The 69,466-nt window shown below is 34.3% G+C and overlaps 1 protein-coding gene across 1 annotated transcript; it reads right to left on the minus strand.

The window, feature by feature from the left end:
* Positions 1-18,693: 18,693 nt before the first annotated feature.
* LOC127737392 (uncharacterized) lies at positions 18,694-35,932 on the minus strand. The gene is made up of 2 exons (XM_052248038.1): positions 35,585-35,932; positions 18,694-20,510 (listed from the first exon to the last, which is right to left on the minus strand). Exon 2 carries the CDS (start codon positions 20,450-20,452, stop codon positions 18,998-19,000), a length of 1,455 nt encoding a protein of 484 aa, XP_052103998.1. The 5' UTR covers positions 20,453-20,510; positions 35,585-35,932; the 3' UTR covers positions 18,694-18,997.
* Positions 35,933-69,466: the final 33,534 nt, after the last annotated feature.

Below are 69,466 nucleotides of genomic sequence, written 5' to 3' on the forward strand. Positions count from 1 at the left end.
TGGTAGTATTGAATCATTGAGTTGTAATTCAATGCTAGAGTTGTTATGTTTAGCCTTGCGATCTTTCATTTCAATAACAACACTCTTTTGTGGTTGGAGTTTATAATTATAGTGTTCTTGGCAGCTGAATTCATATGATATGTTGAGGAGAATCTGAGCTTCTTCAGGATTTGTACAGTTGATAGCTATGTCATCCGCACAGGCAGTTGCGGAGCAATGTATGTGCCCAATTTTCATGCCTAATCCACTATGTTTAAGGTTGTGTAGGAGTGGGTATACATCTTCTTTAATGTTAAATACTTCAGAGACTAGTCCTCCAAATTCTACAGATGATGAAACATTTGTGTATAGGCTGTTAATTAAGGTTCAATGACGGTCTTGTATCTCCAGGTGATACAATCTACGCATCATAGTGAGGTTCACTACAACATCAATAGCAGATTTAGCATCTAGTAGTATAATGATAAAGAGTAGTCCTAGATCTAACGCTTCTCTCCTGGCCTCTTCCATAATAAAACCAGCATTTATTGGAGCACAGTTTTTTGTTAATCCTCGTTGTAGGTTACTTTGGTGTGCATTGGTATCTGGTGTAATTCTATTTTGAGGATCGATTCGATAATTTTTCCAAGTATTGGGAGAACAGTTATTCTTCTGTATTTCTTAATATCGAGGATAGAACCTTTGTTTTTGTACATAAGAGCCAGTAGGCCTTCTTTGAGTATATCTGGTACCATTCCTGATTTAAATATTGCTGGGATGATTTTGTGTGTACAATCAAGGACTTCATCTCCTCCGTAAAGGAAGTGTTCAATCGTCAGATCGAATTTATCTGCTGTTTTTCCTTTATTTTTGTTAATCATAGCTTCGTTAACTTCCTTTTTAGAAGGCAGTTGAATATCTACACATTTGACTAGTTCTGTTATGATATCTATTTTCCTGTTCGATATTTGGTTGGTAATTATATATATTGTCATGCGCTGGTATAGCCAGGTTTGCTTTGCCTCTGTTTGTTGATCAACATCTGAAAGTTTTTTCTGTCTTTGGTTCTTGTTGCCATAATCTTTAAAACTTAGTTCTCTTATGGCGATTTCTGTTCTATATACGCTCCTTAATTTCTGCTTACACTTCTTTCTTTCTGTGAGAGTATGATGATCAAAGTTAGGTTTTTCTTCCTTGTACCATTCAAATTTTGCTGATTTCATTTCACTATATGCTTCGGATATGGATGGGTTCCACACCTGTAGGTTTCCTTTTTTTCTTCTTTATTGTTTTTGCAGGTATACATTTTAGCGCAGCATTTCTCAAGGTATCTGATATATTTGTGACCACATTTATCACGTTGTAGTTTGTATTTAGATTATCCAAAAGATTTAAGATTTTGGTCGGATAAATTTCTTTTAATTGTTTCCTCATATGTGACTTTGTCAATTCGTTCCCAGTTAATTCTGATTTTACATTTTGGCTGGTGCTGCATTATTTCTCTTCTCATAGTCAATTGAAAATGATTTATTGATGGGATACTGATCAGATGTGTTTGGATCGATATCTTTCAATATCTTCTTACTTTAGACGTTTCTTTGTGAGTTTTCGGTAAATAGAAAATAGTCAATTTCACTACACTCTAGTTCTTTTGGATTAATATAGGTATTCCCTGCTTTACAAACAGATAAGTGGCATTCCTTTCTAAATTGATGTATGTAACATGCCCTTTTGTCCTTGTTGGTTTTGGTCAGATCTTCATAAATGTCACCACCAATTAAGATATCATGGGTGAGGCTATACATTAGATGTATTTCATACAGTTGGTCTATGCTTTCTTTGAATTCTTCTAAGTCATGACAACCTCTTGTTGGCAAATAGACAGAAATAAGTAGTGACTTCTGATTTTTGTCTAGTAGTTCCACACGTTCATTTCCGTCTTGTGTTGTGTTAATAAGATGGTTATTTTCCTTTTTCCAAAGTATTGCCGTACCTCCATATCTGCGAGGAATTCGTGCAGGTTGTATATTGTTGTATGTATCGACTGCTTTAACTTCTAAACATATGTCAGTAGCTATTTCTCCCAGCAAGTTTATTTAATAGTGAAATAACCAGTGTTCCTGAATAAGAATTATCTTGGTTTTTTTCAAAAAGCTTGTTATTAAGGGGTACAGCTGTTTTCATGTTCTTACAGTTGTAGGCAGCTACAGTTGTAGACAGCTATATTGTAATATCACTTGAATCATTGGATATAAATGACCCACCAACAACGCAAAGAAATAACATCCGAATTATGACAGTAAACTGTAGAAGCTTGAGAAGTAAAAAAAAAAGAAACGAATTTACCACACTTATAAATATACACGAACCCCCTATAATGCATGCAACCGAAACACACATAGATAAAACCATATCAAATGCAGAACTCATTTATACAAATATTTATGAAGTATACAGAAAAGATCGTGTATTTGATGTAGGACATGAAAGTGGAGGGGTTTTAAACTTGGTAAGAAAAGACCTGTTATCTACAGCTGAAATCACACTAGACACCGACTGTGAAATATGCTGGAATAAGATTGAGATAAAAGGCAGTAAACCACTTTATACAGGCTGCTATTCCAGACCACCAGACAACAATATAGCATCTATTGAAAGCTTAAATACATCGCTAACCAGGCTAACACATTCAAATAATCTACCAAACTTAGTACTCACCGGTGATTTCAACATGCCAGACATAAAATGGGAAATAGATGAAGACAACAACTTCCAAGTATAAAACCAAACAACTATAGTATGGAAACCAATAACAAGTTCACAGAAGCACTTGTAGAAAACTGTCTGACACAAATAGTAAAAGAACCAACACGTCAAGATAACATATTAGACCTTGTACTAACATCAAATCCGTCAAGCATTGAGAATATATCAGTCCAAGATGAAATGAGTGACCATAGCATAGTCATCACTGACATAAATTTAAAAGCAAAAACAAAAAAGCAAATACCAAGGAAAGTATATATTTATAAAAAGGGCAACATGAACGAAATAAATTAACAACTAGATAAAGAGTTGAATAATTTTATACAAAAAGCAAATACAAATACCATACAAGAATGCTGGAATGAATTTAAAGATATATTGTCACAGGCTATAACATCCTATATTACAACCAAAACGCTGTCAACCAGATGGAATGTACCTTGGATCAATAGAGAGACCAAAACAATGATCTGAAGAAAACAAAGGGTTTACAACAAGGCACTTACAATGAAACACACTGGGAAGAATTTAAGCTCCTGAGAAAAACAGTAAAATATAAATTAGAAGAAGCACACCAAAACTATATTTCACAAATATTGGAAGTAGATGAAGAGGGAGAGAGAAAAACACCTGTTGTTGGAAAAAAGTTTTGGCAATATGTTAAATCAAAGAAAAGAGACTCCTGTTGAATAGCACCACTTAGTTCAAATGGAAAACTAATGGAAGACAGCAAAGGTAAAGCAGAAGCACTTAACCATTAACTTGTATCTGTTTTACTGATGAAAACACATCAAGTCAACCAAAACTGAATGGCAGCCCATCGCCTGATATAGACCATCTAGAGATAACAGTAGAAGGAGTAAGAAAGCTATTAATGGACCAGATAACATACAAAACAGAGTCTTCAAGGAATGTGCTACAAGTATCTCGCCATACATAACAACAATATTTAAGAAAACATATGATGAAGGATCTGTCCCAAACGATTGGATTACAGTTATCATCACAGTACTTTTTAAAAAGGGAGACAAAAGCTTGCCAGTAAATTACAGACCTGTTTCATTGACGTCAGTTACATGCAAACTCATGGAACACATCATTTTCAAACACATTATGCATCATCTTGAGAAATATGAAATACTAGTCGATTACCAACATGGCTTCAGACAGAAAAGATCATGCGAATCTCAATTAGTAACAACAATTGAAGATATAGCAAAACATCTAGATAAAAAAGAGAAAGTTGATATGCTAATATAATACTTCAGTAAAGCATTTGATGTAGTGCCTCACATGCAGATTCTGCGGAAATTAGAGCACTACGGAATAAATGGCAAAATAATCGAGTGGGTAAAGGCCTGGCTCACACAACGTCAACAGTATGTAGCAGTTGAAGGTGAAACATCTACAAACGCCTTTGTAAAATCAGGAGTACCCCCAAGGTACAGTTTTAGGCCCATTGATGTTTCTTTTATATATATGATATTGGGGATGACATCAAATCAAAGTTGCGCCTCTTTGCAAGAGATAGCCTTTTATACCTGGCAATAGATTGCAATGATGACTGCAACCAATTACAAAAAGATCTGGATAAATTGGTCGACTGGGCATCAAAATGGCAGATGAAATTAATTTAATGCGTCACATGCATGGCCAAATTTTAGAAAATGTAGACCAAAACCCATATTTAGGAGTTCAGTTCACCAACAACCTGGGATATACACACCAATAACATCACGGCAAAAGCAAATAGATAATTAGGCTTTCTGAGGAGAAACATCAGCAAATTCCCAGAAGAAATTAAGAAAAGAGCATATCAAGCCATTATTAGACCAAACGTTGAATATGCAAGCAGTGCCTGGGATCCATATCAGGAAAACCACATCAAACAGATAGAAATGGTGCAAATAATCACGTTTCATTAAACATCAATACAGCAGAGAACCTGGGTCAGCTACTAGCATACTGAATGAGCTAAAATTACCATCATTAGAGACCAGACGGAAAATAAAAAGGCTTTGATTGTTCCACAAAGCTTAACATCATAAAATAGCCATAAATATTCCAGATTATGTAAAACAACAAAGCAGGACAACACGGCAATATCACCAAATAAATTTAGAAACCTTCAAACTTCAGCCAACACCTACAAATACAGCTTATTTCCACGTACCATCAAAGACTGGAATAGCTTACCAATAAGTCTGTTAAATAAAGAAGATGCAGAGGCATTCAAGAACAGCCTCACATCTTATTTAATAGAGTAGTCACGCAACAAATACTAAATTTTAATTTCACATGTAAATATGTTTTAATGAGCACCATATTGAATGACTTAATTAGTACTTGCGTGATGGGTCTTAGACCCTTTGCATTTCAACGATGTAGATGTAGATGTAGCTACAGCGATGGTTTGGTCAGTAGCTACTGTGGAGGTTTGATTATAGTGTCTATTTCAGGTCTAGTTGGAGCAGGCATTCCCCTAAAAAATGATATCTATTGCTGTTGTTCAAGATTTGCTGATTGATAACAGGAACGGTAGATGGAGGATAATAATTAACGGTTTTTCCTTGTGGTGTTTTAATAGACAATGGGCTATTCCGAGCAATCCGGGAGCTATATTTTTGTTCAATGTGCCTATTTTCTGATGAGTTTCTATATCTCTTGTTTGTATGATTGTAGTTTGCAATGGTGCTTTGGCTAAATTCTGTCCTGTGAGATGATATGGTAGTAATTGAGGTGGTACTTTGACATATGTTTGACTCGGGAGAGTTATTAGATGTTTGGAGGTTTCGCCTAATTTCGGATGGTGCTGTTGCGAGGTACTCGAAAAACTTGAACTGTGAACAGGGCTATCCTTATTCACACTTTGAGAATGATGACTGTTTCTGTGCATTTCTTTTTCGTGGGAATATTGCATATGAGATGTATACGTTGGTACTAAGTTATTTGCATTTTGTTGCCCTTGTGTGGTATTATAAACAGGTCGAGTGCGTGATGGGTTGATGGGTCTGTAGTATATTGGTGGTTCCGGATGATCATCTGGATTTTGGTGAACAGGGCTTCCCTTGTTCACTCCAGATACACTATCTGTGTGGGCATTCTGGGGATACGTTCTAGACACTTGTGTACACTCTATTTTCCATTCTTTGAATTTGCAAATCAACTTGTTTGAGAATGTAATTTGTTACTCTATCTTGTATGCTGTTAACAAGTTTGTCATTTTGTGATTTCTCATTTGTGCGTTCGCTGATGTTTATAGGTTCTTTAGAGATTTTATGTGAATCTTCTAGCTGCACCACTTTGCGTTTTAAGGTTCTAATAGTAATTTCATATTCATTCTTTTCGTTTTTTAATCTCTTTATATATGTGTCAACTCTCACATATCTCTCATTGTTGTCTTTAATGGCTTTCTCTTAAATTTTTAGTTCTTCTTCCCATTTTTTCAGTTTTATCTCTTTTTGTCGATGGTCAGTTGTTCTTGGATTATTTTCATCCCGGGATTGTTTTGAAATCTTTTTGTTGGGCTTTTGTGATATGTCGTTTACTGGACAAGTATTCACAGCTAAAGATATTGGTTGGTATTCTACTTTTGTATTAGAGGGATCGATAATTTTTAGTGATGTTTCTTCTACATTTCTGTTTGTTTCAGTAGTTTTGAGGGGTGTTTCCTCTAGATGTTGGTCTCTTGTACCAATACAACCGTAACATATAGGAGTACTATCCTCATATTGTAGGGCTGTACATTGTTTGGCAAGATTCACATGCATCCATATCATCTCCTCTATTATTCATGTCTAGTTCTCTTCAAGAAGGTCAATTGCAAGGTCAACAGCATCATACTGTATTGCCTTGATTACTGTGGGATTACTGTTGTTCTTACATATTTTACAGTGATGTACAGCTGTGGGATCACTTTCTAAAATCTGGATTATATCATTAGTAAGCTTTTCACAATTGTATTGAATCCAGTGAGTCCCAAAGTCACAAAGTGCTGCTTTGTTTCACATGGTCTTTTACATTTTATGTAGGTAATGTCATTAGGTATATCTTTATTATCCACAATTTTCTTCAATGCTTTCTCATTTGGATTGTGAACAGGGCTTCCCTTATTCACCACGGAATGAGAGAGCAGTTTCTCTAGTTGTGTGATTAATAAATCATTAAGTGATTTAATATCTACATCATAGTATTTTTTCAGAGCATCTTGTATCAGCTTACGAATGTTGATGAGGTCTTCATGGATAAATTTATTTATGTGTTTTCCATTGATGAGCATGGTAGAATTGGTATGATACATATTGATTGTGTATTAGCCATTTACCCTTATTGTGACCTGAACTGTATTTTTCACTGTACTGTCAGTGGAGTTATTTATCCGAACATACCCTTGTTCGGTTGGGTAGGTGTTATAAAATTGAATGGCTACTATTGTGAATAGTTCATATGTAGCTGCATCAGCTTCGATAACTAAACCACCTCCTGTGTATTTGTATACCCAATTTCTGATTCTCTTTGCAGCTAAGAGCTTTCGTTCTAACGATTTTCCTACATTTAGTTTGTAATTCCGCTTCGAAAGTCTGTTATTTTCGGATATATTCTGGTCAGTAGATATATTTGACATCAGGGTACCTGTTCCCTCGTTGTTAATGTTAGGATTATTGACTCTACTCAGTGCCATATTGATGTAATATATGTTTATTGTCAAAACGGGTAAAGTGTTATATGGAGATAGATAGCAAAATTATATTTGTGAACAGGGCTTCCCTAATTTACTGATGGGAAAAAAAACAAGAAGATTGTATTAGTCAACAGGGCTTCTCTAAAGTTCTTTTTTGATGAATACCGTCGTATAGTAGGTTGTAATTTACTTTATTTTTAATTTTGCTCGTACGTCGCTTTTTGCAGGAGATGATCTGGTCTTGGCTACTTTTTGGAGTGTGGACGGAGCTTTCTGTATTAAGTAATTTCAGTTGTTGGTTGTAATAATTAATAATATTTTCCAGTTCTGTATCTTGTTGCTTATCAAAATTTTCAGTTTCAGTTGATGAAGGTTTGCCTTGAAATTTATTCCATCTAGTTAAGGAGTAATAGGGGCATTCAATGAAAAATACGTTTGCTCTTCTATATGCTCTGATGAATTCCTGATTAATTTTTCTAATTGTAATAAGGATTCTTTCGACTCGTGGGTATGGATATGGATGTATTTTTGTAAATTGTCCTTCTTGTAAATTAGTTCACAGGTCCCAAACCAAAAAAAGTACTATAGGCCTGTGAGCGGATTTTATTTTCTGTAGCGCTTCTGGTGTTATAGAGCTGTTTTATACTGGCGCCAGATTTATATAATATGTTTATGTTACGACGGTATCTACCAGGAATAACAGGTTTTAGATATTTTCCTTTACTGCCAGTGATGATGAAAATTTCTTCCGGGTTAGTAGACTGTATGGTAGCTTCCTCATTCAAAGATTTTCTAGTTTTCTTTATTACTTTAGAATACGACATATGTCACCGGGTTTTTATAAGGTCGATAGGATCAGGGGTACAACAAGAAAAAGATGAAAATGATAAGAGAAATTTGTCAAGAAACAATAGGGAACCGGGAATATTATCTATATACTGATACAAAAATTTAAGGTGTTTCCAATAAAATTTGCTAACTGGAAATATTGTCAATATCAATAGTAAGAACAGTTAATAGAATAGTAATAAAAAAACAAAAGGAAAAAACAAAAAGAACCACCGAAAAAAAAAAACAATCAGAAAATACCGCCACCATTCACACATCAAGGCAAGGATGTTATCAGTATAACATGCCAAAGGTTTAATATCAGTTTAACATGCCGAATTTTTTTTTTATCAGTTTAACGTGCCAAAAGTTTTAATTATCCGTTTCAGTTTAACACCCCGAAGTTTTAATTATCAGTTAAACATGCCGATGTTTTTTTATCAGTTTAACATGCCGAAGTTTATGAAAAATCGTATGAAAACCCGGTTGACATGCCGCAATTCCTGTCACATGACTTAAGGTGTCCTGTTGTATCCTTGAATAAATCTGCAATTATGCATTTTTTAACGACAAACATTCTGAGTTCGGTTTTGGATGATCTTTTATGTATTTTTAAGTTTATACACAATAAGTTTTATAGAAACAACGGTGTATATGTGCCGCCTTCTACTCGGAGGAAACTTCATATATAAATTAATGTTTTCTGTATATGTAGAAAACGTATAATAAAGAAATATATATGACTGTATACTATTGTAAAAAATATAATCTGGTGCTTATACTATCCTTGCGATAACATCTGACCGTTCTTCCAGCGGTTACATTTTCACACAGTTACAATAGATGAAGAACTTTTACTTTACTTCTACTTTAATACCTATTAAATGCAGTCATATTGTGTAGTAGTGCTGCATTCGACTAAGCTTGTTTCAGTCAAAAAGATTTGCATATTGCCAAACAAATATTAGGTGTAATTTTATCGTAAATCACCCTTGTTCTAAAGAAATGACAGGATTTACCATTGTTGCAACATTCCAATTCCATTGATAACTGCGAACACATTTTATTTTGTAGAAAAACCATTTAGTTATGGTTAAATTTAGATTATAATTGAAATTCTCGAATACGTTTTATTGCCTCTTCTTTAAATTGAAATGAATGTAAAATAAACTGTACAACATTCAAAGGAATATTAGTACGTTAAGAACAGTTAACATCGTTTTCTGCTTTGCCCGCCTTACATAAATGTAATTATAACTAGTTGTACCACATGATTCAGTTAGTTCGTAATCATTTTTTCTTTTATTTAGCGTAGTTGTATATGGGATATAATTTAGGGATATTATTGTATTATAATTACTTGGAAATAAATGAACAGAAATGTAGGTCATCGGCAAGAAATACATGTTTAACTACGCCTTCTTTATTAAGTCTTTTCACTTTAAATTTAGCTTCGCTTCTATTTAAAAAAACATATTTCGTATTTGATCAATTTGACAACAACACCGATTTCTTTACGGAATAAACTTTCCATGACCAAAAAAATCGCTAATCCTTAAACTTTAAAGATATTATCGTAACATTTGATAGCACCGTAAGATGTTTTTAGTAGAGACTAAGTTACGCGTGAAAAGATTTTGTAAATATCTACAACTATTTATTACAACGTTAACAGAAATTTTAAAACTGGATTCCCTTTTTAGATCGGAAATGCTTTCCTGGCGCTCTACGCGTTTCAATATCTCGTGATTTTTCCAACAATTTTGAGTAATATGACAAATCTATTTTGTATGTAGAAGGAGCTCGTATCATAAGTTTTTGGTTGGAAATATGTGTCAGTCAATATTTACTGTAGTACTAAGTATATCTTAACGCTCTATAATTTTAAAAATAAGTATATATTGCCACACTTAATGTACCTATCGTCATGTTAACCAAACAAAAGCTACCACTGCTTGTATCTTTTTTTTTTACTATAAGAATAATGGTTTAAAATTGCTTTATTGATTTTAAGTTGAGGCTTTTTTACATAACAGAGAATTACTGTAAATGTAATACAGTTTTATCTATTCCGTCAGCATTACAATAGATCGTAAAGTTTATGGTGTCAGACAAGCTTAACACTTCACCAGACAATATCTGCCCACTATCATTGAAGTTCATTTCACCCTCGACTTACATAACCGTTTTTTTATAGGTAGCTCATCAACCCCTTTCCAAGTTATTTTTGTCTCGCCTGCGACGAAAGTCGCAGAATGCAAGACATATGGATGCTAATAGGTCAACTATATTTGGTGTATAGAATGATTGGAAAGCGTATATGTCCGTCTGACAGGGTTAATCTGACCTCAACCCAATTTTCATGATTCTCTGGCCAATGTTAAGTTTTTACTGTTAGATTTTTTTCTCAAATACAATTAGCAATAGTGCACATGTCTGTCTGGCATGGTTCATTTAACTTTGACCTCATTGTCATGAGTTATTGGTCAACGTCCATTTTGTGTGGATAGGTCTGATTGTCAGAGATTATAAGATATAAGCAAACGGATATCTGTAGTTTGTGTATGGAATGATTGATTTTATGGTTTACATATCCGCCTGGCATGATGTTTCTGACCTTGACCTCTTTGCATGGATTATTTATGGTGTTAATTTTAATTGATGCTTGTAGTTAAACCTTAATCTTTAAGACTTTTAACATGAACTCAATTCTGACAAGTAAAGCAGGCGAAACATTTAAGTCTGTGCACTCTTGTTATTGTTTTTTTTTCTTATGTTATGCTCTTGCACCACTGTTTCAGGTTAGGGGTATGTTGAGCGCTCAAACTACACGTTTAACCATCCCTCATTTTTTATGCGCCTGTCCCAAGTTAGAATCCTGTAATTCAGTGTTTAGTTTCGTTTATAGTTTCAATTTAATCGAGCTGCTGATTTTCTCTATGAATTGCTTCACATTTGTCACGCCAAAGCCTTTTATATATTACTATACGATATAATTTTTGGTGGAAGAAGACTTTCCAGTCTTCTGAAATCCAATTCTGCAGTATAGTCTATAAACACACAACGTTTCCAGGAGTATTTCCGTATCCCTGGTTTCTGTGCTTTACAATTTTATAACTTCCATGCCTCATCTCGACTCCGATTTGTAGACATGATCGGTAACAAGTTTGTAAATAGCGTCAGCATCAGTTTATGAAACAAAGACAGAGACACAAATGTACAGTTACCCGAATTTCGCGAAGTTTGTTTACATTCCGCTATTTTTGTTTTTGACATTGAAGAGGGCGCACAAACTTCGAAACAATGGTGACATAATGCTACGCTTCTTTTTGTAGAGAAAGGGAAGTATGACTCGAACGATAACGCTGTATGGAGTTTGGAGGGCGCCCTTGGTACCTTCAAAACCGTAATAATTTACCTGATCCATATTACTATGCAATTTAATTCATGATCAAAATCTGATAATGATATCAAAATTAAATGCTTCATTACAAATTTCTCGTTTCTTTTCTTATCATTACATAACATAAACTGGGACCCGCTTTTATTTTATAACGGAATGAAAAAAAAGTGTATAAGTCAACCAGGAACCAGATTTTGCATAACGATGCATAAATACAAAACGTAATCGGTTATTCGTTCTGTTTTGGTGTTCCACTCCTCAATGATCCTGATGCATGTTTTTTTATTTTAGCTAAGATCCTTCAAACATTAATGCGATGTATATTTTAACAGTATTTTACTAAAGGACGGAGAACATTCGCACCGTAATTTATTTTCGATTTACACGTGCTTTTCGTACTTCCGCTTAATGTCAAACACAACGTTACCAATTGTATTTTTGTGATTCTGACTTATTTTAACACTCGTGATGTGTTCAAGAACCATTTACAAGCATTTTCAATTTCTACTTGATGATGGAAAACGGAGTGCTCCTCGAAAATACCGCAAACGATCACACACGATTTGAAATTACCGGAGTTTCATTAGACGTTTTCAACAAGTTACAAACAGTTTTTTTCCTGAATTCTCGTGGCAAAAATGGGGGCTCAGTCCCTGAAATAAATCCCCTCTTGAAATAATCAGTTCCAGTGTCTGTCTTTTTGGCTCTCACGATATAGTGCGACCTGGGACAGATTCAGTCCAGATCATAAGACGATAAAAAATTGAAATGTCTGACATATGTTGTTACAATGTCAGTCCAATTGTCTGATACAAGGAAATTATTTTTTTAATTGAATTATTACAGGACATTTCAGCGGATGCGTTGTATACAAATGTATGGATCTCAGAGTAGTATTTAGGCGAAAACAACAAAAAATTTACGAAATAAACTTAATTGCACATGATGATTGAAGCATCAAGACCAGTCGTCTTATTTGTAAACTTGTCGATTGTGTCCTATTGTATTAATACAGACAAATCAAGAGATATTTATCCGTTGTAGCTCAGTTTGGAGTTCATGCGATTACTTCTTTTTTAAATCTTAATTTGTTATCGTATATTCTAGATGTATTTACGAGATTTTGGATAACAATAGTATCGAGATGCTCATTATGATGATCTGGAAAATGCTTCAGATGAAGAACGACATATAAACATTGAATCGAAAGTGATACCAGCTGCAAATGTTCACATTTCAGCCCATGTTTAAATCAGCTGTTGCCGTAAATGTCATTCTTATAACAATCAAAACATCAATTTGAACTTAGAAGATATCTTCGAACAGTTCAGCCAACACAGTTTCATTAATTTTGAAAACATCACTTCACATTTGAACAACCCAAAACTTATTACTGAGTCTCCGAACAATCCATTCCTAGTTAAGAAAGCACTTTCATGTCTGTTTTTAACTTTCATTTCTACCCATTAATACCTTGCAAAAAGTAGAAAACTATTTTGCTTCTGCATGTATGTCACTTAAGACTTTTGCATCTTTGTAACAGATATGCGTCGTTCATTGTTTCTTGTTTAATCGCCTACAATCGATACATGATCTGATCGTTCCGGCCGTCTTCCGCAAAAGGAATACTCCCGATGACCTCGGACAATATAACTAAAATTAGAGCAAGCATCGTATCTTCTTTGTCAATACAATATTGCAAAGGTCAACAATGGTATAGCATCCCCTTATTATTTGTATGTTTAGTTATAAATCTACATTTATGTAGCATGTTATCACCTGTCATGATTATATATCTATTTCCCTGACAGCGATACTTTCGAGATTCAAGCCTTGCAAGAATGAAGAAAGCAAAGTCATGCCGTTTGGTGTAAATTGTGTAAGGAACATTAACTATGACCAATGTATTTATGTAGAATATAATATAATCCCATCAAATCACAGTTTTGATACGAGTGCGCCGCTCAAAAAGTAATTGTTTGAAACTTTATCCCCAATTTACTGTTCCTATTAATTCTGCAGGTATGCTTTGTGCTCCTAATGTTTTTGTTGCACTTTTCTGAACTCAAGCATTCTCTCCCTCTTTCGCAAGCGCTGTGTGTTACCTATTTTTATTGTGTCACATAGTCTTTTCCAAACATTTAATTATATCTAGCGATGAAAACATTTACTCGAAATGTGCTAGTCTTCTGGTGCTTTTGTCCTATTCAGGAAGAGACTAAATTTCTTTTCTGTTTAAAGTTATTAGAAGCACTAAGGTCTATCCTATGACTAGATTTCCTAGATCAGATATGGCTTAACCTATTTAAATCAGGGTTTCCAATGCTCTTCAAATTTGTAAGTGATTCGGCTTTCCAATTGTTTTGGTTCGGATGCCACTGATGAATGAATCTTTTGTTGACAAACCATACGTCTGGCATACCAGATTAAAACTATCTTTTATGGGTTTGGGTCAAGTAGGGTATACGGGATTGTAGTTCCATCGGAAGAATAGAGGGATAAATCAGTTTATATATACATAGGTCGACAGGTTGACAGTTTTAGTTTTTATGTACATAGGTCGACAGATCGACAGTTTGAAAGGTCGACATAAACCAATGGGCATTATTGGTCAATTGTCGACGGTCCGGCCCGTTGACCTGTCGACCATCAACCACTATAGTAATAATTTTTGATATAACTTTGATTTAATCATTTTTCATAATTTTGTCACCTGTCGACCTGTCGACTATCTAGTTGTCAACTGCATGTAAACCTGTCGACTATGTACTTGTCAACTGCATGTAAACCTGCCGACTATCTACTTGTCAACTGCATGCAAACCTGTCGACTATCTACTAGTCAACTGCATGCAAACCTGTCGACTATCTACTTGTCAACTGCATGTAAACCTGTCGACCTGTCAACTGTCGACTTGTTTTAATTTTTACCACTTAAGCATTACTCTGGTGTAATATATTGGGTTTTACAGTGTAAATAACGGTTTAACATAAAAAGAGATGTGCATATGAACAAAACATTTTCTATAATGCATTATTGTGTTGATTTTCCTATATTTTCGTTTTGTTACAATTTCCTACTTGCAAAGATGCGATCGATTTGAAATTACCGGAGTTTCATTAGACGTTTTCAACAAGTTACAAACAGTTTTTTTCCTGAATTCTCGTGGCAAAAATGGGGGCTCAGTCCCTGAAATAAATCCCCTCTTGAAATAATCAGTTCCAGTGTCTGTCTTTTTGGCTCTCACGATATAGTGCGACCTGGGACATATTCAGTCCAGATCATAAGACGATAAAAAATTGAAATGTCTGACATATGTTGTTACAATGTCAGTCCAATTGTCTGATACAAGGAAATTATTTTTTAATTGAATTATTACAGGAGACATTTCAGCGGATGCGTTGTATACAAATGTATGGATCTCAGAGTAGTATTTAGGCGAAAACAACAAAAAATTTACGAAATAAACTTAATTGCACATGATGATTGAAGCATCAAGACCAGTCGTCTTATTTGTAAACTTGTCGATTGTGTCCTATTGTATTAATACAGACAAATCAAGAGATATTTATCCGTTGTAGCTCAGTTTGGAGTTCATGCCATTATTTCTTTTTTAAATCTTAATTTGTTATCGTATATTCTAGATGTATTTACGAGATTTTGGATAACAATAGTATCGAGATGCTCATTATGATGATCTGGAAAATGCTTCAGATGAAGAACGACATATAAACATTGAATCGAAAGTGATACCAGCTGCAAATGTTCACATTTCAGCCCATGTTTAAATCAGCTGTTGCCGTAAATGTCATTCTTATAACAATCAAAACATCAATTTGAACTTAGAAGATATCTTCGAACAGTTCAGCCAACACAGTTTCATTAATTTTGAAAACATCACTTCACATTTGAACAACCCAAAACTTATTACTGAGTCTCCGAACAATCCATTCCTAGTTAAGAAAGCACTTTAATGTCTGTTTTTAACTTTCATTTCTACCCATTAATACCTTGCAAAAAGTAGAAAACTATTTTGCTTCTGCATGTATGTCACTTAAGACTTTTGCATCTTTGTAACAGATATGCGTCGTTCATTGTTTCTTGTTTAATCGCCTACAATCGATACATGATCTGATCGTTCCGGCCGTCTTCCGCAAAAGGAATACTCCCGATGACCTCGGACAATATAACTAAAATTAGAGCAAGCATCGTATCTTCTTTGTCAATACAATATTGCAAAGGTCAACAATGGTATAGCATCCCCTTATTATTTGTATGTTTAGTTATAAATCTACATTTATGTAGCATGTTATCACCTGTCATGATTATATATCTATTTCCCTGACAGCGATACTTTCGAGATTCAAGCCTTGCAAGAATGAAGAAAGCAAAGTCATGCCGTTTGGTGTAAATTGTGTAAGGAACATTAACTATGACCAATGTATTTATGTAGAATATAATATAATCCCATCAAATCACAGTTTTGATACGAGTGCGCCGCTCAAAAAGTAATTGTTTGAAACTTTATCCCCAATTTACTGTTCCTATTAACTCTGCAGGTATGCTTTGTGCTCCTAATGTTTTTGTTGCACTTTTCTGAACTCAAGCATTCTCTCCCTCTTTCGCAAGCGCTGTGTGTTACCTATTTTTATTGTGTCACATAGTCTTTTCCAAACATTTAATTATATCTAGCGATGAAAACATTTACTCGAAATGTGCTAGTCTTCTGGTGCTTTTGTCCTATTCAGGAAGAGACTAAATTTCTTTTCTGTTTAAAGTTATTAGAAGCACTAAGGTCTATCCTATGACTAGATTTCCTAGATCAGATATGGCTTAACCTATTTAAATCAGGGTTTCCAATGCTCTTCAAATTTGTAAGTGATTCGGCTTTCCAATTGTTTTGGTTCGGATGCCACTGATGAATGAATCTTTTGTTGACAAACCATACGTCTGGCATACCAGATTAAAACTATCTTTTATGGGTTTGGGTCAAGTAGGATATACGGGATTGTAGTTCCATCGGAAGAATAGAGGGATAAATCAGTTTATATATACATAGGTCGACAGGTTGACAGTTTTAGTTTTTATGTACATAGGTCGACAGATCGACAGTTTGAAAGGTCGACATAAACCAATGGGCATTATTGGTCAATTGTCGACGGTCCGGCCCGTTGACCTGTCGACCATCAACCACTATAGTAATAATTTTTGGTATAACTTTGATTTAATCATTTTTCATAATTTTGTCACCTGTCGACCTGTCGACTATCTAGTTGTCAACTGCATGTAAACCTGTCGACTATGTACTTGTCAACTGCATGTAAACCTGCCGAATATCTACTTGTCAACTGCATGCAAACCTGTCGACTATCTACTTGTCAACTGCATGCAAACCTGTCGACTATCTACTTGTCAACTGCATGTAAACCTGTCGACCTGTCAACTGTCGACTTGTTTTAATTGTTACCACTTAAGCATTACTCTGGTGTAATATATTGGGTTTTACAGTGTAAATAACGGTTTAACATAAAAAGAGATGTGCATATGAACAAAAAATTTTCTATAATGCATTATTGTGTTGATTTTCCTATATTTTCGTTTTGTTACAATTTCCTACTTGCAAAGATGCGATCGATTTGAAATTAACAAGGGAGAAAATAAAATTAACAATCTCAGCACCCGGAGCTAAAATCTGAAGTAAATTGGCACTTATTACACGTTCTAGTCTCCATTAAATTGCATTGGCATAAACAGTTATAATCAAAGTTACCATTCAGGAGCGATTAACAGTGTTCAGTAGTTTTAAATCGATAGAATGCTTTTAAAGTAAAATTAAGTTTGAATTGATGGTTTTGACACCAAATGATTCCCATGGTCGTAATGCTTCTAGTGTTTACTACTGACTTGGTTATCTTTTTATTGCTTTGCTTTGTAAATCGTACTTTGATATTGTTATCTCAATGTTGTTTTGTCCATTAATACCAATTAAGAGAATAAATATATACAACACAAGTAAATTGGTTTATTGGATGTCAATTATTAAGCATGTATTGTATTATGGGAGGAGCAAATTTTTATCTGTAGTGCTGAAAATCAGGTACACGATACGATACTATAGGAAAATTTAATCAAATCAAAAAGTACCTTTTCAAATTTCCTACTTTGTTTAAAGTTTGAATTGTTTGCTTAAGGAACCCCCCCTAGTAGTTAAAATGTTATTCTTGCCTTATTCAGCCAAGAATAATTTACGTGTTAACAAAAACAATTTTGAAATTCAAGAAAAGTTTTTTCGTTTCAAAAATGTTTTATTTGTTCTATAGTTCGTGCTTTAAGCTCCATAGAAGACTTAAAATCTCATTATATGGTAACTTCAGTTACTCAAGCGTATATAAAACACATACTACTATATTACAACCTTTAAGCAGTTATCATACCAAAATAGTCATTTAATCTCACTACTTTTCCAAATCGAATGCGCAATATTTCCTCACACGCATGAAATTAAACAAAAGTGTTGTCACATCGTCAATCATACCACATCTTCTTATTTCTACTCAAGGAGCGCTTGAGTTATCTAGCGTTAGAACAAAGAAAATTGTCGAATTCACCTGTATGAAACACACGGCAGATGCTTCAATAAATGTCACGTTTCCAATTTTTCAACGTTCCCGTTGTACCGGTAACCATCTCGTAATCCGAATAATTGATTGATTGATTGTTTGGTGTTTAACGCCACTTTCAGCACTATTTTGCTATTTCGTGGCGGTCGGTTTTTATTGGTGGAAGAAGCCCAATGATAAAACTTGCATACTGTAAACCTTATTTTGACCTTTAGATGCGTTTTTTGTAACGTAGGGTTATCGTTTATTCCCATATCTCATTTTATTAATATTATGCGTATATAAACGAAAGACTATCCTATGTATGCCAATAATGCAAATATAAAAGATATTAATATAACATTATTGACCAATTCGTGTATCGCAAAATTTTTTAAATGGAAATTTTTCAATGCAAATATATATGTTGAAAAATATAGACCTATATGATAAATCAAACTTTATTAGTGAGATATGTTTGTACCGCAAATATCATATTCTAGGAAGTGTTACACCTAACGACTACATCAAAACGATACTAGGATACACGAGTCATCTACATTTAAAGGATTTTTTGTATCACTTAAAAAGAGTTGATTCATGAACAGTGCATAAATGAAAGAATTGGTTTACACGTTATGCTTCAAAAACAATGGTCTGATAATTTCTAAAGATATTAATGTAAGTGCACAACGATAAATAAAACAGGAGTCATTTTTTTAGTGTATGATGGGTTCAAATTCATACGCTTGTAACTTTAGAAAATCTTTGTGAATCAGATGAGTCTGGGGAGTTTGTGGAATCTTCACTCTTCTGCTTATCTTCAAGACTTAGCTCTTTGATAACCTGTAATGGAGAATCATAAGCAGATCGTTTCAGCGATGTCAACGACGGTCGTCGTTGTTGTTGTGTTGGTTGTTGAGGCTCCGGTACTTTTGGCATATCAACTTTGATATCATCTGACACTTTTGGCAATTCACTTTGACGTATAATAGGATGAGCCGCTACAGACAGCGCTGTAATTGCATCACCCATAGATATTTCCGAATCTTTAAAAAATACGTCTGAATCTGGTCCTTCGGTGATGATTTTTGGAATTATGTTTAATCGCAAATCACGTGTTTCCGTTTTCGACAACGAAGCAGAAGCACCTTGATTGATTTGATCTTGTGTATACATGTCTATTCGATTTTCCTTTTCCTTGGTTGCATGTTTGATTACTTGGCTGTATATGTCTTTGGCATAGAGGGGTATATCATACAGAAGATCGGCTGCCTCTGTAATCGATGGAGATAGAGGTTTTGATTCAATGGTAATTCGTTGGTCTCGCCATCGAACGCTGTCAAGAATTCCGGTCGTGCAGAATTCAACCACTCCCTTTGATGAACCAGTTGATTCTGATTTTACAAAGTTCACGACTGTGTTGCTTAAATCAGAAAATGCTTCGTGTAAGTCTGATATGAGAAGTACTGCTTGTATGTGATTGTCCCGCTTTCGTTTCAGAATTATCGGCGCTTCGCCAGTAGGCATCCGCATCGTGGTTTTAATTTCAAAGTCTGCAACGAACTCATCTTCTGTGACTACAAGTTTAACATTGGTCACGTGATATGGATCAACAGTTATATCACTATCAACTTGCCATGCAAACATTTCTTCCAAACTCTCCCCTCTGATTTTCGTTACTTTCAATTTTCCGCTAGCACTAGCTGTAACTCCGCAGTGACCGAATCGCTCTGGGATATCAATACTGAAATTTGCCTTTCCCTTTATAGCAAAACCTTTCTGAAAAGAAACGTATGTTCGAGCCTGTGTTTGTCTGTTTGTTTTCAAATTATACACTTGATCTTTTGCCGTGTTGTTTTCGTATTGTGTTGAAAATAATTCAACCTGTTTACGATTCTTCAAACCGTCTGACGATATATGATTATTGTTTCGCAAACTAAAGTTAACAGTTTTATGTATAAATTCATAGAAATTCCAGGGGATTTCAATTTCATAAAAAGATCGACGTAACAGTGGACTCTGATACCATCGTGCGTCTCGCTTTAATTCTCGCCATGCGTAGTCTTGTAACACTTGATCTATGTCGATTATTGGTCCACTATCTGTAGATTCGTTGCCGCATGCGCATAACATGTTTCTCATCAACTGCTTGTATCTGTCTTTAACATTGAGGTCTAAAATCCATCGTGACATACAGATAATTAAGATGTGAACCTCCTAAATCTGTATACATTAATCCAATCTCATTTATCTAAAATAGAATGTAAGTAAAACGCATTAAATTTCTAAACAGCAAAAACAAAAACACAAAAACAATTGAAAAAATGTGTTTAGTACTTCAAAACGAAAAAACAAGATAACAACGATATATGTACTTACTAAAGCTCTGTTATTTAGATATTTACAATGTAATAGAATAGTGCCTGAGATATTTACAATGTAATAGAATAGTGCCTGAGATATTTGCATAACTGTTATTTAATGTATTATTGTAAATAAAGCTGGCGGTGTTAATACAAACACTTCATAATATAACCAGAATCTCTCTGTTTAAAACTAACTGGGCCGATTAAATAAAATCTGCAGTAAAAGTCCAAATGACTTTTTTGTAACGCTTGTGATAAAAAGTATTAACAAAACTACCGCACTTCAAAGTCAAAAGTGTGGGGGGGGGGGGGGGGGGAGTAAACATAAGTAACACACAAACAGGAGTCAGATGAATTAAGTCGAAGATTGCATCACATTTAGTTATTATAGTAGTTTGTATTCAGATACAATTAGTTACACAGAGTGACCTAATACGATATATACATAGTCAGTAAAATATGGGATGAGAGCTAAGTAGAGTATTAAATGAACAAGATGGCTTTTTTGAAATAACTGATGTTTTATAGCTCTTTGTCTTTATTAAAATGTTACCTATTAATCTTTGTCTTTATCAAAATGTTACCTATTAATAATATCGTCATTTTATGATATTGCAGTTATGTCTTTCTTCCATATATGTTATTTAATGTATTATGATATCTCACCAATTCTGTTGTGATCATCGAAAAAAATTTGCTTGACATGTAATACTTTATTTTGCTTCAAGTAATGAGTCGTAATGTCCTATATTTTTACATCCGCCGCGGATCTACAATTCTTGTAGGTAAATGTAGAGGGTTCCACAGGAGTCCAGCCAACTTCTAAGCAAGGACCGAAGCTCATAAACTCGGCAATCAAAATTGTGAAGTAAAAGAAGCATAAGTTATCAGAATTAGTAGTTGCACCCTTTCAGCACATTTTGTGCAAGACTTGTGCTGTTGTAGTTATATTTGTAAGTTATAAAGTTTTATTTATTGGAAATTGGATTATCGACAGAATTCTTTTTTGTATTTCAGAAAGTCAGATTGATGCTTCGGGTCAAAGGCCAAAACAGAAAATGAAAACTATTGCCTCATTTTATTTCTATTATAGGGTACCTTCAAATAGTAAATGCTTTATGAGTATGCTTTTCAATGAAATTACATCCTAATCCTGTCATAAAACTACAAAGGATTCTCTTTATATTTTTCGCTTACACCAGATTCTAAGTTAAAAAATATTTTAAATTGTCCGTATGAAGGCATAATTCTGTACAAATTTATAATTGGTACACAACATTGATCGTTCATTTTGTATACATCAAATGAGTATGTATAATGACATTATTTACAACCCAGCAGAATCATTTCTGTGTTTATTTGATTAGATTTCTATGATATTGATTACATGTCTATGTTACATTGATTTCCACTTAAAACGTTTCCGACTCATTGACAACTTATGCACATCCATATTTCTTTCACAAAAGCTCTCTGTGTTATCTATTTTTTCCGATTCTAAACGCAACCGATGGAAGCATTAGAAGAAACATATCAAAATACATAATTTGTTTTCGAATAATTGCTTCCAGGGAGGATATTTAGTTCAAAAATTACGCAATTATGTCGAACGTAGCAGAGAAAAAGAAAGAACTAGAAGGACATTTATTATAGTAGATGAAATGATATAATTTAAAGATACATTTATAAGAACCAGAGCCTACAATGAGTCTGGATCGCCTATCTAAAAAAACTGATATTGATATTTGCGTAAAATCAAGATTACATTTTTCTATACCAGAACTTTCAATTGCTCTTTGTAGATGTTGTATTGCTGATTTTTTTGTGGCTGTTTTATATTTTCTTTTTGACTATCGATATCAGTTGTCCTGATACAAGACGATAACGCTAAAATGAGTTACATTGTCATTTAAGGGCAATAATTCCTACCAAAGAATAGACATTATTTTTTACAAAAACTAAGTATTTTTTGTAGATCTTGTATTGCTGATAATTTTCCTAAATACAGTTTCTTTTTATCTAATACACTTAAGATAATTACCAGAAATGCTAAAATTCATTACAAATTGCCTTTTAAGGGCAATAACTCCTTAAAGTAACATATTTATGGTATAATTCATGTTGCCATTTTTAGAGATCTCTAATTGCTGATAATTTTTATTGAATACAGTTTCTGTCTATGTAGTTCATAATCATAGGCAAAAATAATAAAATTGATTAAAAACGTCATATAAGGACCAACACATCTTTTAGAACTCGTCGGATATCTTGGTTCACATATTGTGTAAGTAGATATTGACATTTCGACATTTTGGACACGATTTTCTGTATCTTTTATAGTTTTCACGACATTGGACAATAAAAAATGTACCGGTATTTAACCTTTATGCTGTATTTAGCCATGGCGGTGATGTCGATGATGGACCGAAATAAATTAACAATTAGCAATACACTTTATCGACAGATTGTATAAGTATTCCTAGGACACCAATTGTGTCCCTTTAACAGCAGACTTGTTCCTGTATTGTTATGAGTCACAGTTTACGGACAAACTCGGTAAAGATTCATCTTGCTTAATTCCATTTGATTGAACATGTAACACTTGTCATGCCATTACCTGGATCACAATTTTGCTTGAGGTAACCGAGACATTTCTGATTCTACTGAGACAATTTACTTCAAGGAATTTATTTAGAATAAATATAAGTTTATAGCATTGATTGTCTTTTCCTGAATTCGGATATTCTAGTTTCACAGGGGAACATCCTTACTAAATTATACAAGAAAAGAAACGAATTTTCGTTCACTTGTGTTAATTTTCTTTCCTTTTTTGTGTACGGTGGTGTTCTGTTGGCACCTTTTTACTCGTTGTAAATTTTCAACTCGATCGCTATGCCCGTCTCTGAAATGACGTTTTAGATTTCAATGAACGTTATCTTAGTGTAACTGTTAAATAAACAATTCAGGGATTTCGTTACGACAACATTCTTAAAACCTTTACTAAATTTGTTCATAGATACAAAAATTTAGTTTGAAAGTTTTACTGTACATGTACTCTTGTAACAAATGAGTAATCACATCATATTTAAACGGTGATGTGGTATATAGAGTTCGTAAATTAAGATATGATCGATGTAAACTTCATTCGAATAAACTTATTCTCAAAACGTATTTAATCTGCATCGTAGTAAGATCTACTGAGGTATTTTAATGTGTTAAAACACGTATTGTCCTTCATCTTGTCAATACTTATATTTTTTTATAGCACAAGGTCATGTTTTTTTCAGACTGCGCATGACGTGTTTACACAAAATACGTTGGAGGTGTACTAATTGATGACATTTTACTAGTCTGTGAGAACATGATATATTTGTGACTTTAAACTGTGATTTGAATAAGCTTTGAGTAAATGCGAGAACTCTTAGATCGGTACTTTGCGTCTATTATCTTTTAATGATTTGTGTGCTGAGTACCGATCTAATGAATCAATTTTAAAATCAGGAGATGAGGTATGCTTGCCAATGAGACAACTATCCGTCAGATACCATAGGACAAGACAACTACCCGTCAGATACCATAGGACAAGACAACGACCCGTCACATACCATAGGACAAGACAACTACCAGTCAAATATCACAGGACAAGACAACTACCCGTCAGATACCATAGGACAAGACAACGACCCGTCACATACCATAGGACAAGACAACTACCCGTCACATACCACAGGACAAGACAACTACCCGTCAGATACCATAGGACAAGACAACTATCCGTCACATACCACAGGACAAGACAACGACCCGTCAGATACCATAGGACAAGACAACTACCCGTCACATACCATAGGACAAGACAACTACCCGTCACATACCATAGGACAAGACAACTACCCGTCAGATACCATAGGACAAGACAACTACCCGTCACATACCATAGGACAAGACAACTACCCGTTAGATACCATAGGACAAGACAACTATCCGTCACATACCATAGGACAAGACAACTACCCGTCACATACCATAGGACAAGACAACTACCCGTCAGATACCATAGGACAAGACAACTACCCGTTAGATACCATATGACAAGACAACTGCCCGTCACATACCATAGGACAAGACAACTACCCGTCACATACCATAGGACAAGACAACTACCCGTCAGATACCATAGGACAAGACAACTACCCGTCACATACCATAGGACAAGACAACTACCCGTCAGATACCATAGGACAAGGATGTAAATAACCGAAGGTCTAAACGAATACAAGTTACTGATAAAGCTTAGATAATTATTTCCATGACAAAAATAATAACATATTGTAAAAGGCTGATTTATCTATGTCGATTTTTGATACAAGGCAATCAATTTTAGACACAACAGTAAATACAAAATAATCCAGCCTTAAATATACAACCTTTCATCTCTAACAACAACAACAACCCCCCCCCCCCCCCCCCCCCCTAAAAAATTAAAAAATAATCAAATAAATAATAATAATTAAAAAAATCCATTTAATACCATCAACGATAATTTGCATTTATTTTAATTTATTAACACTTGTGTTTGACGTCATATTCAAGTTTAATTACAATCTACATAGGATTAGATTTTTATTCTCTCTATATGTCATGAATTTACTCTAGATTGACTTTGATTATAAATATTTCATTTGCTCAACTTCTCCAGCTTCTCCTTTGCATAATATAATTAAGTTTTTTTTTCACCTATACTTCTACGAAATTGACATACAACATGTGCTGTTCATTGTTGTTTGTCCTTGGTTCTGTGAGTATTTTGTCGGAGGAGTCGTTTGTTGGTGGTTGGTGTGGTTTGTCCTTCTTTTTGTGAGTGTTTTGTCGGAGGAGTCGTTTCACGGTGGTAGGTGTGGTTTGTCCTTCATTCTGTGAGTATTTTGTCGGAGGGAGGAGTTTGTTGGTGGTTGGTGTGGTTTGTCCCTCATTCTGTGAGTATTTTGTCGGAGGAGTCGTTTGTTGGTGGTTGTTGTGGTTTGTCCTTTGATCTGTGAGTATTTTGTCGGAGGAGTCGTTTGTATGTGGTTGGTGTGGTTTGTCCTTCTTTCTGTGAGGGCTTTGTCGGAGGAGTCGTTTGTTGGTGGTCAGTGTCCTTGTTTCTGTGAGTGTTTTCTTGGAGAAGTCGTTTGATGTTATTAAGTATGGTTTGTCCTTGTTTCTGTGAGTGTTTTGTCGGAGGAGATGTTTGTTGGTAGTTGGTTTGGTTTGTCCTTGTTTTTGTGAGTGTTTTGTTTGAGGAGTTGTTTGTTGGTGGTTGGTGTGGTTAGTCCTTGTTTCTGTGAGTGTTTTGTCGGAGGAGATGTTTGTTGATAGTTGGTTTGGTTTGTCCTTCTTTCTGTGAGTGTTTTGTCGGAGGAGTCGTTTGTTGGTGGTTGGTGTTGTTTGTCCTTCTTTCTGCGAGTGATTTGTCGGAGGAGTCGTTTCACGGTGGTAGGTAAGGTTTGTCCTTCATTCTGTGAGTATTTTGTCGGAGGACTCGTTTGTTGGTGGCTGGTGTGGTTTGTCCTTGTTTCTGTGAGTGTTTTGTCGGAGGATTGTTTGTTGGTGGTTTATTTTGTTTTTTCTTGTTTCTGTGAGTGTTTTCTCAAAGGAGTCGTTTGTTGGTATTAGTTGTGGTTTGTCCTTGTTTCTGTGACTGTTTTGTCGGAGGAGTTGTTTGTTGGTGGTTGGTTTGGATTTTTCCTTGTTTCTCTGAGTGTTTTGTCGGAGGAGTCGTTTATTGGTGGTTGGTATGGTTGTTATCTTGTTTCTGTGAGTGTTTTGTTGGAAGAGTTGTTTGTTGGTGGTTGGTGTGGTTTGTCCTTGTTTCTGTCATTGTTTTGTACAATGAGTCGTTTGTTGGTGGTTGGTATGGTTTGTCCTTGTTTCTGTGAGTGTTTTGTCGGAGGAGATGTTTGTTGATAGTTGGTTTGGTTTGTCCTTCTTTCTGTGAGTGTTTTGTCGGAGGAGTCGTTTGTTGATATTTGGTGTGTTTTGTCCTTGTTTCTGTGAGTATTTTGTCGGAGGAGTCGTTTGTTGGTAGTTGGTGTCCTTGTTTCTGTGAGTGTTTTGATGAAGGAGTTGTTTGTTGGTAGTTGATTTGGTTTTTCCTTGTTGCTGTGAGTGTTTTCTCGGAGAAGTCGTTTGATGGTATTAAGTATGGTTTGTTCTTGTTTCTGTGAGTGTTTTGTCGGAGGAGTCGTTTGATGGTATTAAGTATGGTTTGTCCTTGTTTCCGTGTGTTTTGTCGGAGGAGTTGTTTGTTGGTGGTTGGAGTGGTTTTTCCTTGTTTCCGTGAGTGTTTTGTCGAAGGAGTCGTTTGTTGGTGGTTGGTGTTGTTTGTCCTTCTTTCTGTGAGTGATTTGTCGGAGGAGTCGTTTCACGGTGGTAGGTAAGGTTTGTCCTTCATTCTGTGAGTATTTTGTCGGAGGACTCGTTTGTTGGTGGCTGGTGTGGTTTGTCCTTGTTTCTATGAGTGTTTTGTCGGAGGATTGTTTGTTGGTGGTTTATTTTGTTTTTTCTTGTTTCTGTGAGTGTTTTCTCAAAGGAGTCGTTTGTTGGTATTAGTTGTGGTTTGTCCTTGTTTCTGTGACTGTTTTGTCGGAGGAGTTGTTTGTTGGTGGTTGGTTTGGATTTTTCCTTGTTTCTCTGAGTGTTTTGTCGGAGGAGTCGTTTATTGGTGGTTGGTGTGGTTGTTATCTTGTTTCTGTGAGTGTTTTGTTGGAAGAGTTGTTTGTTGGTGGTTGGTGTGGTTTGTCCTTGTTTCTGTGATTGTTTTGTACAATGAGTCGTTTGTTGGTGGTTGGTATGGTTTGTCCTTGTTTTTGTGAGTGTTTTGTCGGAGGAGATGTTTGTTGATAGTTGGTTTGGTTTGTCCTTGTTTCTGTGAGTGTTTTGTCGGAGGAGTCGTTTGTTGATATTTGGTGTGGTTTGTCCTTGTTTCTGTGAGTATTTTGTCGGAGGAGTCGTTTGTTGGTAGTTGGTGTCCTTGTTTCTGTGACTGTTTTGTCGGAGGAGTTGTTTGTTGGTGGTTGGTTTGGATTTTTCCTTGTTTCTCTGAGTGTTTTGTCGGAGGAGTCGTTTATTGGTGGTTGGTGTGGTTGTTATCTTGTTTCTGTGAGTGTTTTGTTGGAAGAGTTGTTTGTTGGTGGTTGGTGTGGTTTGTCCTTGTTTCTGTGATTGTTTTGTACAATGAGTCGTTTGTTGGTGGTTGGTATGGTTTGTCCTTGTTTCTGTGATTGTTTTGTACAATGAGTCGTTTGTTGGTGGTTGGTGTGGTTTGTCCTTGTTTCTTTGAGTGTTTTGTCGGAGAAGTCGTTTGTTGGTGGTTGGTGTGGTATGTCCTTCTTTCTGTGAGTGTTTTGTCGGAGGAGTCGTTTCACGGTCGTAGGTGTGGTTTTTCTTTCATTCTGTGAGTATTTAGTTGAAGGAGTCGTTTGTTAGTTGTTGGTGTAGTTTGTCCTTGTTTTTGTGAGTGCTTTGTCGGAGAAGATGTTTGTTGGTAGTTGGTGTGGTTATCCTTGTTTCTGTGAGTGCTTTTTCGAAGGAGTCGTTTGTTGGTGGTTGATGTGGTTTGTCCTTGTTTCAGTGAGTGCTTTGTCGAAGGAGTCGTTTGTTTTTGGTTGGTGTGGTTTGTCCTTGTTTCTGTGAGTGTTTTGTCGGAGGAGTCGTTTGTTGGTATTACGTGTGGCTTGTCCTTGTTTTTGTGAGTGCTTTGTCGAAGGATTCGTTTGTTTGTGGTTGGTGTGGTTTGTCCTTGTTTCTGTGAGTGTTTTGTGGAAGGAGTCGTTTGTTGGTGGTTGGTGTGGTTTGTTCATCTTTCTGTGAGTGTTTTGTCGGAGGAGTCGTTTGTTGGTGGTTGGTGTGGTTTGTCCTTGTTTCTTTGAGTGTTTCGTCGGAGGAGTCGTTTGTTGGTGGTTGGTGTGGTTTGTCCTTGTTTCTGTGAGTGTATTTTGTGGAAGGAGTCGTTTGTTGGTGGTTGGTGTGGTTTGTTCATCTTTCTGTGAGTGTTTTGTCGGAGGAGTCGTTTGTTGGTGGTTGGTGTGGTTTGTCTTTGTTTCTGTAAGTGTTTTGTCGGAGGAGTCGTTTGTTGGTGGTTGGTGTGGTTTGTTCATCTTTCTGTGAGTGTTTTGTTGGAGGAGTCGTTTGTTGGTGGTTGGTGTGGTTTGTCTTTGTTTCTGTGAGTGTTTTGTCGGAGGAGTCGTTTGTTGGTGGTTGGTGTGGTTTGTTCATCTTTCTGTGAGTGTTTTGTCGGAGGAGTCATTTGTTGGTGATTGGTGTGGTTTGTTCTTTCTGTGAGTGTTTTGTCAGAGGAATCGTATGTTGATGGTTGGTATAATGTGTCCTTCTTTCTGTGAGTGTTTTGTCGGAGGAGTCGTTTGTTGGTGATTGGTGTGGTTTGTTCTTTCTGTGAGTGTTTTGTCGGAGGAATCGTTTGTTGTTTGTTGGTATAATGTGTCCTTCTTTCTGTGAGTGTTTTGTCGGAGGAGTCGTTTGTTGGTGATTGGTGTGGTTTGTTCTTTCTGTGAGGGCTTGTCGGAGGAGTCGTTTGTTGGTGGTTGGTGTGGTTTGTCTTTGTTTCTGTAAGTGTTTTGTCGGAGGAGTCGTTTGTTGGTGGTTGGTGTGGTTTGTTCATCTTTCTGTGAGTGTTTTGTTGGAGGAGTCGTTTGTTGGTGGTTGGTGTGGTTTGTCTTTGTTTCTGTGAGTGTTTTGTCGGAGGAGTCGTTTGTTGGTGGTTGGTGTGGTTTGTTCATCTTTCTGTGAGTGTTTTGTCGGAGGAGTCATTTGTTGGTGATTGGTGTGGTTTGTTCTTTCTGTGAGTGTTTTGTGAGTGTTTTGTCGGAGGAATCGTATGTTGATGGTTGGTATAATGTGTCCTTCTTTCTGTGAGTGTTTTGTCGGAGGAGTCGTTTGTTGGTGGTTGGTATAATGTGTTCTTCTTTCTGTGAGTGTTTTGTCGGAGGAGTCGTTTGTTGGTGATTGGTGTGGTTTGTTCTTTCTGTGAGTGTTTTGTCGGAGGAATCGTTTGTTGGTGGTTGGTATAATGTGTTCTTCTTTCTGTGAGTGTTTTGTCGGAGGAGTCGTTTGTTGGTGATTGGTGTGGTTTGTTCTTTCTGTGAGGGTTTTGTCGAAGGAGTCGTTTGTTGGTGGTTGGTGTGGTTTTTTCTTTCTTTCTGTGAGTGTTTTGTCAGAGGAATCGTTTGTCCTTCTTTCTGTGAGTGTTTTGTCAGAGGAATCGTTTGTCCTTCTTTCTGTGAGTGTTTTGTCAGGGGAATCGTGTGTCCTTCTTTCTGTGAGTGTTTTGTCAGGGGAATCGTTTGTCCTTCTTTCTGTGAGTGTTTTGTCAGGGGAATCGTTTGTCCTTCTTTCTGTGAGTGTTTTGTCTGATCAGTCGTTTGTTGATGATTGGTGTGGTTTGTTCTTTCTGTGAGGGTTTTGTCGAAGGAGTCGTTTGTTGGTGGTTGGTGTGGGTTTTTCTTTCTTTCTGTGAGTGTTTTGTCTGATCAGTCGTTTGTTGGTGGTTGGTGTGGTTTGTTCTTTCTGTGAGTGTTTTGTCTGATCAGTCGTTTGTTGGTGGTTGGTGTGGTTTGTTGTACTGTACTAAAGTCTGTTTATATATAATGGAGTTCGTAGAAATGACATAAAGTCACAGCTAACAATTATGGAATATAAGAACGTGGACAGACTACCGATGCTAAGTCGTTAACTTGCCTTTATTTGAATACTCATTTTTTTGTAAGTGTTGACAAGATTCTTTCCATCAAATTTGATGGAAGAAACATAAATAAGTTACTAGCATGACGATTCCAATATTTCAAATCACATTTTAAATGAGTTAATTATTGTGTTATATCAATAATTCAGGTTACTTTAGATGAATAAATGATGTCCACGTGGCTTATATCTAACTTGTTCACTGATAATAATCATGTGTGTCAAAAAATGTGTTTTTAGAGCCAGTTAATTCGACATAAACGCTATTGCTTTCAGTTTATTTTCTAAGACAATATGCAAGTTGTTGACATCGATATAATTGACAAGAGTGATGAACTAGAATAAGTAATTTGTCTGTTGTAGTGTAGAGCTGAGATTATTGTAATGTGTTGTAGAAATCTCAGAGTAGAACAAATGGATATACGTACATGTTTACAGATGATGAAGTACATCTTGGAGATATGAAATTTTTACGAAATCAAAATTAACGATCATCATATTTGTTATCAACGCCTCCGAACATTAACCTTCTTGTGTTTCATTCCCACGCAGACACACATAATAAGCTTTGAAGTTCTGGCATTACTTATGATTTTATATGCATTCCAAGAATCGAATAGGGACAATTATGCCTAGTTTGGTCTCAGATTTTCAGTATTTTTTTTTATCAAGTTCGTCATATTTAGATTAATAAATATTAGTTTAAACGATTTAAACAAAACAGAGGCTATAATTCGTTAATCTTCATGAATTCAATTAGCGAAAATGGTTACAATAATGGATTATCTTGAATTAATGCCACAAGGCAATATTCATTCCACAAATGAAATTTAAATAGGCTATGTTCCATGAAAATGTCCATTCTAGGCAAGTTGAGATGAAGAACTGTCGGAAAATTGCTTTTCCAAACGATTTAAGTAAAAACTAAAATATGCATGAACTTTGACGTGAATATGTATAGTGAAATTTCAATTACCTTTTTTTTTGTTATAGGGGTATGCCAATTTCCCTCGACTTTACTTCAAATAAGAGACGTTCTTCAATTTTTTCTAAAAATCACATTATCACACATGCAAATGTATACTTAAATAAAAATAATAATATTATGATTATGCTTTTGTACAAGTGATAAAATTAATAATGCCTAAAGAATGCAATTTTAACAGATTTTGTCAAATTTTGAATATTCAGCCAAAATATACTAGAACTCTTAAACAAAAGCATGTGGGAAGTAGAGCTATGCATTGTCCTCCGTATACAATATAATTAATTTTCCTTTGATGCAAAATTTTACTAAAACATTGTCTTCGACAGCAAAATGCAGCAAAAATAAACATTTATTATTTCTTACTGAAATATTGTGGATAATTTGTGGGGAAACATTATGTAGATTATTTGATAGTCGAATGCTACATTTGTAGTTGGTTTTTACAACTTTTAGATTTTGACTATGTGAATGAAATTGGCCCCTTCCTTTTTGATCTCTTTAGACAAAATACCGGTATAAGAAATAAGTTGCCCTGATTATATACAAGTTATAAATTTTGAAAGCTGAAACTAAGGTTCTGACTCAATAATCCGAAACTCGTTTTTAGCAGTTTTTGCATTTTCTAGTCCCTTGTGTTTTATTTAATTTTGTTTACTGAAATTTATCAACGGATTTTGTTTACTTGCCATGGACAACATTACACAATAGGTGCCACCCGTGGAATATAAACTGCTTCACCTTTCGGAGCACCTGTAACTCTTTTCACAAAAAGTTTTACGATTAAAATTGATCGTAAGTTATACCGAATTGTTCATGACTTACGAGTGTTTTTAATCGTAAGTTTTTTTTAATGTAAAGAGTCGCTGGGTTCATTCTTTTTTGCGGTGATTGTTCTACTTAATTTTTAGTTTTTAGTCTAGAGCGCTTTAGTCTAGAGCGCTTTGTAGACTTCATGTAAGTGTTGTATTCTGGGTTAATTTTTGCTATGGTTTTATCTATCACCTGCTTAGTTTGGTTAATTTATGCTATGGTTTTATCTGTCACCTGCTTAGTTTGGTTAATTTTTGCTATGGTTTTATCTGTCACCTGCTTAGTTTGGTTAATTTTTGCTATGGTTTTATCTGTCACCTGCTTAGTTTGAGTCACACTCTTCGTATCATAGGTATCATCCACGTTTTTAAAATGTGTAATTTCGATAGTGTTTACAAAATTATCAATTACAAAATATTTCTTTATAATTGCCGTAATATACACTTCTTTTTGAAATGAAGCTTTAGGCAAACACCAAAAATCCAAGATGTTTCATTTCTTTTCAAAAAGGAGTACATCGTACCAAATTTTGTTGCTTTGACATTATTTCAGACAACCTCTTGTTAAGGTACAAAAATAAGATGGAAAATTTATAATTGAAAAAAAAAAATATCATGGATAATTTTTAAAGATTCAGTCACGAGCATCATACCAATTATACTTTTCCCGTTGACAAAATTTCTACATAATAATATTGAAATCATGACCTATAAGTAAATTATAAATATTATCTGAAAGTAATTTTCGCAAGTGATTGGCCCTTCTCTGTGAACATCCTGAGTAGTAAAAATACAAACTGTATAGAATATACACAATACAATAAATCAGTTAAATCAGATCTACTAGTTGGTCGTGCGGTTATCTTTGTCGTTTGGTTTCTTTTTTCTATCGTAATTGTCTTTCATTTCAACAAAAGTACTCAGACATTCTTCTCAATATATCACAATTTAAAGTAGGTTAAGTCTTCTTGCTATCATATTTATATTTAAAACACCCCCCTTTAACCCCTATTTCGAAATGAATTTTCAATCCCGGATTGCAGGTTGTGATGGAAAAAGCCAAGCTATATGGATCAAAGTCTGCCTAGAAGAATAATGCAGAAAATCGATAATTTTCTTAGGCTTATTTTCTATCACTGGATGAGTACTGTTAGACCGAATGTTACTTTTAATCTTCAAGTACAATCCAGCGTAGTTGGTTACTTATTTCTTATTCCTTATTCGTTACTTATTTCTTATTCGTTACTTATTCCTTATTCGTTCCTTAATCGCTTTTAGTATGTTGCCCCTTTTAATGCTTTTTTTTTTGTCTTTTATTTACTTCACCATGGTGTAAGTTACGGGTTCGAGGAGGTAAAATTTCCCTGTTAGTGCGAATGTTTCGGCGCTCGACTGATACTCTGTTACTTATTCCCTACTTATTCGTTCCTTATTAATTTTTTATACGTGGTCCATTTTTAATTATTTTGCTTTTTTCCAATTCATGTCTCTGGAGTAGTCCTGAGTTCATGGAGTTGGTCCACTTAAAAAAGGTAAAAATATAGTATGTCTGAAGCTGTCAAATTGAAATATAGACCCCCCTTAACATAGAATTGTCCATATTTTGAGTTAGAGCTGGTAGACTTTTCTATAATTTTGATATCATTTGTCCAAAATTAGTACATTAAATTGTAAAAATCTGTTTTGAGATAGAGCAGGTGCGATTTTTTTTAATTTTAATTTATTATCTAAAAGAAATGCACTACGAAATAACTGTGTTTTCTGGCCAACCCAGTTATCGCATAGGTACCATAAAAAGGGGGAAACGTTTAAAAAACGAACAAGTTACAAGGCATCTGTCGAGTGCAGAGACAGATTCATATGCGCCAGTGGGTACTTTCAACTTCACAAGCCCAGGACTAACACCATAGACATTAAATAAAAACAAAACAAAATCATTCAATATTTGCAACGTATAAAAAGCGAATAAGGAACCATAGGTAGCGAATAAGTAACAGGGTATCAGTCGAGCGCGGAGACTGGGATATACGCGCTTACAAATTAATTTCACCCTCGCGAACCAATAACTAACACCAGAGACAAGAAAATAAAAGAAAAAAAAATCACTAAAAAGGACAATGTATCAAAAGCGAACAAGGAACCAATAAGTAGCGAATAAGTAACAGGGTATCAGTCGAGTGCAGGAACTGGTACATATGCGCTAACAGGGTAATTTCACCTCCACAAACTCCATAATACTAACACCATGGTGAAGAAAAGAAAAGAAAGCATTATAAGGGAACAACATATTAAAAACGAATAAGGAATAAGGAATAAGTAGCGAATACATAACGAATAAGGAATAAGTAATGATGTAGTAACGATTAAGGAATGAGGAATAAGTAACAAATTTGACGACCCTAATGACGTTGACGTAGCCAATATTTCAGCATCGACCATAATCTACACTGAATTGCGTTTACTTTGAACTAATAATTTTAAAACTGTTAAAAAGCTTTTGGTCAATATTTGGCCATATTATATGCATCTGTAGTTACCATTATCTTTTGGATATGAGAACCCTGGTGACGACACGTGAATATTATAAATGCATGGAAAAGAACGAAAGCAGTAAAAAAGCTACCAAACAGAAAAAAAACATTAAGATATGACAAAAGACACTGACTGATAGTTAACAGTAATACTGGTATGATAGAGCTTCCATAGATAGTAAGTTATAACAGTAATACTGGTAAGATAGAGCTTCCATAGATAGTAAGTTATAGCAGTAATACTGGTATGATAGAGCTTCCATAGATAGTTAGTTATAACAGTAATACTGGTCCATAGATAGTTAGTTATAACAGTAATACTGGTCCATAGATAGTTAGTTATAACAGTAATACTGGTATGATAGAGTTTCCATAGATAGTTAGTTATAACAGTAATATTAGTATGATAAAGCTTCCATAGAAAGTTAGTTATAACAGTAGTACTGGAATTAGAATAGTAAAGCTTCCATTGACCAAATGATCCCCCCTCCCCAAAAAAAAAAAAAAAAAAACCTAAAAAAAAAACAAAGGCTTTGATTAGATTCAATACTGTGTTGTTTTTCTGCAGAGATGAAAAATTGTGCAACTACCAACAGATAATAAATCATTAGCTCTCCATTTGTTTGTGTGTTTATCGGAAGCTCATTAAATAAAAATTATTTTATATGAAATCTGATTACAAATATCGAAAGTTCTGCATAAATGTTAATTTTGTGAACTATATCAGTTTAATAAAATATAAAACATGTACACCATCACAAAACTTGACTACATATACATCTAAAAATAATATATGCACCAAATTAAGATAAAGTCATGCATCTTAAATACTGTTTCAATTATCTTAACCATAAATCCTAAATAAACAAAATTGATATTAAATATTAGATTACCTCTGATAACTGTTCCTTCTTGAACGTTCATCCTTGCAAGGTTGAATTAATTTCCTCTTGTATTTAACCCTATAATCAATCCTATGCTTATGTTAATTAGAAGAACAATATAATTCTGTTAATCTCGTCTGTCAATGCTTTCTAAAACATAGTATTGATTGGGATAAACACTCCTAGCTCAAACTAGCCATCTTCAATAATTATTTAACAGATTTTCTCTTGGATTTTTTATTCTTTCACTGCTTGGCATATAACTATAGATAGTTGTCTGGTTGTACTGGCTTTTTCTTATTGATTTTCCTGCAGTAAAAACTCCACTTACATTTCATTCTAATCCAAACAGATTCCCCTGACGTTACATCCTAGAAGTGCGATATAAGTTTTAGATATCATTGAGGATTTTATTAAATGGATTTTTGGAATCTGACTTGTTGATTCAGACATTATATCACAATTGCATTTATTTGTACACCCACGGAGATCAATAAAATTACTGCAAACCTTTACAGAAAAGCAAATCATCATTATCTTTGCAACAAATCTTCTTTTCATACACTGTCTTCAAGGCTTATTGCTTGTTGACTCTCCGTATTCATACACTGTCTTCAAGGCTTATTTCTTGTTGACTCTCTGTATTCATACACTGTCTTCAAGGCTTATTGCTTGTTGACTCCCCCGTTTTCATACATTGTCTTCAAGGATTATTGCTTGTTGACTCTCCGTATTCATACACTGTCTTCAAGGCTTATTGCCTGTTGACTCCCCGTATTCATACACTGTCTTCAAGGCTTATTTCTTGTTGACTCTCTGTATTCATACACTGTCTTCAAGGCTTATTGCTTGTTGACTCCCCCGTTTTCATACATTGTCTTCAAGGATTATTGCTTGTTGACTCTCCGTATTCATACACTGTACTCAAGGTTTATTGCTTGTTGACTCTCCGTATTTATACATTGTCTTCAAGGCTTATTGCTTGTTTACTCTCCGTATTTATACATTGTCTTCAAGGATAATTGCTTGTTGACTCTCCGTATTCATACACTGTACTCAAGGCTTATTGCTTGTTGACTCCCCGTATTCATACATTGTCTTCAAGGTTTATTGCTTGTTGACTCCCCGTATTCATACACTGTCTTCAAGGATTATTGCTTGTTGACTCCCCGTAATCATACACTGTCTTTAAGGTTTATTGCTTGTTGACTCCCCGTATTCATACATTGTCTTCAAGGATTATTGCTTTTTGACTCTCTGTATTCATACACTGTCTTTCATATTTATTGTTAACAACTTCTAATATTTACAAATTGTCTACTCTACGAAAGATCATTCACGATTCGAGATTCGATATATCAAGTTTCACTGGGAGATTATCAATTTCACCGATTGAAACTTGAATTTCGAATCTCGGATGATCTTTTAAGATCCTTTTGTGCACTTGAAAGAGCAGCTATAAAACCAAGCGTTTTAGTTTAACTTAATTGTATTAAGTTCGCATACTAATTTTTCAAATACATCAGATTTAACCATTGATGAATTTATAAATATCTTAATATTTCAAAACACAATTTATTCTAACGAGTATCACTGTCGAGAGAAGAACTTTAGAAGGACGACTGAAACGTGACGTCACTATGACACGCTACATACAGGTAAGATAACACGATACGAGACAATAGGTATGATTCGAAGTGTTTTGCAGTATATAAACCTTAATATTTAACCTTAACGACTCGAATTATAACTCTGCCCAATATAGTTGCCGCAATACGTTTTTTTGCAGAAAATAATACCCGAGGACTTCAAAGTAAAACTACACCTGTCATTTTATATACCTACATTGTTTGCACCTGTCCTAAGTCAGGAATCTGATGTTCAGTGGTTGTCGTTTGTTTATGTGGTTCATAAGTGTTACTCGTTTCTCGTTTTTTATATAGATTAGACCGTTGGTTTTCCCGTTTGAATGGTTTTCAACTAGTAATTTTTGGGGCCCTTTATAGCTTGCTGTTCGGTGTGAGCCAAGGCTCCGTGTTGAAGACCGTACTTTGACCTATAATGGTTTACTTTTATAAATTTTGACTTGGATGGAGAGTTGTCTCATTGGCACTCATACCACATCTTCTTATATCCATTAAACATATTGCATCCAAAATGATCAACTACAAGAGAGTATTAGACACCTTTACCTGCAGGTATGTAAAATCGAAACTTCTCGATTAGTCTAGTGTATCGTCCCCATACAAATAATGTCCCACTGGTCATATTATGACTTTAGACCTTTGCATCATTTAAAATAAACGACTAAGAGAGTTGCTAGCCAAAGAGGCTTGACATCGAATTCCCAAACCCATCAACTGGATCGACAACTTCAGGTTACTGGTGGATGCAGTTGAGGAATAAGCCAGAAAATGAATAAAGCACAAGCCAAATGAACTAAAACTGAAAACTTTATCTGCATTGATCAAAGCTGTTTGGTCATGCATTCATTAGCACATTTAATGTCTACGATGAACAATATGCACACGGGTTTCTGACCCTTTCAAGAATACCGAGGTTGTGGACGCTTTATCTTCTCTTTACGATAAGTGTGTTGTTGTTCCAGCATACAAAACCTCAAACAATATCATTTTTATATGCAATCATCATTATTTGGAATGTCTCACTAAAGAACACTGTAAAACTGGGAATCCCACACCATCATAATTCACGAAAGAAGAGAGTTTAGAAAATCATAAATCCGCCCTGCCCTCCAAAGTGTTAACATAATAAAGGACGATGAAAATCTCCTATCTTTATATGCGATACCTTAACTTCACAGAATCATTATAAAGAACGATATATAGCCGGGTCGTAAAGATAATCAACTAACTATCTTTCTAATGTTCTCACCACCATTCTCTCTGCAATGAAAGAAGGCTTCAGAACTATTGTGAAGAGATTCAAAATTCTAAAGATCTACTCCAAAATATTCAATCACAATCTTTACAATATTGTAGTAATATCAAAACCTTAAATTTTCAACGCTCTACATATTATTCCCCGTGCTCAGTTGAAAGATCGATTACATTGTCTCATTAAACAAAGCCTTTTCTATAAAACTTGCAAACGCAGATAAAAAAAAATCTCGTTTTCGGTCATGAAAAATCTTACTTTGTGAAGAACCACAATAATTCAAACAATTAATACACCGAAGATGATATCATCAAAATGATGAACGTTTTGATCAACAACATATTTGTGAGTTTGGTGGACTGATATTGCAGCAGACAGTCAGTATTCCAATTGGAACTTATTGTGCACCACTGCTGGCCGATTTGTACACATATGAAGCAGAATTCATACATAACCTTCTCAAATGCAAAATGAAAAAGCATCTCGCAATGATCTTCAATTTCACTTTCATATATTTTGATGATATCCTGTCACTCAATAACCCACTTTTCAATAAGTGCTTAAATCTCATATATCCCAGGGAATTTGAGCTTAATGATATTATCGATAGTAGAAGGTATGCTTCATATCCTGATTTTTTCCTCGATTTTGACACAGGTGGACAACTTCAAAGAAAAAATATATGACTAACGTGATGATTTCAATTCTTCAATTGTCACCTTTCAATTTCTCATCATATTATTCCGAATCTCTTACATAGTGATCCTATCAGATTGTCTGTAATGTAATGCCGATACCATTATATAGTGCTTCTATTAGATTGTCTGTGATGTGATGCTGATACCATCATATAATGCTCCTATCAAATTGTCTGTGATGTGATGCTGATACCATCATATAATGCTCCTATCAGATTGTCTGTGATGCCGATACCATTATATAGTGCTCCTATCAGATTGTCTGTGATGTGATGTCGATACCATTATATAGTGCTCCTATCAGATTGTCTGTGATGTGATGCTGAAACCATCATATAATGCTCCTATCAGATTGTCTGTGATGCCGATACCAATATATAGTGCTTCTATTAAATTGTCTGTGATGTCATGCCAGTACCATTATATAGTGCTCCTATCAAATTGTCTGTGATGTGATGCTGATACCATCATATTTTGCTCCTATCAGTTTGTCTGTGGTGTGATGTCGATACCATTATATAGTGCTCCTATCAGATTGTTTGCGATGCCGATACCATTATATAGTGCTCCTATCATATTGTCTGTGATGCCGATACCATTATATAGTGCTCCTATCAGATTGTCTGTGATGCCGATACAATTATATAGTGCTCCTATCAGATTGTCTGTGATGCCGATACCATTATATAGTGTTCCTATCATATTGTCTGTGATGTGATGTCGATACCATTATATAGTGCTCCTATCAGATTGTCTGTGATGCCGATACCATTATATAGTGCTCCTGTCAGATTGTCTGTGATGCCGATACAATTATTTAGTGCTCCTATCAGATTGTCTGTGATGTGATGCTGATACAATTATACAGGGCTCATTTCAGATTGTCTGTGATGTGATGCCGATACAATTATATAGTGCTCCTTTCAGATTTTCTGTGATGTGATGCCGATACAATTATATTGTGCTCCTATCGGATTGTCTGTGATGCCGATACAATTATATAGTGCTCCTATCAGATTTTCTGTGATGCCAATACCATTGTATAGAGCTCCTATTAGAGTGTCTGTGATGCCGATACCATTATATACTGTTCTTATCAAATTGTCTGTGATGCCGATACCATTACGTCGTGTTTCCATGAAATTGCCTGTGATGTTGATACCATAATATTATAGTGTTCTTATCAAATTGTCTTTGATGGCGATACTATTATAAAGTTCTATCTAATTGTCTGTTATGACGATACCATTATATAGTGTTCCTATCAACTTTTTTTGTAACCCCGATACCGTTATATAGTGCTCCTATCATTGTCTATGATTCCGATATCATTACAAGTGCTCTTATCAAATTTTCTATGATGCCGATACCATTATTTAGTGTTCCTATCAGATTGTTTGTGATAACGATATCGTTATATAGTGCACCAAGCAGATTGTTTGGGATGCCGATATCATTACCTTGTGTTCCCAAGATATTGTTTGTGATGCCGAAATCATTATATAATGTTCATATCAAGTTGGTTGTGATACCGATAACGTTAAATAGTGATCCTATCAAGTGTGTTGGGATGCCGATTCTATTATATAGTGATTTTATTAGATAGTGTGTGATGCCAACACCATGTTATAGTGCTTCTTTCAGATTGTCTGTGATGCCGATACAATTATAAAGTATTCCCATCAGATTGTCTGTGATGCCGATACAATTATAAAGTATTCCCATCAGATTGTTTGTGATGCCGATACAATTATAAAGTATTCCCATCAGATTGTCTGTGATGCCGATACAATTATAAAGTATTCCCATCAGATTGTCTGTGATGCAGATTCAATTATTAAGTGCTCCTACCAGAGTGTCTGTGATACCGAAACCATTACATAGCGCTCCTATGAAATTATGTGTGATACCGATACCATAATAAAGTACTCATATAAGATTGCCTGTGATGCCGTATCCATTATATAGTGCTACTTTCATGCAAATTGTTTGTGATACCGATACCCTTATAAAGTGCTCCAATTAGATTGTTTGTGAAATGGAAACCATTATATAGTGCTCCTTCCAGATTGTTTGGGATTTGATCCCTATACCATTACATAGTGCTCCTATCAGATTGTCTGTGATGCCAATACATTTATATAGTGCTCCTTTCATATTGTCTGTGATGTGATGCCGATACCATCATATAGTACTCCTTTGAGATTTACTGTGATGCCGAAGCCATTATATAGTGCTATCAGATTGTTTGTGATGCCGATACCATTATATAGTGCTCCTATTAGAGTGTCTGTGAAGACAATACCATTGTATAGTGTTCTTATCAAATTGTCTGTGATGCAGATACCATTTCGTAGTATTCTCACAAATTTGTCTGTGATGCCGGTAAAATAATATTATAGTGTTCTTATCAAATTGTCTGTGATGTTGATACCATTATATAGTGCTCTTATCATTTTGACTGAGATACTGATACCATTATATAGTGCCCCTATCAGATTGTCTGTGATGCCGATACTATTATATAGTACTTTTATCAGATCGACTGCAATGCCGATAGCATTATACAGTGCTCCTTTCAGATTGTCTGTGATGCCAATACCATTATATAGTGCTTCTATCAGATTGTATGTGATGCCGATATCATTATAAAGTGCTACTATCATATTTTCTGTGATACCGATAGCATTATATAGTGCTCCTATCAGATTGTAAGTTATGCCGATAGCATTATATAGTGCTCCTATCAGATTGTAAGTTATGCCGATAGCATTATATAGTGCTTCTATCAGATTGCATGTGATGCCGATATCATTGATATAGTGCTCCTATCAGATTTTTGAGAATGTGTTACTTTTTACCTTTTGTTGAACAGCTACTTGAAATACTGGCTATAGAGGGAAGTTTTAAAACTAGTGTGAATCCGACATATATTAATATGCACATAGTACTTGGAATATAGCAAACTTTAGGTATTGTTTATATACCTAGTCAATTTGTAACTTTTGTTATAGATTCGGTTCTTTTTCAATATTATGTTGAATCTTATTTAGCACTCAGTTTCCGAGCTACAAGAAAGTCAGTTGGTTTTAACATTCAACATTTCAATCGTTTTATTGCCAGTCCGATTTAATAGTTTTTGTCTTTAAATTCCTAATCAAAATCTCTGCATCTTTTTTTTTTCTATTGTTGTGGCAGCTCTTATGTTTTAAGCAATACATTACCAAAGTTATCACATATTAACGTTTTACATAGTATGAGGAGAATAAACCGTTCTATAAGGGGATAGAGGAAGGTCTGGATGGAGTTTACAGTTCTATAAGGGGATAGAGGAAGGTCTGGATGGAGTTTACAGAATAAACCCTTCTATAAGGGGATAGAGGAAGGTCTGGATGGAGTTTACAGTTCTATAAGGGGATAGAGGAAGGTCTGGATGGAGTTTACAGAATAAACCCTTCTATAAGGGGATAGAGGAAGGTCTGGATGGAGTTTACAGTTCTATAAGGGGATAGAGGAAGGTCTGGATGGAGTTTACAGAATAAACCCTTCTATAAGGGGATAGAGGAAGGTCTGGATGGAGTTTACAGTTCTATAAGGGGATAGAGGAAGGTCTGGATGGAGTTTACAGAATAAACCCTTCTATAAGGGGATAGAGGAAGGTCTGGATGGAGTTTACAGTTCTATAAGGGGATAGAGGAAGGTCTGGATGGAGTTTACAGAATAAACCCTTCTATAAGGGGATAGAGGAAGGTCTGGATGGAGTTTACAGTTCTATAAGGGGATAGAGGAAGGTCTGGATGGAGTTTACAGAATAAACCCTTCTATAAGGGGATAGAGGAAGGTCTGGATGGAGTTTACAGTTCTATAAGGGGATAGAGGAAGGTCTGGATGGAGTTTACAGAATAAACCCTTCTATAAGGGGATAGAGGAAGGTCTGGATGGAGTTTACAGTTCTATAAGGGGATAGAGGAAGGTCTGGATGGAGTTTACAGAATAAACCCTTCTATAAGGGGATAGAGGAAGGTCTGGATGGAGTTTACAGTTCTATAAGGGGATAGAGGAAGGTCTGGATGGAGTTTACAGAATAAACCCTTCTATAAGGGGATAGAGGAAGGTCTGGATGGAGTTTACAGTTCTATAAGGGGATAGAGGAAGGTCTGGATGGAGTTTACAGAATAAAGAATAACGGACAAAAAGTGAAGAATAAAGGGCAAAAACATCAAGAAAAGAGAAAAATGGGGCTGGAACCTGTACTTATACTTTTCACTTCTACGGAAACACAACTTAGCATTTCGCAGCCGCTTTATCCCCTTCTCTAACTATAGTTGATAAAAAATCAGCTTCCATATATGATAATATAATATCATTTTATATAATAATTGTTCACAGTATTTTATTATATCTAGTTCAAAACTGTGGCTACATAATACTAGGGATAACTGGCATTTGTAATGAAGATGCGCTCGTAGCATGCTGCCTTTCAGAGAATTCATATTCAAATTGAAAATTATTACATTTATTAGATTGGTTATTTAAAACAAAACATGTACTGTCTTGACAGATATTCTTTACTTATGTATTAAAATATTTATATATTGTTACATAGACTACATTTTTACTAAAAATCTACATTCTACTAAACAACAAAGTTAATTATTGTCATTAAAGCCCATAGAAGTCAATGAAGCAAAATTAAAGGTGACTTTTAAGACTTTGGCAAGATATATATGACATATTAATGTCTTTCTCTTTTTAGATGTAATGTATCGCAAAAGGGTTGAAATTGCAGTATAAAACGGTCATTTTCTTGTGAAAGTCTCAGTCCTTTGGGAAATGATGTTAAACAATAAAAAACAGGACCCGAAAGAGTAATATATACTATCATAGATAGATAATTTAATTTCGAGCCGTCTCTTCGCTTGGGATATTCGAATTTTTTGACATAAAATCAATTTTGTGTAGACAATATACTGCCTCCATCATTAGGACCTGAAATCTGTTGTAAAAGCCTGACATCAATAACACTGTCATAGTAAGTCGAGAGACATTACTTCATTGATGAGAATAAATAATTGGTTTGTCCACAATGTAATTATTATTGTGACATCTCGGAACGAGGGAACAGTTAAAACATTGACATAATGATGCAACTCATAAAAATCCGGATCTGCAGTTTGCACAATTTGTTAGAAACTAAGCAAGTGTTTAAACATAAACTTGTACCAGTTAATGTATTACTTTATATCAAACATGATAAATTGCTCCTTACTATAGTAATTAAATATATATTGCTCACTTTATTAATTTTCTTAAGCTATTAAATAACACTTTTTACAAAACGGGTTGCGAAATAAATCATTATAAATAATAATAATAATAATGATAATAATAATAATGATAAAAATGATAATGATAATAATAATAATGATAAAAATGATAATGATAATAATAATAAATATAAATCAATTTTAAAAACAATTGTTAACGATCTTTCCCCTCTGAAATTTGATTGATTGATAAGTTGGTTGGTTGGTTGGTTGGTTGACTGATTGATTGATTAATTGATTAATTAAACACATGGGATAGGGTCTCTTGAAACAAGCGAAAAAAAACAAATGAGATCTTGGACCCCGTATTAAACACATGGGACCGACACATACATGTATGTATGCATGCACGCATGCATTGATTGATTGGTTGGTTGGTTGGTTGGTTGACTAATTAAACACATGGGATAGGGTCTCTTGAAACAAGCGAAAAAGAAACAAATGAGATCTTGGACCCTTTATTAAACAGATTGATTGATTGATTGATTGAATGGTTGGTTGGTTGGTTGGTTGATTGATTGATTGATTGATTGAAAGTTTGCATGGCACTCTCCCTATGCGAGGCATCAGACTGAAAGTCCATATTATTATCGAACGTGACTGCGTACTTATACTTCCCGGACAGCCAAACGAACGGCCTGGTTTTCCTTATGAATAAAACCCTTACATCTTCTTTTTATAAATTTTCTCTATTTTCTACGGGCACACGGACTTCATGTTTTTTTTATTTGTTGTGTGTGCATTTTGTTTGAACTTGTAGGAAAAACTGAGTAACATTTTGTCTTGGAAGTTTCAGTTTCTATATTTGGATGTGGAATGTTTTATTCTAAATTTAGGTCCGCGCGCACGGTGGTGTTTGTGAAGTCACGTGACGCTCAAATATATATGTCTGGAGTTAGAATATTAATAGGCACTGGCTACGGTTAAATTGAAATGTAACAATGATAAAAATGTTATTGTTACATTGGAGACTAATTGCCGGAATGCAGGGTCGGGTAAGGAACCGATTAATTACGAATGTAACAATGATATTTGTGTCTACGGTTACGTTGTGTTATTGTTACGTTAATGCGCTTCAATATATGCTGGGACTAGTAAAATGTATCAAAATAAAACTTCAAAACTTTTATTTGAATATTTACAATATTGCATACAATTTTTTCAATTTTTATTTACAAAGGCAGTTTCTCCAAATCCAGTATGTTGTTTTGTGAGCATGTTTCAGTCCGACGCATTTTTGGGGAAACCATTCTAGGCAGCCATCACAAAAGAGTGATGCAGCAATGTGCACGTCGGTTTTGCAGACTGTACAATTCCACTCTGCAATATCTCTTTTTGAAGTTATAGAAACTTTCAATGTCTGCAATGTCTTCAGGTGAAAAATATTTTTTTACTCTTGCGATGTTTATATATTCCTCCAATATTTGTTGTTGGAAACATGTGAGGTTGTTTCATGTTGTCTTTTAAAATAATTTCATTGCCATCCATTACTGATGTTATGTTCGCCTCCGATTTTTAGTTCACTGCTAGCAAACTTTGCTTTTGACGTATCAATTTTTCTAGAACTGCGTTAAACTTTGAATAACTATAAAATTTGAGTCTTGATATTGTTTTAGTTTCGATTCAAACGCATCCCAAGTTTTAAATTTTTCAACAAAACAAATTTTGTAATAGGAATCACCTCATCGATTGTTCAAAGCATAATGACAGTAATAAGGGTAGGTGTGTAGTTAAATACATAGAAGTGAACACTTTTCTTCTTAACATCGAACCATTGCACTATATTTTTTGTTCGCCTTTGGCACTACTAAACTGTATTAGCACATACTTACAACTTCTCGTCCAATCAAATTGCTTATATTTGCCTTCCAATTTTCATAGTACATACTTTTCCTGTGTACTAAGTAACTACGCATGAATGACCACAGGGGTAAGATTTCATTGTATCGTAATCAAGATATTTAAAACAAAAATTGCCACTGGCTATTTTGAAATAAAATGCTGTGTTCCAAATTAAATTAAATAGTTTGTAATTAGTTTTCACGTTGATTTTTAAATATCCTGCTATTAAAATCTTTGGATCTTAAAAATGTTTTTGACAATTGCAAATTTTATCAATAAAATAAAGGGTAATACATATGGTTCTTTATACCTTGATTAGAGTACAACGATATCTTAAAATTATGATAATGTATCATCCATGCAATTACTTTGTACACAGAAAAGTGTGTACTATGAAACCTTGTGCAGGACAAATTAAAGCAACTTGGTGATAATTTTTTAAACTTTCTTAAGGAAGGTGATCTATTTCGTCATGAATTGATTGATTTATTGATTATTGGTTGCTTAATGTCCGGTGGCAAATATTTCATGCATGTTCAGGACGATGTCGTGAATTGAAAAACTGTGATTATGTCTGAAGATAATGTGCCACCTATATATATATATATAAACATATTCTGATAAATCTTTTAGTTTTTACTTTGAAATAATAAAAAAAAAAAAAAAAAAACACAAAACACAAAACACAAAACCTATAATCTCTGATCTATTGGTAGTTGCTTTTTAATGCCTATCTGCTAGACTATATCTATGGGGACAATCTATCTCTATGTTTCAAATTTAAATTTATTATAGCTTTAGTTTTACTGTGAAATTAAAAAATGTTATCAAAACATGTAAAGCTTCCACTGCAATTTAATTAATGCCTGCTTTTGGTCAATTTATTTTGTCATCTTACCATGTAAGAAGAACATGTATAGTAAAACACCGCTTTATATCAGTATACATACTTACACCAGCAGCTACCATCTTTCCATTCTGGAGTGAATGGCCTTTTGAAGTCACATATTTTACAATAATACTAGTGAGTAGATTTACAAAACTGCGTTAATGAGCTCCTTTTTACAAACACCTGTGATACTAGTAGTCAGCCAAAATAAACTATCAATAGACCAATTAAAAGATTACTCGAGTTGTAAATATGTGCTAAATTGGATAGTCTATGAAAAGGTATATACTATGAAATTAAGAGCTCGGGGCAAGCCCCTCGCTCTAAATTTCATAGTATATACCTTTCCATAGACTAACCTAGACGTAGTATCTTGAAGAACATTAAAACAATATTAAACTAACTATTGAAACACTCTTTGTTGAAAAATAATAATAATAATAATAATAATAATAATAATAATAATAATAATAATAATTATAATAATAATAATTATAATAATCATTATTATTATTATAAGTACTATTATTATCAAGTACATATCGAAGAATTAAGCGACAAAACTATAGAAGATTAAAAGTTTAATAAATTTAGCGTACTAACAATAACATAACGTAACCGTAGACACGAATATTATTGTTACATTCGTAAGTAATCAGTTCCTTACCCAACCTTGCATGTCGGCAATTATTCTCCAATGTAACAACAACTTTTTTATTACTTTTACATTTCAATGTAACCGTAGCCAGTGCCATATTAATATCTTTTCAAGGGAGACCGTTGAACAGAGCACATGTGTATTGATAAGAGTAACACGATAACTATTGATTTTATTTTTTACAGGTCACTGATGTCGGATCATGCATGCATTTTTAGTACACATTTACGGGAGCACAGATTTGTATTTCAATGCATGTTTAGTAATTTGATTGTAGGATTTCACTAATATTTACCTTCTTGGGAGCGATATCTACGTCATTGATTTTAATTTCGCAATCAGGCGGACCGCACGTGTATTTATAGTGCTAACGGGAATATATATTTTCTTGATTCATTTTACAGGTAAACTATTGTCTAATCGCTGATCACGAGTCTTCATTCATTGCGTGCACACAGATTCAGATTCAATAGTTTATTAAAGTCTCACCACATACATACAAGTATAAACACATTATAATATCAAGTACACAATATAAAAATTTAGAATGCATGTGCCATTCTTAAAAGAATTATGAGAGACTGTTATATACAATTATAAAACAACAGAATTAAAACATAATTTTGTTATTTACAAAAAACATAAAAGTGCAATATCACCATGCACATTCAAGGATAAAACCTGTTACATGTACATAAAAAAAAAATAACAATGATTTTTTAACAGTATAAGATACTATTTCGTCGCAATAAAATATTATGGCAGGTTTTGGCAACAGAACTACAAACATTTTCATTTTTGAACAAAAATATAAATTTTTCATCATCTGATAAAGTTAAAAACATATTATTATGTTGAATTATATCAATAAATAAAGACTGCCTTAAATCTTCATATAATGGACATGTTAACAGTACATGTTTTTCATCTTCTATATCATCACAATTGAAACATAATCTTTTATCTAAATCTAATCTTTCGTAACGACCAGTTTCAATTTTTAAAGGTGCTTCTCCACATCTAAATTTCGCATATGCACTGCGATATCGAATAGGTATATTTTGCAACAAATATTGTTCAGTAGAGTATGAAAATTTAAACAATTTATAAGTTCTCAACTTATTTCCTTGACCATAAGAATCAAGCCTTGTACTCCATTCAGTTTTATAATTATCAAAAATATTAACTTCTAACTGATAAATTATATTTTTATCCAGTATATAATCATCTACATTGCAAAATCTGTCCATATTGTAAAGTTTCAACATATCTATAACTTTTATAACTCCAATTTTTAATTTTATAACTACTTTTTCTAATTGACCATGTAAATACTTTATAATTTATCCTGTCTTTATCCATTTTTGTACATCTTGCCCAGTGTCTTAAAATGTTAGACCACTGTTTAACACATGAAGGCTTCCAACCCATGTCACCTGAAACAGCATCATTGGGGGTATACTTTCCAACTCCCATATAAAATCTCATGGCTCGGTTCTGAACTGCTGAGATGCAGGAGAACTCACTTGTACCCCAAATAGCTGAGCCGTAATTGATGACTGACCAAACTAAAGTGTCAAACAATTTGGTAAAAATATTGTGTTGAAAGCCACCATGTGCTTTACATTTTACTATAAGAAGGCCTAATGCCCGACTTGCTGACTTTGCAACTGCCTTTGCCATAACTTTATAATCTAAAAATTCATTTAATACTAATCCTAAATATTGATAGCTAGAAACATAATCAATGACTTCACCATTTATATTAAAAACAAAATCTGATCTTATCACAGAGGGGTTTCTAAAATGCATGATTTTTTATTTATATAAATTAACTTTTAAACAATTATCATTACACCATACACCTAATACATTAATCAATTTCTGCATATCTTCTGTATTTTCAGACAATAAAACAAGATCATCTGCATATAATAAAATAGCAACCTTTTCACCGTCAATGTCTATACCAATATTTAATGCTTTTATATCATCAATTAAGTTATTAATAAAAATATTAAACATGACTGTGGATAAAACACATCCTTGTTTCAAACCAGTATTTACACTGAACCAATCAGTAGTATTACCGTTCACACGAACACAGCATTCTATATTTGAATAAATGGCTTGCAAAGCACACATAAACTTTGTACTTATACCTAAATCTGTTAATTTGTTAAACAATAGTGACCTGTCAATTGTATCATATGCCTTCTTAAAATCTACAAAAGAGACAAAAGTTGACAATTTACATTTTTTCCTAGTTTCAATTATTGACGTTAAAGTGGAGACATGGTCAATAGTACACCTGCCTTTGATAAAACCATTTTGTTCATCATTAATTATCTCCCTTTCATCTAACCATTCTGTTAATCTATTATTTAAAACACTACAATAAAGTTTGTATGCACATGGTGCTAAAGTAATACCTCTGTATGACAATGGATCTCTAGGATCAGAAGTTGAACATTTTGGTATTGGATTAATTATACCTTTATTCCAAGTATTTGGAATTTTACTAGATTTAAAACATAAATTAAATAATTTTGTTAAAGTACAAATAACTAAGAAATTTTTACACAATTCAGATTGAATTAAATCTACACCTGGACTTTTATTATTCTTTGAACTCATGACAATATTATGAACTTCATCAAAAGTTATTTCATTATCTAATAAATCAGAAACAATAATATTTTCTAAATTTAAATCTTCTTTTACAAGTTTAGGATCTGAGCACAACAATAATGCTGTTGTTAAAGTACTTTACAGGGATGGATTTCTATTTCAGAAAGAAGTTTGTACATAAGAAGGATTAGCATTTTTACAGTAAAATGTACGGGACTGAAGGCGATTTTCTTTTCATAGAACTAAAAAAAAAAATCAGTTGGAAAAAAGAAAGGGGGGGGGGGGGTGTAGTAGTGGTAGACTTTGGTTGATACATTTACAACATGATAGCTGCAGAGTTTTAAGTCTTAATTAGTAATTTGTTGATTTGAACATTTCAGGGGCATTGGCCCTGCAATAAATGACGCGTACCATTTTGACAAACAATTTCCAGTAACGACATGTCGCGACAAACATTTTGGTTAAGATGTTTCGTCGATACCTATAACTCTTTCTCGTAAGAAGCTACATAAACTTCAAAATTATATTTCACTTATTTTAAATACAAAAGGGGAATAACTCTCATATGGAGTCTCCGGATAGCTTCGGTCAAAATGAAACGTAGTATCGTGAGGATATAATGAACATTTTTACTTAGAAAAATAAATTTGTCGCTTTCTTTTACGGTTGCAAAGGAGATCTCATAACAAGAAAAACAGTGTTCGGGGAGATAACTCTTACACAGAAAAGTGTTCGGTTAAACAGTGTCAGTTTCAAAAGCGTATAGACTGTATGATATTATATACCAAAAAACTAAGCGACGTCTTTTGAAACAAAATACAGCGCATGAAAAAAAATTGATGGAAGAAAAAAAAATAATCAAAACAAAACCAATAGGTCTTTCCACGGAAAAGTGGAAAGACCTAATAATAGGAGCTTCAAATTATCGACGTCACGTGACACAAATATGTTTTAAACTGCTATACAATGATTGTTGCATGAATAAAGTTGTAGAATATATTGCACTCGATAGCAAATGAAATATAAAAATCGACTTAGGACAATCTATTCAAGCAATAACCCTATATCATTATTAATATTACTTTGGGAATTATTATTATGCATTTGATGAATATTAAAAAGAAGATGTGGTATGATTGCCAATAGTACAACTCTCCACAAGAGACCAAATGACACAGAAATTAACAACTATAGGTCACCGTACGGCCTTCATCAATGAGCAAAGCCCATACCGCATAGTCGGCTATAAAAGGCCCCGAAATGACAAATGTAAAACAATTCAGACGAGAAAACTTACGGCCTAATTTATGTAGAAAATAATGAACAAAAAACAAATATGTAACACAGCAACAAACGACAACCACTCAATTACAGGCTCCTGACTTGGGACAGGCACATACAGAATGTGGCGGGGTTAATCATGTTAATCATGGCGCCCAACCCCCACTAACATGGGACAGTGGTGTAACAGTACAACATAAGAACAAACTATAGAAATCAGTTGAAAAAAGGCTTATCTCATCAGATGGATACAAATAGAAAAACACAGAGTAGACGTGGACGGGTACTTGTACATCCCAACAACAAAGAAACACTAAGTACAGATCTGAGAGTACTCGCAGTTACTGACATCTAGTTCATAGCCAATAACAACTAATAAAAAATATCATGCATCTAAGACTAAATTATCAATCAGTACACATCCTACATCATAAAAACGTCATAAACAGTCAGAGAAAAACATGACCTTGTGCAATGCCAAGATATAGGTATCGACAGATTGTAGAGCCATGAATGTGCATATGTATATAACAATGCTATTTAGTTGGCTTTTAATTTACTGATAATAAAACCAATATTAATACCAATAAAAAAATATTCAAAGATCTAATTACAGTGTTGAATTGGTAACCTTTTAGAATAAGTTTATTTAAAGGATCGATAAGTTTACCCGGATCGTTTCTAAATTTCCGGGCTCGGTAAACAATATCTCCGTAAAAATGAGGATGTGCTATTCCGTTTGAAATAAGTTTTCTACAGATACAACCAAACTTCAAAACCAAATCTTAATATCTATGGAAGAATTTAATTAAGGTTTTAAGTAATTTGTGGTAACGAAATCCCTGACTTAATAATTTACCAGTAATACATAGATTAATTCATTAAAATCCAAAACGTCACAACAGACACGAGTTGTGATATATAAACACCGTAAGATGGTGCCAAAGGAACATCACCATCCAAAAAAGGAAAAATACCAACAAAGGAAAGGACAGTTATTACCGTTTATATTTGATTTATTTAAAGTAAGTTCCTTTGGGTAAATTTCGGCAGTATATTTAGAAAATTCTTGATTATTTAACGAAAAATATCATCAAGATAACGGTAAGTGTTGTTGAATTTATCAATTAAATGCAATTTAGACGGGTCTTTACTGAGTTTGGTCTTAACTGGGATTCATAACAGTACAAGAACAGGTCTGCTATTAGAGGGGCACAATTGGTGCCCATGGCAATACCTACAACCTGTCTATAAACTTTGTTGCCGAAACGTACATAAATGTTATCAAGGAGAAAATTAACAGCTTCAATCATCTCATCACACCTCCAGTAAGTATATCAAGCATATTTACCTTTCTCACTAGAGAAGAAGGCTTTAAATGAGTCGCAGCAAACATATTGAAGACCCATTGGTGGCCTTCGGCTGTTGTCTGCTCTATGGTCGGGTTGTTGTCTCTTTGACACATTCCCCATTTCCATTCTCAATTTTATATTTGCATTCAGATTTACCAAACGACCATTTAATTAAATAGGAAAACTTTTGTTTGATTAGATTGTGTGGAAGTGTAGTGTAAAGAGACGAAAAGTCAAAACTGTCAACGGAATAAAAAGGACCATCAAAAACACGGCATTTATCTAAAACATCCAAAGAATTTTTTACACTCCAAAAAAAATTAATTCCACTATTTTCATATATTTAATTACAAAAGTTAATGATAAGTTCTTTGATAGCAGTTAAGGAACTAGTTAAAAGCACTGAAAGATTAGTTGTAGAACACTTACTAGAGGCCGAGATGAAACGATATTTTACTGGTTTTTTGTTGTGTCGTTGTTCTCCTCTTATATTTGATGCGTTTCCCTCAGTTTTAGTTTGTAACCCGGATTTGTTTTTATCTCTATCGATTTATGAGTTTCGAACAGCGGTATACTACTGTTGCCTTTATTTAAGTAACCAATACATAGTAGGGACCTTAAAATGTTCAGAAAAGGCCTTAAGCTGTTATGTGGTTATGATATGTTTATTTACTATATGACTCTCTGTGGAGCGCACGGACTTGAATGTAGATGAATTTAAAATTTCATTCTTTAGAACGTCCTGTAGTTTACGGCATACCACCACCACATTGTTGGGTGCTTTGTCGGCCGGTACAAACACAAACCGCTTTGAAAGTTCTTGAAGTTTATGTCTTTTTCTAGAAATAGGCGTATTATGTACTCTTATTTATTTCTGAATTATTTTCAAAATGTGATATTCGAATATCCACAACATTCATACATTTATTTAAATAAGAATCAAGAGATTTTTGATCAGATTTTTTTACAATTACGATGAACCTGTTTCCAATCTATTTTAAGACTGTCAAGTAAATTAACAGCTTCCGTGGTTAAAGTATTTGTTTAAGTAAACACCCTTACGCCTGTTACCTGTAAATTAATTTTTGTAGGCCAACAGTGACATTGAAATGGAATTTTCAAGAAAATCGGTGTATCAGGTATTTTATACCCTTTTTCGATAGATCAACCTGTAATGTCTATTTTAATAAGTCAATCCTGTTTCAACAATAATGTCTTGGTCTGACAGGGGTCGGTCTTAGATTCCAAAAGATAGCGAGCCTATTGTCTATGCATTAAACCAGTATTAGCTTATTAATCAAAAATCTAGACGTAGCCCCTCTAAATCCGACACTGTTTCAGTCCAGCTTTTTTGTTTAAACAAGCTAATTTAATTATAACGATATTTTTTAATCATTGTGTGGTCCTTAGCCAGATAATCAGATGTATCTCGAACAATGACATATCGAAGAAATACGTTTTTAAAAGTCAACTCATAAATATTACAACATTCTAATTTAAAGTGAAGAAAAATATCAGCTTTTACGGAAATAACGTCTGTCGTCTAGGAAACATACTTTAAAATACTTGCTCACATAATGTCCCGCCATACTCAATAGTGTATAACATATTTACTGCAAAATCTGAAGTCACAGTCGAAATCAGGTCTGTATGAATTTCCTTAGTGACTAATTCAAAATTGTTAATCAATCGATTTTTTTTAATATTATCTTTCACGAACTTTTCTAGGGTAGCTCCGCTTATATTTGAAAAAAACTTCCTCTAACGTATAGACCCAGTAGAAAAAAATAAAATAAATAACATTCTAACTTTACACAAAACTAATGTAGCCTGCCTGCTGTTCAAATCGTTTGCTGTAGAGGGAAATTGTACTATATATGATAATTCTGTTTTTATTCTAATTTATTTCATTATTACTTCTTTAGCAGAACGCTGTCGTACGAAATTATAATCAAAAGTGTCCTTGCACAGAACGTTTGTAACATTGAAAAGTTCGACGCGTTAGTGTTTCGAATGCGAAGATTATTGTTGAACCATTCCTAAAGATCTTTACGTTCGACTGAGCCATTAAATCTGACGACATCTCCTAATGTTTTCTTGTATGTCGTTCAGACACAAGGAAACAGGAAAGGCTTAAATGAATGTTCTTTATGTGAGGAGTCACGACAGGTTACACACATCCTGTCTATGCATTCAATCATAGGAAGGCGTTTACATGAATATAGGTTCTACGAATTCTACAATATAGAAAGTCTCATCCTTAAAAGACTCGAAATTTATTTGATTGATGTTAGTTTTGTATTCTACAATTTTGCCCTATAAGTTGTAAATTATCAATATTAATATTTAATGGTTATCTGTTTGGGTAATTTAAAAATGAGTAAATGTGAACGTTCAGTGACCAAAAACTAATCACATTAGAATAAAAGTTCAAATATTTGTGAACTGAGAAAAAAACAAAACAAACAAAGTAAAACTTGAACCCATCACATTTTATGTCTGTACCAAGTCAGACAGTCTGGACTATGTGTTGTTCGAGATGTTTGTCTTTGTGTGTGTCTGTTTTCTCGAATGAGTTTGATGTTGTTGGTTGATATGTAATGTTGTAATGTTGAACTGTTTACGATATTTGCAATTCCAGTAATCCTTTTAAATCTTACTTAAATTTTTTAGCATGAAAATATCTGATACTCATCCCGTCTATGTCCATTATCAAATAGGCGACAGGGAACATTCAAAGTTGAAGAAAAACTAAAAATGCCATGGAAAAAAACGGAAAACGACGAAAAGACGAAGAAGTCTGCAAAACACCACATAGAAAATTTAAGACTGAGCAACACGAACTCCACCAACAACCGGATATAAACTCAGGTGCTAAGGAAGGATAATCAGTTCCTGCTCCACACGTGACACCCGTCGTGTTGCCCATGCAAGTACAAATCAGATGATAATTTTCATTCGGTGATGTTACAATCGAGGAAAAGTGGGCGGGATTGTCATTACAACAATTGGAACATATCCGTGGAAATTTGTGATGCAGGTATTCCATAATGGTCAACCAACTCGTCCGTTAAACTTTAACCTTTACTACTTGGAACATTTGGTTCAATAGCTTCATTGTAGCAGCAGACCTCTATAAATGAAAGCATGATAGGAAATGCAAGCACTGGAATATTGTATCAACTGGGAGATACATACTCCATATGCAGAATGTAATGTTGCTACATAGAAATAGAAAGTTTACAATATGGAAGCTGAAATTATCCCTGTTGTCGTAAAGGTTTGTTCTCAACCGACCCTCATAGTCTCTAAATGTAAGTCAAGACATGAGTCATACTTAGCTGTATCTTTGGTTTCCTTTAAATCAAGTTTTAAAACGTGTGCAACAGTGAATTAAAACGCTTTTAGAAGCTGTTACTATATTGTCATTACATATCAAGGGAGATAATTTACACTGTGCAATGTTGATAATAGTGTTTACGTTCACTAATCACGGGTTATATCGAGACGAATGGCCGTGAAAGTATACGTAATGGCATTCAAATATTGCGATTGGTTCGAGAAATTTAACCGAGAAGATATACAAGGTCAACATCAATCCAATTTATCACATTTTAAGAAAAATAATGGGAAAAATAAAGATCAAATAAAGTCAAAATGGTTCAACATTATGATAAAATCTGAAAGAAATCAATGTTTAAACATTCATTGCTTTTACAAAACGATAAAAGGTAGATTGCACGTCAACATTTAAATAACATATAACATGTAAGCAGACGAAGATTTTTGTAAGCAGACAAAGATTTTTTCCATAATATGAATGCCAAAATCATTTTCTCTGAACAAAGTCGTTCTATATAAATATGTTTAAAGGCTCCTTAGTTCGTTTTCGGCAACTTTTCTTTTTTTCACAATGTTGGTAGAAATCGGAACGTTATATTTATTTTGATATTTTCGTGAAAGATCAGGTACTGCGTATTTGTTTTGATCTGTTTTTGCAAACATCCTTGACGTCTCCCAATCATTATGTAATTATAAGATGATTTAGCATTGTAATTGGTATAATTGAACTAACACGACTTATTCCTCATCACTTTTATTAAGGACGACGGCTACGGTGGTTCAATGCCACCGGATCTGACTCTTAAATTTATTCATGAAATTTTACATGCGTCACAATGAAAAAAAAACAATGTCACTCGCGAACGCAATTGTTAGATTGCTTTATCGCGAAAGAATCGATGCGGCAACTTGTGATCACTCCTGAATAAGCTCCCAGTGTTTCAATTAATTTGATAAATATCCTTTAGTACATCTTTGTTGTTTCGTCATTCTTCGGGTTGCATGAAATGCACATTTGATTCAGATTTGGAAATTGCTGGGCTTATGGATAGAAGAAGCAGGTATCATGTTTTTTTGGTAATCAACTCCTCATTCCGTTTTGGACAAAGCGCCTTCAAACCCAGTAAATTGTTTGTATGTTTGCATCTGAAATGTGCATCACATATTGTACTTTTAAAGATTTGACTTTTCAACTCGTTTTACTTCCTTTCCACATAATCTTGTCAATCAAAATTTTTCCCATTTAATGAAATGGTCGTTTGAAACATCTAATTGCAGATATATTTGCTGCAACTTATTAAACGCTTTCTTCTCTAATGAGAAAGGTAAGTATGCGAGATATACTTACCGGAGGTTTGATGAGATGATTGAAGTTGTTAATTTTCTCCTTGACAACATTTAAGGACGTTTTTCGACAGGTTGTAGGTATTCCTATGGGAACCAATTGCGCCCCGTTAATAGCAAACTTTTTCTTGTACTCTTATGAATCACAGTTTATGGCAAAACGTAGTAAAGCCCGTCTTTGTTGCACTTAATTGGTAAATTCAACAACACTTACCGTTATCTTGATGATATTTTTTTTCGTTTAATAATCCCGAATTTTCTAAATATACTACCGAAATTTACCATAAGTAACTTACTTTAAATAAATCATGTACAAGCGTTAATAACTGTCCTTTCCTAGATTTAGATATTTTAGTTTTACACGGGAAACTCTACACAAAAATTTACGACAAAAGGAACGATAAAATCGTTTCTATTGTAAATTTTCCTTTTTTAGACTGTGATGTTCCTTAAGCATAATCTTACGGTGTTTATATATCACAACTCGTTCGCTATACCCGTGTCTATAGTGACGTTTTGGATTTCAATGAACGTAATCTATGGTTTACTGGTAAATTAAGTCGAGGGTTTCGTTACCACAAATTACTTAAAACTTTTACTAGATTCTTCCATAGATACATAGATTTGGGTTGTAAATTTGGTTATACTTGCAGAAAACTTATTTCAAACGGGATAGCACATCTTATGTTTATGTAGATGTTGTTTACCGAGCCCGAAAATAAAGATACGATCCGATTCTTTGAATAAACTTATTGTAAAAGGTTACCATTTCACCATCTTTACCTTTACGTCCAGGAGAGACCTCACTGGTATATCAAATTAAATTTAAAAAAAATTGGAACAGGTTCGGTATTCCCTTTTCCTTACAGTATCAATAGAGTTACGAAATAGTTCAAATTAGCGGAAATTCTTTTGATAGCCTAACTCATGCATGGTCATTCTTGTAAAACAGTTTATTTTAATGACGATATACTGATACAAAAGGAACACATTCTTGAGGCTGGTAGTCCATCATTCATATATCACACACTCGATTCTTGGCGTATGAAGTAAGTAATCATTACTCTGATTAAAATTCTTTACAAACTGTATAGACACAGAGTAAGGAAGTTAAAGTGCGTGTAGACGCTGTATATTTGTAAAACCGATTGACATGTACAATAATTAAAGCTAATAAATTGGATTTCGTATTGATTATCTGACATTGTAAATCTGTACAGCATAAGAAAGTTATAACAATTACAACATTGTTTTGGGCGCTATTAGATGACTTGTTATCGGTAATCTGCTTAAATCCTTATCTTGATTTAATGTTTCTGACATGTCTTGTAATTGATTGTGGCTTCGAACTGTTTTAATTCGATACGCCACCGACTTGTATTTTTTTAAACCAAGTCGTGCTTTGGGTGCATGTATCTATGATGTTTATTTAGGGGAAGGGGTAGGCTAGCTATATGGTTTTCTTATTCATTAACGAGACGCCCAGAACAATCTGATAGTTAAGAAATGTCTCTATTCAGAAATGGAAAAGGTATTTGCAGAATGTTTAATTGAATTTTCAAACTTTTCTTTCTAATTCTTCACTAGCTCTGAAATATGAAAAATGTAAGTCTTACAATATAATTGTGAGGTATACGAGAAAAAGCATTAATATAAAGTTAAACAGTCGCATATAAAAAGTGTTTCAAATGAAATATAGGAATTTAGGAGTTACTTCATTTGTTTATATAGAAACAATGCCAATAAAGAGCAAATAAAAAGATATCTGCAGCTTTATCTGCGATGGGTGCCACATGTGGAGCAGGATCTGCTTACCCTTCCGGAGCACATGAGATCACCCCCAGTTTTTGGTGGGGTTCGTGTTGCTCAGTCTTTAGTTTTCTGTATTGTGTTTTGTGTACTATTGTTTGTCTGTTTGTCTTTTTCCTTTTTAGCCATGGCGTTTTCAGTTTATTTTCGACTTATGAGTTTGAATATCCCTTTGGTATCTTTCGCCTCTCTTTTATAGTACGCATATAATTGTTGTGGTCATCATAATGGTTTAATCGACTGAATAACAACTGTTATGGTGGATGATCTATACTTGTATGTCGAGTTGCTCTGTATTATGTGTATTATGCTGTTTACAGCGTTTGAGCATTCAAAGAGAGCTTTCATTGTCTTATTACCTGATTTGTTGAATGATTTGGCTGAGGCGTTTGTACGCGACACAGATGCGTCACACGGCGGTGCACGAAACCAATTCTTTCAGCATACTGTTTAAAACATGAGGATTAAATAAAGTTGATTGGATTATCATAACTACGGAATATCATGAGTTGTTTTCCGTTCAAAGGATGAAATATGACCACTGTTGCAAGGACTGGAAAAGTTTTGACATTTAGAACATATAAAGCAGTTTAATCCTGTTAGTTTGATTAGTTTGACACACTTTGACATGTCTTCCGTACCTCTTTATAGTGCAACTGATTCAGTCAAGGAAACCATTTTAATCTAGGAATTTAAGAATGCCTTTGTTTTGGTTCTTTGAATTGAGTTTAACAACTCGCCCCGAAGTTCAAATAGTAAACCCGTTGATTTAGTAAGACAGTGTTACCATTGATTGAAATTTTACCACTGATGCTTTCCAGTTCCTGTTGTTTCTCAATGTCAATGTCGGGATCAGTTATATTTTGATTTTTCACAGCTGACAAAATCTCACAAATTCTATTGCATTTTCAATAGATTGAGTAAAGAAGAAGCTCTTTTTAAATTATCAGGTGTCTTTGCTTGAGATAAAACATACCTCACATAATAATCTGCTATCGGTATTTGAAAGGGTAATCTGACATGAACCCTCATTTAACATCTGAAACTTTTTCACGTCCAAGTCGATAAGCACGAATCCCCCCCCCCCCCCCCCCCGGTCGAATGTAAGGGACGTTTATTATGTAGCCATGTAATTGAATGTGGTTACCAGCTTCAATTCAAGCAAAATGTGAATACAAAAATATCATACTTGAACTCTTAATTCTCTCAGTTCAAATTAATACCATGCCAAGAAGCTTCTTGAATGTACATTGCTTTGTCGCGTTCTGTCTGTGATTTTTCCATGCGATTATAAAGTTTTATATTTTCTTCACATCCGGGATATCACTTTTAATATTTAGAATTACATTTTGGAAGATTTTGGCGCTGATAATATTTTAAATTTTAAAGCGTTCAACAAAACAGACCGGCATCTATGCAAAATATAGTGAGATGAAGGTTCAAGATTCAGCTTGTGATATCCAAACGCTACGTTAACGAGTTGGATCTTAGGTCATGTATACGCGCATCTAAGGTCCGTTTAACGATACAAAGTCGAACTTCATACTGTTTCTTCTTTGGTGGAATAAATACGAGAGACACGTACTTCCAATTAAGGTGTTGTTTTATCATATTTACCCTCTCAAAAAATGTTCTTAGAGTTTAGCAAGTTCCTTATAAATCTTACCTTGTATGTATAATGGTGCGTTTTTGCGTCCATGGGGTTCACACTTTCATTAACAATATATACATTTTAACCTTGTATTAACCAAGCTCTGAAATGATTTTGGATTACTTACTTTGGAACAGTTATCTGACGAGGATCTGCTAACACTTCCGTAGCACCTGAGATCTACCCTATCTGTTTTGTGTAGTTTATGTTGCTCAGTCTTTAGTTTTCTATTATGTGTTTTGTAAATTATTGTTTATCTTTTATTCAGTTTCCGTTTAATACCATAGCGTAGTCAGTTTGTCATCGACTTGTTATCTTTTTGTCAGTTTCCGTTTAATACCATGGCGTAGTCAGTTTGTCATCGACTTGTTATCTTTTTGTCAGTTTCCGTTTAATACCATGGCGTAGTCAGTTTGTCGTCGACTGTTATCTTTTTGTCAGTTTCCGTTGAATACCATGGCGTAGTCAGTTTGTCGTCGACTTGTTATCTTTTTGTCAGTTTCCGTTTAATACCATGGCGTAGTCAGTTTGTCATCGACTTGTTATCTTTTGTCAGTTTCCGTTTAATACCATGGCGTAGTCAGTTTGTCGTCGACTTGTTATCTTTTTGTCAGTTTCCGTTTAATACCATGGCGTAGTCAGTTTGTCGTCGACTTGTTATCTTTTTGTCAGTTTCCGTTTAATACCATGGCGTAGTCAGTTTGTCGTCGACTTGTTTGATTATCCCTTTGGTATCGTCCTCTCTTTTAAAAGTCGGTTGCAAGTGGATGTCCTAGTATACCCCTATAGTTGCATTGCACTACATTTAATATGTAACACATCCCTAAAGAAACGAGTTTTGATAAATCATTCGTTCCTGAAAAAAATATTACGTTTCCCCTGAAAAGGATAAGTTGAAGTTTCGAGATCTCTACCACTCGTCTATTCGACGGTTAAATCACAACTAGATAACCTGATTTTTTACCTCGTCTTTTTGTTCTAGAAAACATTTTATATTGAATATGAAATAAAATTGTACTTTTTGCCAAGTTTAGAGAAAAGCCAATGCAAGGCAGATTCATGTGTGTCAAACAAATAAGGAAACAGCGTGTCATAAAACGATTCACTGTTAAATGAAAAGTCAATTCGCTTGTAATTCAATTAACTTCTACTCTGAATCAAATTGAAATAATCCCAATTGCATTATCAAATTGACAAATCAACAATTAAGACAAAACAATTGTAAAGTGTCCAATTATTATTGCAAAGTCAGCTTCTTTTAAACTGATCATGAGTTAAAGTAATGTTTGTTATATATTCATACAGCGTTCAAAAACGAAAATAAAAGATATACTGACCTCAAAACATTCGATAACAAGAAAATATCACATATCGGGAAAAAGTTCGCCTCTCTGGTCAGCACTACTTTACAAATCTGTTGATAATGTGAAGAGCCTTTTCATCGAAACAAGATAAAAATGTTAACGTCAATTAAAATGTTTGATAGATATTTCAAGAATATAATAACTGAAGTGCAGACACACATATATGTATTCTTCTTTCAGTGCGAAAAGTGAAATTCGTCAATATTTGATACGTTCAGACCTGTTCGTCAGTCCGTATATCCGTTGTCTATACAACATATACAAGAGATGAACTTCAAAGCATAATAGAACTGTACATCATTCATCTAATTTAATTTAATAATTAACAATGAAAGAAGGGATCTTAACAATTTGAAATATGTTTCCGCGTCAAGGAATATTTCGAGTTTGGGGACAATGAATACGAAATCAAATCCGCACAAAAATGACCATGTATTATTAGATATTCTTAGCAACAATACTAATGATGTGGAAAGCGCTTCATTGGCAAACTTAAGATCCAACAATGAAACCATAACTAAACATGTAGATAAAGGCAGCGCAATAGTCACTATTAAAGATAAAATCTGCCTATATTCAAGAATCTGAGCGTAAACTTTGTGATTCTACCAAAAAACTAGACTCGGATGAAACCTTGAAACAGGACATTCAGTAGATAATAACTACACGTTTATGGGTAGAAATGCACGAAATTGTTTCGTTGATGAAAAAAAAAACTCTTGATTATTTTCTCCGCCAAGAAAAACTGAAAAACTGAAACACCAACAATCAATAAATCAATCAATTACTGACTACTCTAGGATAATGCCTGCCTTTAATCATATGCCTGCCGACACATGTTTTGGGTAATCGAGCGTAATATTTCCACCTGTTGAATACCTGGTGAAATCGCAGGTGATGGTTCTGCATATAGCTGCATCTTTAATGAAATCACATTTTACAATTTAATCGTGTGGTAAAGGCTATCCAAATAGACCAATCTTATGCAAAAATATGAATGTGTGAATTAACAAACAAAAAACCCTTGAATCTACTATTGACAAACTGCTCCTTCCTGGTTTAGTTTCATAGATAATGTGGATATGAAGTGAACTGAATTTAGACAAATGTGTATCAGTCATGACAATCACTCAGTCATGACAATAACATATAAACAAGTAATACATTTTCACATGAGATATCAAAACCTAAATTTATATTCATTGTTACTTCCAGTTCTCCTACAGATGGCATGATATCCACATTCCTTCGCTGTAAGCAGACCGATTCCCAACAATACCAGTCCCCATAAAGCTGATACTCTGCTCACTGTACTAAAAGCATCCCTTACAGTCACGCATACAAAGTCAAGCCCAGGAATCAAAAACCGCTTGACGAAGAGAGGTACCACTATGTTAAGAAAAGTTTACGGAAATACGAGAGTATCACAAGGAATAGCTTCGGTGTTATTTGGAAGCATTGGAAATCAGTTGAAAAATCTCGAATTATTAAAGTTCATTTCTTTTCCCATTCCTCTACGATACATGTAGCTTTCGGACAACACAATAGTCTGAGGAATCTGCTAGTTTCTTCGGATGTATTAAAACTCAGATTTACATCTGGAGAATGCCGCTTTAGTGTTGATTAATGCTGTAAATGCTGCACACAGCTGTATTTTTCATCAATAATGCCACCCAAATGTATTATTCATCAGTAATGACACCCAAATGAAATAAAAGTTTACTTTTATAAATTTTGACTTGGATGGAGAGTTGTCTCATTGGCACTCATACCACATCTTCTTATATCTATGAAAAATATTTACCAATGCGTTCTGTAAAAGTTCGAAAATCATTTACTTTCAGGAATGTTCGATTTGTGCCATATCTCTTAGAGAGCCAAAAGTACAGTTCGAACGCAACCCAGATGACTTCAGTTGCATGAACGTTCTAGTGATTGAACAGAACAATCACTGGAATGATACTCAGCAAGATAATCGGACAGATTGTCCTACATTCAGATTGCACCAACAGAAAGACATAACTCTTTCTCATGTACTCCTCAGTTGAATGTTATGCATATTTTTGCACTTGCAATTGCATTTTATATATTATGGCATCTGTAAGTACACACACATACACACCGTTCAGTCTTGAGTTTTGTTTGTTCTATGAAGTTTACGTTATATGCAACAGTTATAGATTACCGATGTTCAAATATTGTAAATTCATTTACAAAAAATATATCAACACAGAAAAAAACCCGAATAAATTGGTATGAACTCAAAATGGAGCCAGACTTGATGCCTCAACAGGATAAGCGTCTTTTCCTTTACATTCATCACCCGCCATGCAAATGAACTCAGTCAAAATGTCATAATTGTAAATAGGATACCATGGTTAATTAAATATCAGAGCAGTGCCCTTAATCACTCGGCCAACTAGGTTACAAAATAAATTTTTCGTTAGTCGAGTAAGGCCTTTCCTCGTCGGCTTTGTCTACGGTTTTAAAAGAGGGGCGAAAGATACCAGAGGGACATTCTAACTCATAAATCGAAAATAAACTGACAACGCCATGGCTACTAAGTAAAAAGACAAACAGACAAACAATAGTCCACAAAACACAACATAGAAAACTAAAGACTAAGCAACACGAACCCCACATTTAACATATTACATGATGTATTGTTGCAAAAAGATTACATTCCTTACAGATCAGCTGTATTTGTCTATCGTAAAAGCAGTGCCCTTAATCACTCGGCCAACTAGGTTACAAAATAAATATTTCGTTAGTCGAGTAATGCCTTTCCTCGTCGGCTTTGTCTACGGTTTTAAAAGAGGGGCGAAAGATACCAGAGGGACATTCTAACTCATAAATCGAAAATAAACTGACAACGCCATGGCTACAAAGTAAAAAGACAAACAGACAAACAATAGTCCACAAAACACAACATAGAAAACTAAAGACTAAGCAACACGAACCCCACATTTAACATATAACATGATGTATTGTTGCAAAAAGATTAAATTCCTTACAGATCAGCTGTATTTGTCTATCGTAAAAGATGAACATTTTACTTATACAGATTTTTGCTGTCGCACGTGCTCTGATGCTTGTACCTAGACACACGCAGAAGCAATACTGTTTGAATGAGATTAATTTTTACGTATACGGGTACTTGTAGAACTGAATTGGGATCTTGAAAACGGCAATATTTATGGGCTGGCATATTTCTCACATTCTCCTATCGACATATGTCTTCTGCTGAGTTATATAGATATAAGAAGATGTGATATGAGTGCCAATGAGACAACTATATGTCTGTAATTGATGATTCGGTCCTTATTTCACTGAAATGAACCAGTCTCAAGGCAACGTATATAATAGGGAACATTTTAATTTGGAGAATCTCACTAAAGAACAATTCTAAGTTTTGTTCTGATTTGAGAAAACGGACATTGATAGACTGCGTGTTGCTTTACGGATCACTTTAAAAAATATATGAAACAATGAAACAGTAATAAGTTGCATACAATGTCTTTGTATAGTGCTGAGGCTTTATTATATCTATAGGCTTGAAGACCTCTCTCCAATTATTCAAAGGCCTTTCTATGAAATGTCTTATTTCTCTCCAAGACGCAAGACATAGTATATGACAATAACAGGCAAATTATAAATTGACCCAATTGTGGCTGTCTGAAAATAACCTTTGTACATTTACAGATGTCATTCGTGAGAGAGGGTAACGTCTTCCTAACTGTTGATGATTGATTGTTGGTCATTTTTTCATTATATACGCCTAAATATGTGAAAACTTTACTGCAGACGTTCTCCATCTCCATGATTGTAAAGAGCTAACACCTCAGTTTATATATACTTTGTCTGAAATTTATATATACATATCTTCACGAAAAAATAAGAAAAGTGAGTGTATAATGTAATATAAATGAACATTCGGACAGAGTAGAAAACGGAGCAAAAAAAACTTCTAGTGTGGGTAGAGTTATTTTTTTGCTCCGTGTTGAAGGCCTCACTGTGACTTTGAGATGTAGAACAGCAACAAAAGCGCTGTTCCTTCGCTTTTTGTGTTTTCTACTGTGTCATGGATTGATACCCCATTTCCTTTGTTTTTCTATCAAATGGAGAATCAAAACTGACAAGTCTGTAATGTTGGATTGGTATGTTCAATTCATTAGTCACTCCCAATAGTTCCTCGTTATCTATCATATGAACACAAATATGTTTCAGTTCTTACAATAAAGAAAATCAACACTCCAGTCTATCATTTTCCCACATACATGTATTAACTTCTCTCAATTTGTGACTAGTTGATACCAAAATAATAAAATGGATTTGTAGTTAACAATAAGACAAAGTTCCCAGACAATTATAAACAATAGATATTGATACACTCCCAAGTCTCAATCTTGTGCTAGAAACGACATAAAGGAGGTTACTGAATGCACTTCAAAGTAATTCTTTCTCTTGTTTTGACAGAAGCAGTCAATTAATTTCAAGAAAAAGATAATTAACGCAGTCGTAAAATATATAGCTTGTATAGGAGTATGGTTTGAACAAGTTTCAAGAAGAAGCAATATCTGGATCTAAGGGAAGATTATTTATTGTCACTAACAGTGGTTACATTTTAGAGAGAAAATTATTATCATTACTATTTTTATTATCATTATTATCATTACTATTATTTTTTTAACATGTCTATTTCTGTTTCTAATGTATTTCTCCCTTGTTGTGTTACTTAGATTAACTATAAAGGCTTCAGGTGACAGCTTTTTATTTATATCAACACGAAAGGAGGAAGTTGTTCACATATATCTGGCCAGAACATATCTCCTATATGCTTTAAGAAGCTAAAGAGAATATTTTTAAATGTCAAAAGTCTATCGATTTTAGTATCAATCGTCAAATTTACTATTTTAATTATTTAATATCATCTATAGAATATCGTGAATTGTAACAACAAATTTATTCAAAACTTCAAACTAAAATCTATCACAAACGTGGTGATTTCAATTCTCATTGTCAACTTCCCATTTCTCAGCTGTAACATACCCTCTGCTCCATCGTATGGCGCTTACATATCACAGTTAATACTTTATACTCGTGCATGTTCACACTATATGGACTTCATTAACAGGGGTGTGCTCCTTCCACAAAAACTGCTCCAACAGGGTTATGAGGAAGAACGACTGAAATCGACACTACATATATTTTACTACAACCAGCACGCATTGGTTGACTGTACGATGTGTCGGTGTCTCAACTGACTAGCGACATGTTTTAGCGGTCTTTGATCCTTAGATACCTGTCAAGCCGTATGTTCTGTAATTTTACAAATTGTGACATTTTGACTGAAGGGGAATTCGCATGGCGGGCAATAAAATTGAGAATGGAAATGGGGAATGTGTCAAAGAGACAACAACCCGACCATAGAACAGACAACAGCAGAAGGTCACCAACAGGTCTTCAATGCAGCGAGAAATTCCCGCACCCGGAGGCGTCCTTCAGCTGGCCCCTAAACAAATATATATACTAGTTCAGTGATAATGAACGCCATACTAAACTCCAAATTGTACACAAGAAACTAAAATTAAAAATAATACAAGACTGACAAAGGCTAGAGGCTCCTGACTTGGGACAGGCGCAAAAATGCGGCGGGGTTAAACATGTTTATGAGATCTCAACCCTCCCCCTATACCTCTAGCCAATGTAGGAAAGTAAACGCATAACAATACGCACATTAAAATTCAGTTCAAGAGAAGTCCGAGTCTGATGTCAGAAGATGTAACCAAAGAAAATAAACAAAATGACAATAATACATAAATAACAACAGACTACTAGCAGTTAACTGACATGCCAGCTCCAGACTTCAATTAAACTGATTGAAAGATTATGTCTTCATATGCATGCATAGCAAGATACGCTTGCCCTCTCAAAGAACCCGCTCTCGCTGCTTTTGTGCAATTTCCTCAATTTTTGTGTGTTCATCAACTTTCTGCTCAGACACTGGTGACGTTTTATAAAGTCTGAGTAGCAGCTGCAAGCTCTTGAATACCGAATGAGTTGGGCAATGTATATCCCATATGCAGGTGACGTTGGTATATTGCTGCTAAGATGAGGGAAATTTATAATTTCAAAATTAAAATCGTCTCGTTTGTCATAGATTCTGGTACTGAGATGGCCGCTTATGTCAAATTAGAGGTATAAGTCTAAAAATGAGGTGGAGGAAGCCGTGTCTGTTGTTTCTTTAATTTCTAGTTCTGGAGGATATATTAATGGAACCCAATCAGAAAAGTTTGGATTGTTAATGGAAAGAACATCATCAATATATTTGAATGTGAAATTAAATAATCTGGCTTCTTTGATCTTCTTGTTTTTGACAAGTGTCTGAAGGAACTCATACTTGTATGAAAATAAGAAGAGGTCGGCAAGGAGAGGCGCACAGTTCGTTCCCATAGGAATGCCGACAATTTGTTGAAAGTCTACCTCCAAATTCAACAAATATGTTGTCAATAAGAAGCTCCAGCATACTGATCACTTGTTCCTCTGTGTACATGTTTTACCTTTTTGTTCACTATTAACAAAATATACCGTATGGTATCCCAAAGCAATACATTTAAAGCGTATGCAACCATTTTTTTTATTGAAAATAATCGTGGATTATTCTTTTAAAACGATTTTTCAATTTCACATGGGGAATGGTGGTATAAAGAGCTGAAAAATCAAAAGTTTTGATAGAGTTAATTTCAGAGAAAGATCGAGATCTAAAATGATCTAGAAGTTCTTTAGAGCTTTTTTTTAGAATCCA

The sequence above is a fragment of the Mytilus californianus genome, unplaced genomic scaffold, assembly GCF_021869535.1.
Source record: "Mytilus californianus isolate M0D057914Y unplaced genomic scaffold, xbMytCali1.0.p SCAF_4, whole genome shotgun sequence".
NCBI lineage: Eukaryota > Metazoa > Mollusca > Bivalvia > Mytilida > Mytilidae > Mytilus > Mytilus californianus.

Coding starts and splice junctions, on each gene's coding strand:
- LOC127737392 (XM_052248038.1), bottom strand. CDS start 20,452: ATGTCACGATGGATTTTAGACCTCAATGTTAAAGACAGATACAAGCAG.